This window comes from Anas platyrhynchos, chromosome Z (assembly GCF_047663525.1).
Source record: "Anas platyrhynchos isolate ZD024472 breed Pekin duck chromosome Z, IASCAAS_PekinDuck_T2T, whole genome shotgun sequence".
NCBI lineage: Eukaryota > Metazoa > Chordata > Aves > Anseriformes > Anatidae > Anas > Anas platyrhynchos.
In genome coordinates, this window is record NC_092621.1 from 71286759 (window position 1) to 71358847 (window position 72089).

The window sequence follows — 72089 nt, forward strand, 5'->3', positions numbered from 1 at the left end:
CTTTGAGACAGAGAGGTCTTGCAGAAAGATCTTGCCACATTAGAGGGCTGGAAAATCACCAATCACATGAAGTTCAACAAGAGCAAGTGCTAGATTCTGCACCTGGAATGGGGCAACCCTGGCTGTATGTACAGTCTAGGGGATGAGAGTCTGTAGAGCAGCCCTTCACAAAGTGATCTGGGAATTCTAGTTGATAGCAAGTTCTATATGAAACACCAGTGTGTCCTCGCAGCCAAAAGGGCCAACTATATCCTAGGGTGAATCATTCATCACATTGTAGCCAATCAAGGGATGTGAATGTCCATCTCTGCTCTGTGCAGGTGCAGCTTCAACTTGAGTACTTTGTCATAATGTCCTTGGGGAAGGACATTGTCGTGGTTTAACCTGGCCGGCAGCTAAACACCACGCAGCCGTTCGCTCACTCTCCCCCCTCCCTCTCTGGGACGGGGGAGAGAAATGGAAAGTGAAGCCTGTGAGTTGAGATAAAGACAGTTTAATAAGACAGGAAAATAATAATAACAAAATAATAATAACAATAATAACAATAATAATACAATGGTGATAATAGGAAAGTAATAATAATATGTACAAACAAGTGATGCACAATGCAATTGCTCACCACTCGCTGACCGATGCCCAGCCTAACCCCGAGCAGTCCAGCCCCCTCCCCCGGCTAGCCACCCCTATATATTGTTTAGCATGACGTCAGATGGTATGGAATACCCCTTTGGCTAGTTTGGGTCACCTGTCCTGGGTCTGTCCCCTCCCAGCTCTTACTGCACCCCCAGCCTGCCTGTTGGCAGGACAGAGCAAAAGGCTGAGATGTCCTTGGCTTAGTATAAGCACTGCTCTGCAACAATTAAAGCATCGGGGTGTTATCAGCACTCTTCTCATCCTAAGCCAAAAGACAGCATTCCACCAGCTACTAGGAAGAAAATTAATTCTGTTCTAACTGAAACCAGGACAGACATAAAACTAGTAGATTGTCCATAGGAGGGCTACAAATATGGTGAAAGGTCTGGTTGAAAAGATATATGAAAATATGTTGAAGTTCAGCCTAGAGAAGAGGAGACAGGTGCAACCTCACAGAATCCTACAGCTTCCTTACAGTGGTGACCAGAGGTGCAGGCTTTGATCTCTTCAGTTTGGATGGCCAATGATAAGACCTGAGGGAATGGCATAAAGCTGTGTCAAGGAAGGGTCGGGTTGGATATTAGGAAAAGATTCTTCACTGAGATGGTGGCTGGGCACTGTAACAGGCTCCCCAGGGAAATGGTCATGGCACAGAGCCTGCTGGAGTTCAAGAAACATTTGGACAATGCTCTCAGACATGGAGTCTGTTTTTCAGGTAGTCCTGCAGGGAGCCAAGAGTTTAACTCAATGATCCTTGTGGATCCTTTCCATTTCAGGATATTCTATGATTCTATGATCAATAAAATCTTTTCTATGTTACTTTCAGTGAAATTGCAGTTTAATAAAAGATTTACTGAATTCAAGCTCTCACTATAAATATGGTCTCATCTGAAAGTTAACCCTGGTTAACAAGGATAGTGAAATAATTCTAAAAATATTCAGATTTGTCACAATTCAGGAAGGGAAAGATCTGGAGGACTCAGAAATGAAAGACACAAAATCCAGAGAAATCCTTGGTACTTCTAACAAAGTTCTACAATTGCTTTGGGAGTTTCATTGAAAGCTGGCTTGCGTTCATGTTCATTTTAGAGAACAACAAACGTGATACAGACAGATAACTCCATGTGAAGAGAAAGGACAAAAAACAAACAAACAAACAAACAAAACTCTTCTTTGATTTCTGAAAAGTGGAAAACTGCTTCAGGGACAAATATTAGTGATTTCCCCAATCTTTATCCCTTTTTATGCTTTTGATAACTGAATTTTACAAGTGTCAGGATGAAGGAAATTTGAAACAGGTAAATATATCCCTTGGAAAGAATACAGGGATGCTGTTCATGTTTGTAGGGAGAAAATTCGTGTGGCTAAAGCACACCTAGAGTTGAAGCTGGTTGTGTCTGTGAGAGAAAATAAAAAGGGTTTTTTTAGATATGTGAATGGAAAAAGGAGAACTAAAGAATACATAGGGCCGCTCCTTGATAGGGAAGGACTCCTCACAGACAATGACATAGGCAAAGCAGAGACGCTTAACGCCTTCTTTGCCTCTGTCTTCAATGCCGATGATGGGCTTCGGGACCCAGGGTGCCCTGAGCTGGAGGACCGGGACGGTGGGGATGACAAACTGCCAACCGACCCTGAACATGTGCGGGATTTGCTACTCCACCTGGATCCCTACAAGTCCATGGGTCCCGATGGGATTCATCCCCGGGTGCTGAAAGAGCTGGCGGACGTCATCGCGGAACCTCTCTCAATTATTTTTCAACGATCCTGGGAATCTGGAGAGGTCCTGGTAGACTGGAAGCTGGCAAATGTTGTGCCGATTTTCAAGAAGGGTCAGAAAGAAGACCCTAGCAATTACAGGCCTGTCAGTCTCACGTCAGTGCCTGGTAAAAACATGGAGAAGATGGTTCTCGAACTTATTGAGGCACACCTGGGGGACAAAGCAGTCATTGGTCCCAGCCAGCATGGGTTTGTGAAGGGTAGGTCCTGCCTAACTAACCTGATTTCCTTTTATGATAAGATCACCCGTATGGTAGACCAAGGGAAACCAGCTGATGTAATTTTTTTGGACTGCAGCAAGGCTTTTGACATGGTTTCCCATAGGATCCTACTGGACAAAATGTCCAGCATACAGCTAAATAAAAACATCATACGATGGGTGAGCAATTGGCTAACGGGCAGGGCCCAAAGGGTTATGGTAAATGGGGCTGCGTCAGGCTGGCAGGCAGTCACCAGTGGGGTCCCTCAAGGCTCCGTTTTAGGGCCGGTACTTTTCAATATTTTTATAAACGATCTGGATGAAGGAATAGAAGGCATTTTGAGCAAGTTTGCTGATGACACCAAACTTGGAGGAGTTGTGGACTCTGTTGAGGGTGGAAAGGCCTTGCAGAGGGATCTGGATAGGTTGGAGAGCTGGGCGATCACCAACCGCATGAAGTTCAATAAGAGCAAGTGCCGGGTCCTGCACCTGAGACGGGGAAACCCCGGCTGCACATACAGACTGGGCGATGAGACACTGGAGAGCAGCCCCACAGAGAGGGATCTGAGGGTCATGGTAGACAGCAAGCTGAATATGAGCCAGCAGCGTGCCCTGGCAGCCAGGAGGGCCAACCGTGTCCTGGGGTGCATCAAGCACGGCATCGCTGGTAGGTCGAGGGAGGTGATTGTCCCGCTCTACTCTGCGCTGGTGCAGCCCCACCTTGAGTACTGTGTGCAGTTCTGGGCACCACAGTATAAAAAGGACATGAAACTGTTGGAGATTGTCCAGAGGAGGGCTACGAAGATTGTGAAAGGCCTGGAGGGGAAGACGTACGAGGAACGGCTGAGGGCACTGGGCCTGTTCAGCCTGGAGAAGAGGAGGCTGAGGGGAGACCTCATCGCAGTCTACAACTTCCTCGTAAGGGGGCGTCGAGAGGCAGGAGACCTTTTCTCCATTAACACCAGTGACAGGACCCACGGGAATGGGGTTAAGCTGAGGCAGGGGAAATTTAGGCTTGACATAAGGAGGGGGTTCTTCACAGAGAGAGTGGTTGCACACTGGAACAGGCTCCCCAGGGAAGTGGTCACTGCACCGAGCCTGTCTGAATTTAAGAAGAGATTGGACTGTGCACTTAGTCACATGGTCTGAACTTTTGGGTAGACCTGTGTGGTGTCAAGAGTTGGACTTGATGATCCTTAAGGGTCCTTCCAACTCAGGATATTCTATGATTCTATGATTCTATGAAATATTTTGTTGCTAATCTCTTAGAGGTTTTATGAGCATCTGAAGATCCATGCAGCACCAATAAAAGAACAGATAGTGTATCAAATAGGTGAGGATAGTTTCTAACTGAGAGTTACAATGAATATTTCTGTACTTTTTAGTATGTAAATACAAAACTTATATTGCATTTGCTCATATTTAAAATCTACATAAGTTACATTGTTTTGTGTGTAATTTCACTAAATTTCCAAGATAGTAACCTATTTTTAGGGCTTCAATGATGGAAAGAGTCAGAAGCATATTTTCCACATTCTCTTTGAAGATATTGTATCAGTCCTCACATTTTCATTAGACTTCAGCTTTTCCTTCACCTCGTTTTTTTTTGTTTGTTTGTTTGTTTGTTTTTTTTTCTTTTCTGTCTTCTTTTTTAAGATATCACAATGGGAAAAATGATTCTATAGACCCTAAATCCAGTTATTCACTCTCTTCTTTCTATTTCTACTCTCTCTTATAGATCTTGAAATGCTCAGAGAGGTGGTTGAACTGAAAAGAATATAGCATCAACTACCCAAATCAGATAATGATAGCATCTAGTGCACTTAAATATTCAGTATTCTGGTTAATTATTTTCCTGTTAAAGTCCTTCAAGCTCTATGAACATGGTAAAGTAATGAAGGGACACATTTTAGTTGTTATTTTTCGTGTATTTCTTAGCTGCATTTTTTTTTTTTTTAATCTCTACAGCTCTCTGTCTGTAGGATCAGCTGTTCTCTCTGACTTCAATTATTCTCTGAAATTCCTAAAAAACTCTGTGCACCTCAACACGCATCCCTAGTTGTGGTGTCTTCATTATTGATGGTGAAGCTTACATTTCAGTCATTGACTATTTCTTGTCAAGACATGATGAAATTACCTTTGAAGGAACAGGCTCATAGGATAGTACTGCAGCTGTCATAATAGAGGGTTTAGAATGTTCTGCAAAACCTGTTTCAATGTGGGTGTTATTTGTGTGGATTACCTTGTTGCTACACTACCAGTATCCTAAGACAAGGAGTAAAAAGCTTGCTTGCAGTATTTGCGTAGGTTATTAGCACTACTTTAGTTATGCATCCAAAAATACACTACAAATTGTGCTTGCTAATTCCAAGTATATTTGCATATAGCAAAATTCAGTCTGGAAGTACTTGGTGGGCTGTGAGTGACTTAAATTAAGGTGGCTGCATAAAAAGTAAAAAAATGGAGTGCAGGATGAACTGGTTTATTTCATTGACTTCACTGATGTATTTTATTTCATGTTCCAGCCACTATTTACCAGAAAATGACAAAGACAAGGCTGAGGTAGAAGCAGAAAATAATGGAGGTATATGAGTGACTTGGTGAGAAAGTATGGGACATACTTTGTCCCAGAGATTGTCTTTGTGGAAGCTCTCTATTAAAAACTGTGGATTATCACTTTCAGGTTCATGAAGGCTTGCCCAATTTTTAATGCAACTAAGGTAAGTGTTGCAAAGTAAGCAAAGTAAGTTTGCACTAAACAAACTTATGAGAAAAAATAGAACAAATGAGAAAAAAATCACTCTGATATTTCTCTATGCCCCACCTGGATCCTACGTATCAATTAATTTAATTTTAATACATATACATATATGTATTATACATATAGTATACATGTATAATAATTATACATATAATTATTAGGGGTGAGCTGTTTGGCAGTCAAAAGCATCTTGCAAATTACCACCTATTTAGGAGAACCTTTCTGATAAGAGTCGTGGATACTTTATGTGTTTACCATGTAACATCTGAACCATTTAAAATAACTTTTTTAAAATAACTTTTTTTTTTTTTTTTTAATTTCCTCCAAAATGCCTTTGAATAAGACAAAAACTTCTAAAATATTGCTCCAAAGGTGCTTTGGTTAAACGCACGACTCTTTTTATAGTTAAGGGAGCAGCAGCAGATTTCACCACAAAATATTATTGCCTCCAAGTAGAAATCCAAATGGGAAAAAAGGGAAAAAAATATATGGGTAAAGGTAAAGAGAGCTTTCTGTATTAGAAAATGCTTTGCCAAGTAAAATGATTTTATTTAATAAATAAAATAAATATTGAAAACAAAGTTAACACATTTTTCTAACAAATTTCCATTTGGGGGAAAATACTTAGAGACTTGATCAGTTATAAATACACAGGAGAAAAAAGTATCAAAAATGAGATAGATTACTTCATTAATTTTTGCAAAACAGATTTTGAAATAAAAGCTGGAAAGATTTTCTAAAAGGGAACTATATTTATAGATCTTACTTTGTCTGTGGATAAAAAAAAAAAGTTAATATATTTTATTGTTTTTAATTTTTTCTCAGAACATGGTATGAAAAGCAGGTGATCTGTTTTTATGTTAGCAGTATGAGATTTGAAAAATTTATTTATCTGAACAGGAAATGTTTATTTACTTGTAACTACTTACGGTGAATGTACTGGTATCATAAAGACAGCTTGCAATAGAAACTAAAAATAATATTAAAAATAATATGCAATTGCAAAGGATTCTTGAAATCTTGTAGGTAATCACTGATTACATAAAATTACAGTAATAACTGTCTTGCTTTAGCTTCTATAGCAACATTTTCAGATGATTCTGTGGTAAAACAAAGCAAAATGAAAAATCACTTATGTCAGCCAGAGCTAAGCCAGATCTGACATGACATTGTCTTTTTGAGACAGTTTTAAAAATATGCTCGTTTCTATTTGTTGTTGTTATTTTTATTGTTTGTTGTTGTTTGTTTGCTTTTGTTTATTTGTTTTATTTTTACAGGGTGCACAGGATTTAACTGTTTAATTTTTATATAGTGTTTTTATAAAAGAACAAAGCAGTTCTTGCAATAAGTATGTTTTGCCATTATTCTTATAGACAGGTAGGTAAATCTGTTTCATTTCAAATATAGATGAATTCTTAAAAGTACAACTGTTTTCATAAGGATTTTGATGAATGAAGATTTAATTATACAAATTATGCATGAGTATTTATTCCATCAAACTATGTGACCTAGCCTTAGTCATCTTTAAAGAGATTTAAAAGATCTTTAAAGAGTTGAATTGTTATCAATAGGTAAAGTTCAGAAAGATATATTTTTGTTAAAAGTAAACATTTAAATATGAATGAAAATCATAACTTCAGTTTATAAAATTTCTGAACTACAGAGCAATATAAGAAAGAGAAATACAGCCAGAAACAGCACAAAGCAGAATCTTTATCTGCATATATTTTTGATTTTAAATGTATAGCACCTTAAAAACTGGAGTTTTTACATATGTGTAATGTAATTTTTACATAATGTAATTTTTACATTACACATATGTAAAATATATTTTTTACATATGTGTAATGTAATTCTTCTTGGTATTATTCTGTACAATTTCACTATTAATACGTGTAACATATCAAATATAATTTAAAAGTGCAAAATTTGTCACTAGATTTTCCTTATTTCCTATAAAGTTTTGAAGTTTTAAGAGGAAAAATCATATTGTATGCTTGTGTGATTGTGGTTTCTTTAGAGTGTTTTTCATTATTGTTTTTTACGCTGTAAAAGACCAACTAAAATGTCAGTGTATCAGACATAATCCAGCTGATACATTATTCATTACTAAGAATCTGATACTTAATAAAGAGACTATGTTGAAGTCTGCTGTAAGTCTGACTGAAAATATAAAATCAGTTATATCTGTGCCCTTTCTAGTATATTTCATTTGGCTTTTACTCTATATGATACAGATTACTGAAATGAAGAAGTTCTTAACAGGGAGTTTTTGTTGTTGTTTGTTTGTTTGTTTGTTTTTTTGGGGGGAGGGGTATATTTGGGAATTTGTTTTTTGTTTATTTATTTTATTTTTTTTAACTGTTTAGTGAAAGTATGGAGTCATTGCTGTCTGATCTACTTATAAGTGGGAATTGTATCTTTCCACATTTTTTTTCCTTCAAACACAACACGTTTTGATGACAAATGACCATGGAGTACTGATATTAGCTGTATACAGTTGTATTTCAATGGTCACTTTTTTTTTTTTTTTTTTTTTTTTGTAATTTTTGTAAGTATGTGAATATTGCATGTGAATTATCACATGCAATATGTAATGGTGAAGTACAGTAAATGGATATGTATTTGACTCAAACTTGTGGCAAATGTGAGCTTAAATACATGTTAAGACTTTCTGAAGTCATTTGTGATAGCTTGAAGTGTACACCAGTTGCTAACCAGGAAACAAGTATGGGTTGACATGGTTGTCTCTTTCATATAAAAATTAAGGTATAAATATAATGGTTAGAATCATAGAATCATAGAATATCCTGAGTTGGAAGGGACCCTTAAGGATCATCAAGTCCAACTCTTGACACCGCACAGGTCTACCCAAGTTCAGACCATGTGACTAGGGTTGCTATTGTATTTAATGTTATTAGACACATAACAGTATGAAGTACTTTTCAAATCTTTATATTGGTAAAGATTTCTTTTGTTAATGTCTTTTAGAAGACAATATTCATACAAAACAGTGCTCTTGATAGAAAACATTTGTTTTGTTTATTTATGTTTACTGCTTCATTATTGCATGCATTTGTTTAGTGCACCAATCAAAGAAACCTCCTTGAGAGAAGATTTTTCAAATGTATTAAAAGAGAAAACTTCATTTCAATATGGGAATTAATACGTACATTTCTGTGTGCATTGATGATCAAATGTGTCTATGAAAAATGTGTCTCTATATCGAAAAAAAGCAAAGGAAGATTTAAAGAAGCTGCTTTAATTGTATTTATCTGAAAGAATCCATGACAACAGACAAAACTCTATTTATGTGTCATTTATCCTTGGTTTACCCTTGGAGTGCTGATGTTACGTGACCTAGATAAAAATAAGCCTTTCAATGTGGGCAATGATACAAAGTTTTGAAAAACATCTTCCTGATTTAATAGTATGTTTCTATTAAATATTCAGGAGGACTTGCCTTCTAAATTACTTCACCACTTTTGAAAAAACTTGAAAAAACCTTGGTGGTCCTTTATTTTTTGTATTAAAAGTACATGAAATCTTGTTCACTTCTAGATTTACATGCTTCTTTTCATACAATGGCATTGACAAGAGAGAGAAATGTAAAAGATATATCTTTTATAAAAGATATATCTACTTTAAAATTTAATCCACAAAGTGCAGTGATATCTACAAGGATAAATACTTGCTTTGTTAGCTCTAATTAGGTGGATTAGGCCCTGATAATGTGCTTAGGACATGACTGGCTGAATCTGTCCAAGATGACCTCAGTCTTTTATTTCAGGCTGTTCACAGAAGATTCTGATGAGTTCCTGGTTCTTGTCCTGGTTTGCAGAGTCCTCAAATACAGAGCAGCAGGGTAAGCAGTGTTTAAAGTAGAAATTTATAGCACAACTAAATCAATAAATATTGAAAACCAGAGCCTGAGATTTTGACTGACTGCAAAAAACTAGCTAAAATGATACCTTAATGTACAGAGACTTAAAAAATGACACAGAGATAATGAAACAATTCTGAGTTAATGGAACTCTATAAAAGAAGGATGTTAATGATCCAAAATAATTTCTCTACCCTTCAGTTTAATTTCCAGGGTATTTTTTGGTAATTTGGGGACCTATCCTTTTTTACATTAGTAATTTCTCTGCAGGAGAGAAGGACAAGCAAGTCTCACTCACTAACGTTTTTATAATTGCGTTTTAGATTTTTGAAAGGGGAAGATAACATAAGAATGAAATTAATTGTGCAGTGCTAAAGGAGGAAGCCACGTTAGTCTTTAGCACTTGGAACTTTTGAAATCTAAGGCCATACCAGATTCTTGCTATGATATCATTTTAAATAACATTGTTGTGTGAAGCTGCTCGTCTGTACTTCTTCCAATGTAGCAAGGTAGGAAGATCAACATACAGCAACAAGGGGAGTTTATATCTTCAAGCTACCTCCTTTAAACTACAAGTAGAGAATCCTTCAAATGTAGAGGTAATGGTGAGAGGGAAAGACACATCACCATGCATGCAGAGGGGAACATGAGATCTTCCCTAGTTCATGTCAGTGACTGAAAAATGATGCATTTTAAAACTGAGGACATGTCATGTTACTTCTTCTGTGACAGTTTCATTAATAATTAAAACTTAGGAAGATAATCTATTTTCGAGTTTGGATTTGCTGTGCTCAAAGAACTAGTTGAAAGAAGCTTGCTCTTGTATTAGAGGGTAAATATATCTAAATGTGGATCTTCTGAAGCTATAACAAACAAAGTTTAATTCTAAAAGAGAAGTAGTTAAGTTAATATTGTTCTTTAACACTAGTAGATCAATACACCATACAGCTCTGGACACGTGCTTTGATTCTGCTGTCTAGTATACTCAACAGAATGTGTGTCAAGAAACCATAAGTTTTGAGTGGCCTACCTTTATCCACCAAAAAGATATTTGAAGCATATACTCGGGAACAGGTTTTTTACGTAGTAGTAAAATCCATCTTGCAAAATTATACAAGAGAATTAGATTTTATCTTTACTAGTGTGTACTGCAGTAAGTAGCTTATTTTCAGAATAAGTCTGGGGTTGAATGTAAAAATACCAACTAGTATTTATGTAGTCTCAGATACCCATATAAACATACCATGAGTTCTGTGGACTTCAGAACTTTTCATGTGCTGAGATTTAAAGACTTCAGAGAAAAAGTGTAGAAAATTACAGTGTACCATTATTTCCCTCATCTCATTGACTCCTCCTATATAAATTAATAGAAGAGAACCCCCACACTGCTTTGTGTGTGAATGTGTTGGAAATAAGATCACTGATAAAAAAAATAAAATAATTCTGGCAGATGGGGAGCTACATTCAAGTAGAGTTTGCAAGCTACTGATGGCTTCACTTCCCACTGGAGAACAGAAAGGAGCAGGGTGAGCAGGCACATGAGAGATTTGCCAAGCTGTTATAACAAAAGTTTGTGGGAAAGCATCAAAGGTTGATCAACAATTCCAGAACCAGAAACATGAGTAAAAGAAATGGAGAAGAGTATAGTCAGGATATCTTTGGTGCAGAATGAGTTTTCACTATACTAATTCCAGCTTGCCTCCAGAGGGCTGAGCTCAATTTTCCTAATTTAAACAAATAACACAGCATACTTGTAGGGATTAATTTTATCTATTGCATGCATTGTAATAAGAGCCCCTCTGGGTAGTTACATATCAAATTATAAAATGTGTAAGCAGACTTATTCTTTTTCTCCCCAAACATTCTTGCTTCTTGTAAAGCTAAAGATTAATTACTATTTGAACTGCCTTGGGGGATGGAAAAAGGACAATTAGTGGGAAAAAGAATATAAGGTAGAACCAAACTTATGACATGTTCTCTTTTTAAAAAATATGCATGTTTCCAGATCTTCAAGTAACTTTTCTTAAAATGGAAAATAAAATATTACACATTTTCCAAGCAGGGTATTGTAATAACATTTTTCATTTGACTTTTTGGCTGACAATTTGCAGACAGGAACTCCTCACAAATCATCTTAAAATGAATTCCTCAAATGCTACTGTCATCAAGTCTTGACTGGACAATATAAATGTAATTTTTTAGAACTATTTGTCAGGAAGAAGGTGTTTGAAATTTGGAGGTGTTGAATCTTATGAAGAGTTTCAAGAATGATTAGAATACTTTAATAATTTCTGCTAAGGTTTAGGTTTGGTGGGTTGATTACTTCACACAAACAGTTTCTGTCTTCAGTGATTTTTACTTTTATTTTTTCTTGACTACTGCACCTTTCATATTTTACTTTTAAATCACTGAAATTATTTAGGTGTCTTATTTTTTTTTTCTCTTGTTATTTAGAGCCACATTTTGTTGTTGTTTTTTTCCTCAAATGTATTTTCCAGTTGTCCTAAATTTTTATCATTCTTTTCTAAAATACCAGGTGTCATTGATATTGCCTTACTGCTGCTAAGGATTTCAGTTTATTGATGGTCTTCCTACATTCCTGATGAATAAAGAGGACTGAAGTAGGAAACTCCTATATACTGTTTATCTTTTGATGAAAGCTAATACACTTTTTTTCCATAATTATTCATCCTAGTCCTCTCCACTCCCTCTTTCACAGACTGACAGACTTCAAGAAAGATTTCAATGACACATCTAGTCCACTTTTCTGTCCTGACAGATGCTTGTTCCCAAAGAAGCTGTAAATATAAATTCTGTAACTTCCTAAACACTTGTTTCTACTCTGTTATTCATTAGAATTCATACTGGTATTCAGACAGTTTTGCCAAACTTCAAGGTCATACTGGTATTATCAATCAGACTGGGAAGTACAATAACTAACTAGGCATCTGGTTTCCAAAGATCCTAAGTCACTGTTTTTTGACATTCAAGATATAACTGATATGAGGCATATTGCATTTTACAGTAGTGTGTACATATCTGTGTTTCTCTTGTCATCACCTGGAGTTATTTCTAACTCACTTTGTAAGCTTCTGCAGTAAAAACTGAAAACCTGCATTGGGTTATTAGTCATTTTTCAGTACTTTAACTTAGTATTTTATCTGTACCTGACATTTTCCCTGATACTGTCTAATTATTTGCGATGTCTATGTGTCCAATGCTATTTGTGATGTCTACTCTTTGTGATGTCCATGTGTCCAATAAAGAGCTCTGTCTCCCTTAGACCCATGACACTCCACCAAGATGGTTTGAATTTGGAGTAGTCAAAAATAGCGTGTTTGTTGTTAACTGTTCTTCAGCTAAATCTTGTTAGGAGTTAATTTTAGCATATGTTTTCCCTGAGGTGCCATAACATGTGCTAGCTCTTGTGGTAACTGTTGATCGGACTCAGAAGCAGCTGCGGCTCTAACATAACCTGCAGGTGTTCTTTAGGTAGTTACTGGCTGCATCAAATACCTTTTATGCCAAATTGTGCTTCTTTTCTTGGTGTTTACTCTTGGTCTTTTATCCTGGGTGTAGCTTGTAGATGTTTTACTCAGATGGGCAGCTGAGCTCCACTACAGCTGTTCTCTCACTCCCCCTCCTCAAAGGGAAAGGGGGAGAAGAATGCATACTAGAAAGGAAAAAAAAAAAGAGACAAAAAAAGAAAAAAGAAAAAGAAAACGAAAAAAAAAAAAAAGAAAAAAGAAAAAAAAAAAAGAAAAAAGATTACTGGTTGCAACAAGGATAATTCAATTAAAGGGGGAATAAAATTATATTTCTTAATTAAAGAGAAAGAAAAACAAAACCAAAATAAAATAAAATAAAATAAAAGGATGTGTAGAAACACAGAGAGAGAAAAAAAAATCTTTACTTATCATTAATGAGGAATATTTATCAAGCAGGGCCTTGATACACACAGCAGTTATTTGGGAGAATAGATGTCTTCATTATGAGAGCCCCCCTCTCTCCTTCCCCTTTCCCACCTTTTATTGCTGAGTGTGACATCATATGGTGTGGAATATGCCTTTGATGCCTTTGGTTGGTTTAGGTCAGCTGCACTGGAGATGTCCCCTCCCCACCTCTTGCTGTCCACTCCCAACCTCTTTCTACCCTCTTCCCCCTGACTCTGGGGGAGGTTAGAGAGAGATCTAGTGCTGTACCAGCACTGCTTAGCTATACAGAAAGCATGGGTGTGATACCAATGCTATTCTAGCTGTGGGTGCAGAGCACAGCACTATATGGACTGCTGCAGGGAAAGTTAACTCCATCCCAAACAGACCCAATACAGAGTTTTGCTTCTGAAACTCAACAAGTTTGTCAACTCTATTTCCAGAGACAAGTTATGCATTCTAGTTTAAAGGTTGTGGCCCTCTATTGGTTTAGCCTTTGATGAGACTGGGCTTATATAGTTCTTTATGTCCTCCATGACTCCACAAAACAAAAAAGTACAACTTCTGTTTGTTTGTTTGTTTGTTTGTTTCTAGCAACTATGCACTCTTCCTGAAGAAATTCTGGGGCTATGATAAAAACTATATTGCTTTTACAAACAGAGCAATTGACAACTAGTTGTTTTCACTCAGGCCTATACAAACCACCTTTCCCCAACTGCATTATAAGCAACCCTAATGAAAATTAATTCTCTGTGTCATGGAGAATGTGAGAATTGTGCAGTTATTACTCATCAGCTTAATGGGGGATGTCTGATGCAAGTGGGGGATGTCCAATGCAAGTGTCTGGGGCCGGTCCTCTTTAACATCTTCATCAATGATCTGGATGACGGCATTGAGTGCACCCTCAGTAAGTTTGCAGATGACACCAAGCTAGGTGCGTGTGTCGATCTGCTCGAGGGTAGGAAGGCTCTGCAGGAGGATCTGGATAGGCTGCACCGATGGGCTGAGGTCAACTGTATGAAGTTCAACAAGGCCAAGTGCCGGGTCCTGCACCTGGGGCGCAATAACCCCAAGCAGAACTACAGGCTGGGAGAGGAATGGTTGGAGAGCTGCCAGGCAGAGAAGGACCTGGGAGTGATGGTGGACAGTCGGCTGAATATGAGCCAGCAGTGTGCTCAGGTGGCCAAGAAGGCCAACGGCATCCTGGCTTGTATCAGAAACACTGTGACCAGCAGGGCTAGGGAGGTGATCGTCCCCCTGTACTCGGCTCTGGTGAGGCCGCACCTCGAGTACTGTGTTCAGTTTTGGGCCCCTCGCTACAAGAAGGACATCGAGGTGCTTGAGCGGGTCCAAAGAAGGGCGACAAAGCTGGTGAGGGGCCTGGAGAGCAAGTCCTATGAGGAGCGGCTGAAGGAGCTGGGCTTGTTCAGCCTGGATAAGAGGAGGCTCAGGGGTGACCTTATTGCTCTGTATAAGTACATTAAAGGAGGCTGTAGAGAGGTGGGGGTTGGCCTGTTCTCCCATGTGCCTGGTGACAGGACGAGGGGGAATGGGCTAAAGTTATGCCAGGGGAGTTTTAGGTTAGATGTTAGGAAGAATTTCTTTACTGAAAGGGTTGTGAGGCACTGGAACAGGCTGCCCAGGGAGGTGGTGGAGTCACCATCCCTGGAAGTCTTCAAAAGACGTTTAGATGTAGAGCTTAGGGATATGGTTTAGTGGGGACTGTTAGTGTTAGGTTAGAGGTTGGACTCGATGATCTTGAGGTCTCTTCCAACCTAGAAATTCTGTGATTCTGTGAAGTGGGTGAGTTCCTGAACCATCAAGGGAAGTGCTGGGCTAGGAAATGCAAGGATATTTGACCTCACACCCAAGAACTCAGCAAAGCTTTCTAGAAGAGCTAGAAGTTGATGCCTTCTACCAAAGATGTAAATTCAGGCTGAGATTCTTCATAGATCAGTCAGGTTGATCAACTTCAAGGTAATTTTTCTACTAATATTAATTTATTCTCTAAGATTCCATGCTTTCTCAAGGAACGGATAAAAAGTTCAGCAGTAAAAATGTGTTAGAATTTTATTCAAATAAATGTGTGGTAGATTAGTGAGGTCAATAAGTGTGTCCAGAACAACTTTAAATACGACAAAATTAATATACCTAAGGAATATTGTGAAAATGTGAATTTGGGCCTAAACAAAATAAAAAATAATCTGATGTTTCCTGAGACAAAACCAACCTAGCCATAGATTATGGGAAACTACCTTTATCAAGTATTTCTTTAGATTTCATTAAGGATTTCAAGTACTTTCTGAATGTCAAAAAGGATTTATTATGGTGAAGGTCTTTTTAAAGTTGGTCTACTAGAGTTGCTTGTGGTAAACATGTTGATTTTAAATTTTGTATGTTATTTTCCAACTCATTAAAGAAAAAAAGTCTTAGTACTTGGGTCAATAAATGCTCACTCTGTGGAAATATTATTCTGGTGTTAAGCTGGACATGTCTGTCAGTCCTGCAGAGAGGGACATTTTGCCTGGTACAATTAAAATGTTAAATAATAGACACTAAGACATCCATTGCTCTCCTTTCATCCTATCACCAGGCAAAGTATCCAAACATGGACTAATGTTGGAATTACATCACAGAACTTCTCTTGAGGTGGAGACTCATGGAAGACTGTGTTTCTTTTAAAGACTGCATCTGTCTTTACAGGCTTTTATTAAGGCTGCAGTTCTAGAAAGAAAATCTGCCGCAGAGGCCATAATCCAGCTGTATGTTTTAGAGGACACAGCTCTCCATTCATTCTGTGTGGTGGCTCACATCTTTATCCCAAGTCCTGGACCTCTCTGATTTGTTGAAAGCCCAACCTATCTCAGTAAGCTTAAGCACAAAAGACAATGTAGCTGATGGTACTGCTGCTCTAAGGTGCAGAGCGGTGGTGGTGACTGATAGGTTATGAACTCTGGGCTGTGATGTTCTACTCCTCTATAATTACGTATCAACTACTAGTGGCCAACAGCTGCCTGAGAGGCTACATCCTCCTCCTACACAGGGACCTTCTACACAGTAAAGTTCCCTCATTATTTTCTGTCTTTCCAGCCCACATATCCTTGAATTACTGTGTGGAAGTTTGCCTCATCAGCAAAAGCTTCAGAGGAATTCACCTGAGTACCTGGAACATCAGTTATGAAGTCAGCAATAGAACTGGAAAGGGGTGTGTGATTGGCAACTCATATAAGAAGCAGAGTTCACATTGAGAGCTTTCAGAGCAAACATTCTATTTTCAAATCTTACTTATATTTCAAGTAGATATGATCCCATGTACTCTAATCAGAAATAATCACAGTTTTTTAGTGAATTTTTCTCTGAAAATGTGCTGATTCATACTTGTTAGCAGAAATATTTTACTGATAAATTTTGAATAACAGATACATTTGAGAGCAGTAGCTCACCTGAAAAGAATAACTGTGGAAAGAGAGTTGACTTTTGTAATTAAATTATTCATTCCCAGTTATTTATCTCTATCTGGTTTTAAACAGCGTAGGTGTAACTTGGAAACCATATTGTTTATTTATTCAGAGAGTAGTATAATTGATAATGGTAGAGTGAACAAATGGCATTGTAATACACAAAGATTGTAATACACACCAGATGAAATATCTACAACTCCTTTGTTTAAACATGTGTTTGCTGGGTGAAAGTAAAAACCTTCTTTAGGACCCAAAGTGTAGTCCAATGAGCTTATCCTTCATGTTGTATTTAAAATAATAATAGTAATTAAAAAATAAAAATGTGTTTTTTGTGTACACATGAAACAGAATTAGTCAACGTTTCAAATACTGAAATGTGATGTGAATGTATAAACAAATATACATATATCTAAATATGCATATTATCATCATTCAGTTATGCAGGAAATTCTTGATCTACGTTGTGTTAAGTTGTTTTCCAAGAAGCTAAGACAGCATAATGTTGAATGGCAAATTCATCAACTACCTTGAAAGATAAGATGTATTTCAATTTTCAACAGAACAGAAGACAGGTAAGTTGAATAGTTTCTGAAACTCAAAATACACAAGTGGAATACAAAAGAGTTCCAGAAAGCTAAATAATGTGTTCTAGCACATTGGTTCAAGGAAACCTTAAATGCGAAGAAATTACAGGTAAGCACAAAACAAGCAACCAAAGTGTTGTCATTGACCTACTTTGAAGATAGTGATAGATAGGAAAACAAACAAACAAAAGCCATGAACTAGAAACTGGAGAAATCATTGCAATGGACTAGAGAGGAAATTTGTGAAGAATGAAGAATTCTTCATAAATTTATGAAGAATTTCCTAGAGAGGAAATTTATGAAGAATATTGAACTGTTCATACTGGAATAAATATGAAAACATATTTTATCTGGAACATGTTCATAAATCAAAACTTCAGTATTTAATCTTTCTCTCTCTCTCTTTGTTTGTTTTTTTTTTTTTTTTTTTTTTTTTTTTTTATCCTTCTCTTTCATAGAAAGCAGAAGATATTTCCTTAATGAAAAATAAAATTGCTCAAAATAAAATGTATACTGTCAAAGATGAGTATTCCTACTTACCTACCCTTCAACAATCTTGTCCATATTGTACCCTTATAAAATACTTTCACCTAAGTACAGTTGGTGTTGGGTCACTGTGACTACAGAAATGAAACCTTTTTATTGACATTCGTAACATCATAGAGGACTGAGTTCCACAAGACATTTTTTCTCATAGTTATAAAATCCTTGTTTGTCCACCAAGATGCTAACCAGATGTCTCCATCTTCTGCTTTCCTCAAATGTCCTTGAAAAGCAGGATTTAGCCCTTTTGCTTTGTTTATTGCTGATCCTTGGCTTTCACACCATAAGATATTTGAGGTGGCATATGAAATTTTGGTAAATAAGGTCTACATTCATGGAATACATGTTCTTATAACCTCATGTTAAATATGTTCTAACCTCAATGGATTGATCCAATTTGTTTCTGAAGGGAGTGGTAAGATTGAATTAAGCTAGTATTTTACCAGATCGTTTCTTTCACAAATTCTTTTTAGCATTTTTCATTGATGTTGCAAGTTTTGAATGACAAGTTATTTAAGATTTTTTAAATCAGTAGCTGGAGGTTATTGTCTACTTACAACTTCTCATGCAATAGATAAAATTTTCTAAGGAGTAGATAAGGATTTCTAAGGTATGAAATATCCTGTAGAGCAATTTTCTCTTTCCACAACTTATTCATAGTACTACCTCTACTACCTCTTTTGATTAGAATCACAGAATTGTTTAGGTTGGATCATCGAGTCCAACCTCTGACCTAACACTAACAAGTTCTCCGCTAAACCATATCATTAAGTTCAACATCTAAACGTCTTTTAAAGACTTCCAGGGATGGTGACTCCACCACTTCCCTGGGCAGCCTGTTCCAATGCCTCACAACCTTCTCAGTAAAGAAGTTCTTCCTAATATCCAAACTAAAACACCCCTGACACAACTTTAGTCTATTCCCCCTCGTCCTGTCACCAGGTACATGGGAGAATAGACCAGCCCCTACCTTGCTACAGCCTCCTTTAAGGTACCTGTAAAGTGTGATAAGGTCAGCCTTGAGCTTTCTCTTTTCCAGGCTGAACAATCCCAGTTCCCTCAGCCGCTCTTCATAAGACTTGTTCTCCAGACCCCTCACCAGTTTTGTTGCCCTTCTCTGGACTCTCTCAAGCACCTCCATGTCCTTCTTGTAGTGAGGGGCCCAAAACTGAACATGAACAAAACTCAAGGTGTGGCCTCACCAGAGCCAAGCACAGAGGGACAGTCACTTCTGTAGACCTGCTGGCCACACTGCTTTTTTGGCAAGCCAGGATGCCGTTGGCTTTCTTGGCCACCTGAGCACAATGCTGGCTCATATTCAGTCGATTATCCACCAATTATCCACTATTAGGAAACAAGTGCAGTTGATAATTGGGCCAAATTTTCTTCTGCTTATGTTCTCTGGCAGGCAGTAGGAAAAAATAGAAAGTCACTAAGGAATACAAAGAGTCAAAATATGAATAAAACCACAAGACAGATATTTGTTACCACCCTTAAACATGGTTTGTCTTTTGTTTGTCTTTGTTTTTTTTTTTTTTTGTTTTGTTTTGTTTTGTTTTTTTTGTTTTTTTTTTTTGTTTTGTTTTTGGTTTGGCTTTTCAGCATTCCATTCTGTTCTTTCCAGACCTTTCATGGATATATGCATCTCTCATATATTATCTGAGCATTGGTGAATTTTCCATGTGCTAGAATTAATACCACATGAGTTTAATGAAAAGTGTGACTTGTTGTCCAAATGCAAGGGAGTTTCAGAAAGTCTATGACAAGCAAGTTGTGAGATACCTTGGACAGACCCCAGAGATAAATAGTAAGTATATTTTCTAATATATTTCATTAATGTGACTAGTCCATTTTTTATTGTTTCAAAGAATGAGTTATACTCCTCTTGTGATGGGATGATCTTAGGGGCAAATACAATGCATGTCTGCTATGGAACTTCCTGCTGTGCAATGAATGATAATTATAATTTATGTAACTAAAGATGATGTTAAACCTATTGGCTAGTGGCTAGTCAAACTTTTTTTTTTTTTATCTTTTATGTCTGAATCAAGAAGAAGAAGAAGAAAAAAAAAAAAAGACTAAATGCAGGCATTTAAATTCCTTTTCTTAATGTTCTAACAACTTCCTGAAAACCGTAGTTGCTTGCAAAATAAAATGAACAAATAATAATAATAATAATAATAATAATAATAATAATAATAATAATAATAATAATAATAATAATAATAATAATGCATAGCGCAAAAAGATAGGGCTATACATTTCTCTGTCATTAGTGAATAGCAAAATAAAAAAGACATTATCCATATGTCTTCTTTTTTGAATTCTACTTAAAGAGAGAGAAAAAAATCACATGCAAGAATTAAAGGATAGAATAGACTTGTCTGTGTTTCCCTAGCGTTCTGACCTATGTGTGACTACAGGGTATTTTTTTCAATTATATTCAAATCCACTACACAGACCTACAAACATTTTTCAAAATAAGGAAGATGGCACTATCAACCTGAAAATCAACAACAAATGAAGCTAAAAGGGAAATCCTGATTCTGCTCACGTACCACCCATTTGGTCATTTAATCAAGAGAAACTCAGGTTGGAACCCCCAAGATCAGACAATATCCTTCCCAGTGGGTTATTGCATGCACTTAATAAAAATTCCCTATTTTTCACAGCTCTGCAGAACCATGTATCACCAATTTGTCACCTACCATTGCAGGGCTGCAAAGGTACAGGAGAAGTCAGTGCTAGTTCGTGAACTGTTTGGGGATACTCACAAATTAACACTCATATGTAATTTCTTGAGTTTTTGTTGTTGTTGTTTGTTGTTGTTACTGCTGGTTTTGTTTTATTTTTGGGGGGTTGGGGAGGATGTGTGTGTGTATGAAAGGAGTATACAATACTGGCTTCACAAACTCAAGTACCAGGCAGTTGGTTTGAACTGTTAGTGTAAATTGCATCGGAAGGAGAAACTGACATCACTGAGCACCACTCTCCTTCTCTCTTATTATTACATGGTTAGTATTTCATATCTTAAAAGTGTTTTACTGAATGTAAAATGTGAAGATATTCAAAATAAATATTATGTAGACCTTGTCTAACAGGTTGATAAGATCAGGCAAGGAATGGGATATCAAGATTAGTCTGTAATATGACAAACCGGGGACATGAAGAACATACCCTTTTTTATTTTTCAGAGAACAGCACCAAAGTGACTTCTTGAAGTAAGGTGAAAATAATATAAATAAATCTGAATATCATTTTAGGGACTGGGAATCCATTATTACTTCTAAATTATCTGTCTGTAGATTAGCAAAGAAAACCTTCCTTCTACTTTTATTTGTTGACTACTCAGTTAAAATCTGGAGTAAAAGTGTTCTCAGACTTTAAGCTTAACACAAAGCAAGGCAGGGCGAGAGGCTTTGCCTGATCATCTTGCTTGCTTACTCACTTAATCATGTAAGTTCCTGTGACTTAGGAACATGCACCTGACAGTACAGTCAGCTGCCAAGTAACAGCTGAATACAAGTGATGATCCCAAGTCTGCTGCCTTTCCAGGTCTGTTGATTCAGCTCCATGTGCATCTCTACCCAAACTTAGGCATCTGTTATCAGGTTGGCTGAAGTTGGTGAACAGTGAGCATTATGGTGGTTGCATTGGCAAAGTGAAGATGAGAAGTCCATGGTCAAATGACAATAGTCTCCTAATTGATTTTCACTCTATAGATGGAGCAGCGCATCCCCACACAGTTTCTCTTATGGTTTCCCTTGGAGATCTCACTCCATGCACACTGTTCCTTGTTTTCCTTTCTCTTCAGACCCTAGATTAAAATGACAAATTAGCCCAGAGACAACAAGAGCCAACTATTTTTCTTTGCTGTCTGTGTGAAGCAGAGAGAGGGTAACTGGGTAGCAGGAGTATCTCTCATCATGTTGCTGCACTTTCTCATTTCCATCTTTGCTTCAGTTTACTTTAAATATTCCTTGCACCTTGATTTAAAAGAAGTGAATATTGGATAAACATTCTAAGTACCTTCCCTCATGCTTTCCCTTATAATTTGACTATGTATCTCAACTTCTTGTTGAGGTTTCAGACTCTTTAATATTGGTGTACTCTAAAAGGTATAATATAGTAATATATTCCCCCCCTCCCTCCTTTTTTTTTTTTTTTCTTTTTGATCACCTTACATATCTGTTTTCATCTTAGTCTGATGGAGAAAAGTTATTTTTCCTGCAAGATTGTCATCTTTTGTTTATCAGTTAGCTGATGCACAGCTTGGAAGGCTCTCAGAAAGTTAATATTACAACTCTGTAACATACCATTCACAATGTCCTTGTCTTTGTATTCCATTAATCAGTTATAATGGTCTTACGACCCCAAGCTGTTAAAGTTTTGAACCCTGCAGCTCAACAAAGGCACACTTTAAGCCAGTCAGTTGCACCTTCCACCATTTATTCTCAGCTAGTGCAAGAAATGGCCCATGTTAATATTATTTGTCCGGTTACACATGTGAGGGCTCTGCAGGGCTGAGACAGTTCTAAAACCACGGAATTCAGATTCATAAATGAAAATATCTGAGGAAGTTTATAAACAAGCGTTAAGAAAGAAAGAAAGAGGGAAAGAAACATGAAAATCTTAATATCATCCTACATATTAGGAATTGAGAACCAGAAAGTTTAAGTGACGTTTACAGTGATTAAGAGCAAATAAATTTGGATTTCTGGAATTCCAGGCAACAATTTTAATATGAAAACACCTGAAAAAGTAGTGTTTAATTTTGATCCCTGAGGACAGCACTACTGGAAACCTACCACTAAAAAATGTATTGCATCCCTCAAGAGTGTATTTCTGAGAACCAGAACTAACCTTTTTTTCTAGTGTTACCTCCAGGAAATCATGGCCTTTTTTCCTCTCTTGCAGCAGTGCATCTGGGCAGACAATGAAAAGAAAACCAAGCTGTTCCCTGTCTCGCTCTTTCTTCTTTGACATTCTACTGTAATGTTGGTGTCAATGGAATCACTTATAAATGGAGAAATCTATGAAATCCTTTGAGGTACCATTATAAGCCCTATGTGGTTCAAAAGTTGCAAGTTCTCTTTGTGTGTTAAAGGTCTATAACTATGGTATTGCAGAAATCTTTTACTCTTCTAGATGATATTTTGGTGGGCCAGAAATTTTGCCTACTAGGAAGGTAATGAAGCAGAATTATACTATGAATGTTTTATGAAAAAATAAATTTGTACACACAGAAATTTTGGCTTAAACTGGAAATGAAGTTAGTAGGTTTTTGTTTGTTTGTTTTGCTTTGTTTGTTTGTTTGTTTTTAAAGTATTTGCTTCTTGTTGTTCTGTTTATTGACATAGTCCCTCCAGTTTATTTCCTTAGTGTATATATAGAATATATACATGTATATATAATATAATATAGATATACATATATTGTATATATAATTTATATATATATATATATATGTACATATATATATGGAATAGTTTCCTATTCTTCTTCTGCTCTTCTCACAAGCTGAAATAAGTGATTATCTTGCTATACTCAGCATTAGTGCAGCCTCACCTTGTATGCAGTTTGGGGCTCCACAATATAAAAATGATTTAAAACTATTAGATGTGTCTAAAGGAGGGCAACAAAGATGGTGAAAGAACAGGAGGACCAGTGAAGGATACTCCATTTGTTCAGCTTAGGGAAGAGATAGGTGTGACCTCACCACCATCTACAACTTCCTTACGTGGGGGAGTAGACAGGGAAGCACTGATCTCTTCTCTCTGGTGACAAGAGGTAAGAGAAGAAGGGAATGGTTTAAAGCTGTGTCAGGGGAAATTCAGATTGGATATTAGGAAAAATTTCTTAAGCTTCTTAAAGTTCTTAAAAGTTCTTAAAGGGTGATCAGACACTGCAGCAGGTTGCTCAGGGAAGTGGTCTGGCATCGAGCCTACTGGTATTCAAGAAACATTAGGACAGTGCTCTCAGACAGAGATTCTGATTTTTGGGTGGTCCTGTTTGGAGTCAGGAATTGGGCTCAATGATCCATGTGTGTCCCTTCCAATTGAGGATGTTATATTATTCTATGATTCCATTACAGATACAATATTTTTGTGTGTGTGTTTACTGCCCAATAATAAAAGGTATGTTTATCTATTCTGTCTCCTTTCTCATTTTTCCTTTGCCTTATCTCTTGCTTAAATTTCTTGTTCCTTTTACACTCTTTTTGTCTTCTTAACACAAGACTTTATTTTTCTCCTAACTGGACAGTTGCTATATTTTCTTAAAATATAACTTCGTTTCAATTTTTACCTCTCCTCTCATCATTCTATGCAGATTTCTTGCTCTCTGGCTACTTTTCATGCAATTTGTCACAAAACGGTGGCAATGTAAAAGACTACTTTGAAAAAGTCAGGTGAATGAAGAAACAGATCTTTTTAATCCTTCCAATTTCCCTGACAATATTTGAAAACCATTTGTTTTAATGACAGTTTTTTTGATTGGGAGAGTGGCGGGGGGGGGGGGGGGGGGGGGGGAGGTGGGGGGAGGAGTATGTATATGAGAGTTTGTAGACTCTCATATATGGGACCAAAAATAGTTTTGTCATTTCCAAATTTATGGTGAGGGAGAGCTTCAAAGACAGTTCTTTCTCCTGAGAAAAACTATTAGTATGAGGTACTATCTTAAGAGACAAACTGTAGGTTTATATGTTCTTTCAGCATTTTGTGTTTGGTGTCTTGATACCTTTCATAAACAAATTAGAAGGACATTGCCTAGAAGGACAAGGTGGAAAGCTCACTTCCATTTTTTTGTTCTCCAGGCAAAACAGTACATACCAGAACTGAACTGTCAGGTGACACAGAAAATGAAACACCTAGCTTGAGGAACTTTACAGGGACACATGTCAAGCTGCTGACAATGCAAGGAATGGGTAAATTTGTTTGGGATTTGGTCAAGTAAATCAGTTTGCAGGAGGGGATTGATACATTTTATCTCCCAGAGATACGTTGCACTTTTGATCAGTCAAATCTTTTTTAGGACCTATCACACTTTATTTGTCATTTAGGAGGAACCATGAAAATTACCAGAAACATTTATTTTCTTGCACTGCTAAAAGTTGAAAGCAGAGAGCTCATATTTCAATATCAATTCACACATTGTGAATTTTGAGACATGCAACCGGGGAATTAGGTAAGTCTTTGAATTATAAAATTATCTTAGTGAAATTAAAATACTTGTCTCAGATGGATTTGCTCATTGATGTCAGAAAAACATTAATGCTTGAAATAACTAAATTCAGGCTTAAGCAAGGGCTGATTTAACTAAGTGATGCCATTGAGCAAAGTCTGAAGGAAATTAAGTTGGCCCTCCATTGACCTCTTATTAAAATTATAGGGATGAACCTTCATCTTATTGTTCACTTGGTTACTAACTAATGAGATTGGCCTTGGAACTGGAATTGCCCTTTTGAACAGCTAATGTTTCAAAATCATGAGATCTTTTATATTTCTAAAATCTAATATAAAACATCCACACTATTTATATTTTATAAATTATTGTAGGAATATCTCCAGCAACAAGTCCTCATTTGTATCAACTGCATTGGGAGTAATTTTAACTAAACACAGGCTGTTTTTATAAGTTAAATTTTCTGCAAGTACGTGACTTTAACACTAAAAGAAACAATGTAGGTAATTCTAGAGATTAGGAGGTTTATAGATTAAAGTTACAATATGATGATATGACGATATTTCATTGACAGATGTTATTCTTAATTTACCTCAGAGGTGACTTCTACTAACAGTCCTGAAGCACCTTACCTCTTCAGTAGTTTCATTCCATGAAACAAGAAGCTTGAGATGAGATGAGAGTAGCAGTATATGGGAAGTACACAAGGCTTCGGATTGGTAGTCATCCTGCTTGGTGTTAACCATCACAGTATGTATACAGACAGTCCATTCCAGTAAGCAGAAAATCAGGAAAAATAGGCAGCAGGCCATGGGATCAGACAAAAAAAAAAAAAAAAAAAAAAAAAAAAAAAAGCTGGAAATGCAGACAAGTCAACCACTTGGGGAAATATAGATACATTGACCAAGAAAGAAATGTCTTGATCATTTCCAGAGCCAAAAAGACCCAGCTCAGCCAGATATGAAGCTAGCAAGAGAGGTGGTGGTCAACAAGATGAGTTTCTGTGAGTAGCAAAAGTAAGGCTGAGGAAAATGAAGGTCTACTCCTCAGCAGGACCAGGGCCCTACTGACAAGGGATATGGTAGAGGCTGCGTCACTTGATTTTTTTTACCTCTGATTTCACTGGTGAGGCCTGCCCTCAGGCCACCCAGGTCCTTCAGGCTCCAACAGAATCTGTGGGAACGAAGCAGTACCTGCAGGAGAAGCCAACTAGTGTAGAGAGCATTTTATCCACTGGGACACACAGGTCAATAGGACCACACAGGTAGCACCCAAGAGAGGTCTCTGTGTCACTAAGGGTGCTTTTCATCACCTTTGAAATGCTGTGGCAATTGAGAAAGATTGCTGCTTACTGGAAAAACGCAGTTGTTGTACCCATCCTCAAGAAGGGCAAAGAGGAAGATCGTGATAACTGCAAGTGGGTCAACCTCAACTCAACACTCAGGAAGAGGATGAAACAAATCCTACTGAAAGCCATTTAAAACCCCATCAAGAAGTTACTATAAACTGGCAACCTGTTCTTTCCAAGGACAAGTATTTCCCAGCAAACCTGATTGCTCCCTGTACTGAGATGATAGACTGTGTGGTTAAGGGGAAAAACAGAGAATGACACACACCTGGACTTTAGCAAGGCCTTCAGCATGGTCTCTCTTTAAAGTGGGTATAATGTTTTAAGTGGACTATGCCAGATGATTTTCTTTAAAGGAGGCAGCTGTGGTGGTTTCACACTGATGGCTACCTAAGCTCCAATATACATGTACCTCAGATCTCAGTCCCCTTCTCAGCAGAACAGCAGAAAAAATGATGAAAAGGCCAAATGGGTCGAGATAAGGACAAGCAGATCACTCTACAGTTACAGCCATGGGCAAAACAGACTCAGCATAGCAAGATTAACATTATGTATTACCTATTGCTAGCAGACCAGAACAGCAAAAACTAAAAGCAAATTTCCTCTCATCCACCCTCTTCTACCTCTCCTCCCTGAGTGACACAGGGGAACAGGGGCTACAGCCTTCCTATAGGCTCCAATATGAGTCTGTACTCAATCTGCATATAGTTCTCCATGAAGACTGCTCCAGAAAGTGTTTCCCACGGGTGATAGCACCTGCCAGACCACCTGCTTCTGCATGTGCACCTCTGTACAAGTTGCAGCATGGAGATCTGCTCCATGTGGGACAGCCTGCTCCACCAGGGGCCTCTCCACAGGCCACAGGGGAACAGCTTGCTGGATGCCTGGAGCAACTCCTGCCCTCCTGCTGCACTGCTCCTTGGGGCTGCAGGGCTGGCTCTCACTCCTTTCTCCCAGCTGCTGTTGCCCAGCACTTTCCCTTCCTTAACTCTGCTCTTCCAGAGGGCCACGCAGCTCTGCTCATGGCTCGGCTTTGGCCAGCAGCAGGTCCCTTTTGGAGCAGCTGGTGCTGGCTCTGCTCTGACATGGGGCAGCTGTTGGGCTCTGCTCACATGTACCACTCCTGCAGCCCCCCTGCTACCAAAACTTTGTCACATAAACCCAATACAACAGCTCCTGCCTCAGGAAATCTATAGATACATAGATGGGAGAAAATATTCAAGAGATCACTTGATCTGACAGGGAAAAGAATTAGAGCTTGCACAGGACTTGAGATGGTGCACTGAAGAGGATGGAGCAGCCAGTCAGCCTGAGAGAGGACAGAACAACCTGAACTGCATACCTATAGAAGTTTGTGGGGTATTGAAACACAAAGATCCCATTGAAAATGCAAATATATCCTGGGCATCACATCTTTAGAGGAATTGGGTGGAAAGGAAATAGGAGCCTCAGAAAATGGAGAAACAGAAAGTTTTTCTAACTGTAATTTCCTCTTATGGGTGATTGTGTAGGAACTCTGAAGACAGACAATACAGATTCTTCCTTGCAAAATGTTCTGGATAAAAAAGATAAAATAATATATATATATATATATATATATATATATATATTAAATATCAGCAGGGTTAATTTATTCTCCGTATCCTAGAGAATGGGTTCACAGTGGTTCCTAAAAACTTTTAAAACCATTAGAGTTCCTTTTTTTTTTTTTTTTTTTTGAAAATAAAAAAACAATATTAGTTGTAACTGTGTCTGTTGGGCTTCAGTACCCAGTGGATTCTTCCTGGCCTGGCCTGATATGGTTCCCTGTGGCTTCTTCTGGTTCCCTGTCCCTAGTGAGGCAATAGTGACGTTGATTCGCAACAGGCAGATGCATCTATACACAAATATATATATGACCATATGCATGAATCAGTACAGATGAAGAATAGTATATTTACCAGCAACTACGTAAACATGAACTACATAGACAGCCTGATCATGATACTCCTCCCACCTGATCAGGATTTAAGTTTACTGGTAGAATATGGATGTATAGATACCTATACAAGTATCTCCATTTTTTATTTTTCTTCATTTTAAAGAGATTGTCCAATAGCTGGCTGCTAGACCCAAGGTTTTCCAGGCTCTGGTGTTTGGAGTTGTGAGACTCAGAAGTTTGTGGTTCAATTCCAGTTGTTGCTACTTAGATTTTTATCTTAATCACAGGCTAGTTTGTCTTGAAGTTCTCTAGTGTTCACACACTGATTCAGACTGGACTGCATTGACACAGAAGACAGATCAGATTAGATCTGTCTCATGAGATCTCATCTGATCAAATGAGATCATTGTGCAGTGATTGAGAGAAGTGTTCAAACAAATATGTGCAAAACCCTGAATTTTGTTTACACCAACTCCCTCTACCTATTCTTGACATTTTCCCTAAACTAAGTAAGTTTCACATATTTCTCAAACGTTCTTAAATATCCCATAAGGTATTTAACAGAATCCCCAAAATCTCTCCCCATATTCCATAACAAGCTTTATATCTCTTTAAGTAAGAACTCTGTTCAGTCCAAAAGGTATTCTGGGAGCGGTCAGTTTAATTTGATGACTTCTCTTAGTGATGTTCACACCTGACAGTCCTACATATCACTAATTCACAGTGTCCTTTATTTTCATTGGTTATGTTGCTGGAGATCCTTTGCATGATGTTTTTTATCTGATACTCCATAGTTTTTAGTGTTCACATAATTTTCATATTTATTTTTGTGTTCACTTAATTATCCCTTAATTACTTAACCTAATACATGGATTTTTGTGTCCATCACAAAAAAAGAGCTGGTATTTATATTGTCTGACAGTATCACGGAAATGACACTTGTAAGCAGGTAGCCTTCCATATACCAAGAAGAACTCCAAGTACAGTTACCATGACATAAAACACAGTATTTACATGTAGTTAACTTCCAAACAAATATTATCAGTGTAACTCTATATGAAGTGGAGAAATTAAGTCAAACCTGAAAGTTTGCGTTCATGTGACAAGTAGGTCTGACATCTCTAGTGGGTTACTTCCAGTCCAGATGCTAAATTAGACACACCCTGTGGCAAGCTATCAAATGTTTTACAGATATTACGTTGAAATATATTGGTGTAATTTAAATGCTCAACTACTGTTTTCTGTATTTTAACAAACATAATTTATCCAGTTCAAAGAAATATCTTCATATATTGAAGATATGTAATTAGCACAGTAACAAGAGTCTTTCTTGATTTTGTATTTTTGTTCCTTGCTTATCTTTGCTACCTGCAATTAATTGAAGTGACATGAATAAACCATTTTCTTTGACATTAACTAGTTAAATACATAATCTCATTAATTTCACAATATCGTAAATCCTTCCTGGAATATATCATAGAATTATAGAATAATTAGGGTTGGAAAAGACCTCCAAGATTGTCTGTCCAACTGTCCCCCTACCACCCATATTACCCACTAAACCATGTCCATAAGTTCCACATCCAACATTTCCTTAAACACCCCCAGAGACAGTGACTCCACAACTTTCCTGGGCAACCCATTCCAATGCCTAGCAACCTTTTCTGAAAAGAAATGTCTCCTAATTTCCCACCTGAACCTTCCCTGGCACAACTTGAATCCATTGCCCCCCATGCTATTGCTTGTTATCTGAGAGAAGAGGCAACACCCAGCCCCTCACAATTTCCTTTCAGGTAGCTGTAGAGAGCAATAAGGTCTCCCCTGAGCCTCCTCTTCTTCAGACTAAACAACCCCAGTTCCCTCAGCCACTCCTCACAGGACTTGTGCTCCAGACCTTCCAGCAGCTTCATATCCCTTCTCTGGACACCCCCGAGGGCCTTGATGTCCTTCTTGAACTGAGGGGCCCAAAACTGAACACAGCATTCAAGGCACAGCCTCACCAGAGCAGAGTACAGAGAAACAATCACCTTTCTTGTCCTGTTGGCTACACTATTCTTGATACAAGCCAGGATGCTGTTGGCTTTCTTGGCCATCTGGGCATGCTTCTGGCTCATGTTCAGCTAAACATCTACCAACACCTCCAAATTCTTTTCCTCTGCATGACTTTCCATAGTGGATAGATGGAGGAAGAGAGCAATATATGGAAAGCTGATTTCTCCACTAAAAGAAACACAAATTTATTCCAGATGTGAATTTCTGAAACAGAATAGATTTAATGACTTATTTACATGTCTTTGCTGGTAAAACTGTCCTTTAGCTATCCCAGGCTACTGAGACCAGAATGGAAGTCTGGAGCAAAGACTTGCCCTTGGTGGAGGATGATGAAATCAGGCAATACTTAAAACAAAATTATTACAGAAGAGGCCATCATATGTCAAACCCACTAGTCCTAAGGGTGCTGGCCAATATCATTGTAAGGCCACTCTCAGTTACTTTTGAGAAGTCATTGTGATCTGTGGAGTTTTCTTAAAACTGTAAAAAAAATTAATAAAGAGTCAGGGGAGTTGGACTAGATGGTCTCTACAAGTGACTTCTAACCTCAGCTATCCTATGATTGTGTGATAACTGTTCATTCTATATTATCCCTTTTAAGCTTACAGGTTGCTAAACATTTGCTCTGCAGATATGTGACTCTTAATGACATTATAATCAAAAGTTTAAGTTGCTAGGGATTTCTGTATTTGCTCACCTGAAACAGAATTTCAGATCAATTAATTTTCTACTTCCAGTGCAATTTTTGCAATAGAAATGACAATTGCAGTGAGAAGAATTAGCAGCAATCGTAGGAAGAGTTAGTGGAAAAGCATAGTGTTCCATTTCCTTTAAAAACAAAACAAAAGAAAACAAAACAAAAGAAAACAAAACTTTTTACTGTTTTTGACTATAAGTAATATCTGTTTGTCATCATTCTTATTTAACTGTGAGCCAATATCAAAATAGCAGTAGCAGTTACTTAAGAATTTAAATCAGAGGAGGGGTTCTCTTCAGAAAAGTTTTACTTTTGAAGGCCCTAGGAGTGAAAAAACACCAGTTAAGATTTACAAGAATGAGATTTAAGATTTACAAGTCCAAGAGTGATCAAAAAGGACTTTAGGGATTTGGGGCGACTACTTAAAGGATCAGGGGCACAGGTTGTGTTTGCCTCTGTCCTTCCGATAGGGGGAGAACAATGCTGACAAGCAGTCTCATCACATTAACACATGGCTTCAGGACTGGTGCAACCAGCAGAACTTTGGTTTCTTCAATCACAGGAAGGTCTACGTGACACTGGGCCTGCTGGCACCAGATGGGATGCACCTCTCTCAGAGAGGGGTAAGGATTTTTGCTCAGGAGTTGGCAGGGCTGATAGATAGGGCTTTAAATTAGAGTCGAAGGGGGAAGGGGATAAAACCAGGCATGCCGGTGATTGGCTAAGGGATGGTACCATAGAATCAGAGGGACTGTGTGCCAATGAGGTCCTTCTGTCAGCTCCACAAGGTGCTTTGTGTAGGGAGGTGCATTTGAAGTGTTTCTACACAAATGCACACAGTATAAGGAATAAAATGGATGAGCTAGAAGTCTTGGCCCAGTCCAACAGCTACGACATCATTGACATAAACGAAACCTGGTGGGATGAGTCCTGTGGCTGGTGTGCTGTAATAGATGGTTACAGGCTCTTCAGGAGAAACAGACAGGGTAGGCGAGGTGGTGGGGTGGCGATTTATGTGAAGTATGGGATGGACTGTGTGGAACTTCAAGTTGGTGATGAAGTTGAGAGCCTCTGGAAAAGGATTAAGGGATGAACAAATAAAGGGGATGTCGTAGTGGGAGTCTATTACAGACCACCCAGCCAGGATGACAAAACCGATAAATTATTCTTTGCAGATCTACAAGATGACTCAAGATCAACTCCCCTTATCTTTATGGAGGATTTCAACTTGCCAGATGTCAACTGGGATCACCACACAGCTGACCAAGCAAGTCCAAGTCCAGGTGGTTTGTAAAGCTCCTAGATGATAACTTCTTGGTGCAGGTGCCTAAGCAGCCAATGAGGAAAGGTGCCCTCCTAGATCTTTTGCTGGAGAACAGAGAGGGTCTTGTTAGAGACGTGGCAATTGATGGCCGTCTCGGTCATAGTGACCATGAAGTGGTTGAGTTTAGAATATATGGCAACAGAAGGAAAACTGCCACCAAAACTTCAGCACTGGATATGGGGAAAGCAGACTTCAGGTTGCTCAGGGAATTAGTCAGCAAGGTCCCCTGGGAAACTGCTTTTGAAGGCATTGGTGTCCATCAGTGCTGGTCAATCTTTAAGCACTGCCTCCTAAAAGATCAGGCAATTCCAAAATATCAGAAGTCAGGCAAGTGGTGCAGAAGACCAGTCTGGCTGACAAGGGATCTTCTACTGGAGCTTAGGCAAAAAAAAATAAAGTGTACAGCTGCTGGAAGAAGGGTCAGGTGATGAGGAAGGAATACAGGGATGCTGTTTGTGTTTGTAGTGAGAAAATTTTTGTGGCCAAAGTCCAACTAGAGTGGAAGCTAGCCACATCTGTGGGAGACAATAAAAAAAGGTTTTTTTATATATGTGAACAGAAAAAGAGGACCAAAGAAAACATAGGTCCGCTACCTGATGAGGGAGGTCTCCTCACAATGACATAGGCAAAGGAGAGACATTTAATGCCTTCTTCGCCTCTGTCTTCAACACTGATGATAGTTCCCCAGGGTGCCCTGAGCTGGAGGACCATGACGGTGAGAATGACAAACTCCCAGCCGACTCTGAATGAGTGCAGGATTTGATGCTCAGCCTGGATCCATACAAGTCCATGGGTCCGGATAGGATTCATCCCAGGGTACTTAAAGAGCTGGCTGATGTCATTGTGGGACCTCTCTTGATTATTTTTCAATGATCTTGGAAATATGGAGAGGTCCCAGTAGACTGGAAGCTGGCAAATGTTGTGCCAATTTTCAAGAAGGGTAAGAAAGAAGACCCTAGCAACTACAGGTATGTCAGTCTCATGTCAGTGCCTGGTAAAATTATGGAGAAGATGATTCTTGAAGTTACTGAAGCACACCTGAGGGACAATGCAGTCATTGGTCCCTGCTAACATGGGCCCATGAGAGGTAGGTCCTGCCTAACAGATTTGATTTCCTCTTATGGAAAAAAAAAAAAAAAAAAAAAGGAAAACTTCACCTGTCTAGTCGATCAAAGGAAATCAACTGATGTGATCTTTTTGGACATCAGCAAGTCTTTTGACACGGTTTCCCATAGGATCCTACTGGACAAAATATCCAGCATACAATTTAACCAAATCATATGATGGGTGAGCAATTGGCTGACAGGCAGGGCTCAAAGGGTTGTGGTAAATGGGGCCACATCTGGCTGGCGGATGGTCACTAGTGGGGTCCCTCAAGGCTTCATTTTAGGGCCAGTCTTCAATGAGTATAAAGAGCATAAAAACTCTTCAATGTTTTTCTAAATTATTTAGATGTAGGACTAGAAGATGTTCTGAGCAAATTTGCCAACGACACCGAACTTGGAGGACTTGTGGACTCGGCTGAGGGTGGAAAGGCCTTGCAGAGAGACCTGGACAGATTGGAGAGTTGGGCAGTCACCACCCGCATGAAGTTTAGCAAGAGCAAGTGCTGGGTCCTGCACCTGAGATGGGGCAACCCTGGCTTTATGTACAGACTGGGTGACAAGACACTGGAGAGCAGCCCCACAGAGAGGGATCTGGGGGTTGTGGTTGACAGCAAGTTGAATATGAGCCAGCAGTGTGCCCTGGCAGTCAGGAGGGCCAACCATATCCTGGGGTGCATCAAGCACAGCATTGCTAGTCAGTCAAGGGAGGTGATTGTCCCGCTCTACTCTGCGCTGGTGCAGTTCTGGGCACCACAGTACAAAAAGGACATTAAACTGTTGGAGAGTGTCCAGAGGAGGGCGATAAAGGTGTTGAGGGGCCTAGAGGGAAAGACGTATGAGGAGCAGCTGAGGGCACTGGGCCTGTTCAGCCTGAAGAAGAGGGGGCTTAGGGGGGACCTCATCGCAGTCTACAACTTCCTTGTGAGGTGCAGTGGAGAGGCAGCCAGCATATTCTCTGTAAATACCAGTGTGTCGTGGTTCCACTCGAGTGGGCAGCCGAGCTCCACCACAGCTGCTCTCTCACTCCCCCTCCTCAAAGAGGAATGGGGAGAAAATATGTGAAAAGGGCTCAAAGGCTGAGATAAGGATGAGAAAATCACGCAATAATTACTGTAACGGACAAAACAGACTTGGCATACGGAGATAGTAAGATTTATTGCCTATTACTAACAAGCTAGAGAAGTGAGAAACAAAAGAAAGAAACTAAAAGCACCTTCCCCCCCCCATCCACCCTCTTCCACCTCCTCCCCCTGAGCACTTCTTCTCTGCCGCTCCTTCTTGGTCACTCTCGTCCCCTGTGCTGTGGGGTCCCACCCACAGGATGCAGTCCTTGATGAACTGATCCGGTGTGGGCTTCCCACAGGCAGCAGCTCTTCCAGAACTGCTCCAGATATGGGTCCGTACCACGGGGTCCATCCCTCAGGAGAAAACTGCTCCAACTTGGCTCCCCCATGGGCAGCAGCTCCGGCCAGGTCACCTGCTCCTGTGTGGGCTCCTCTCCACAGGCTACAGGTCCGGCCCGGAATCTGCTCTGGCAGGGGTCTTCCACAGGCGGCAGCCTCCGTCAGTGCAGGGCCACCTGCTCCACTGTGGTCTCCTCCACGGGCTGCAGCGTGGAACCCTGCTCCACTGTGGTACTCCATGGGCTGCAGGGGGACATCCTGCTTTACCATGGTACTCACCATAGGCTGCAGGGGACTTCTGCTCCGGCGCCTGGAGCACCTCTCCCCCTCCTTCTTCACTGACCTTGGCACCTGCAAGGCTGTTCCTCACTCTTCTCACTCTCCCAGCTGCTGTGTGGTGCAACATTTTTTTCCCTGTCTTAAATATGCTCTCACAGAGGCACAAAACAACATCGCTTATTGGCTCAGCTCTGGAAAACAATGGGGCCCTTACCAAACATGGGGCAGATTCTAGATCCTTCTCACAGAAACCACCCCTATGGCCCCCTGCTACCAAAACCTTGCCACTTGAACCCACTACACAGTGATATCACAGGAATGGTGTTAAGCTGAGGCAGGGGAAGTTTAGGCTTGACATCAGGAAAAGGTTCTTCACCAGGTGGTTGCACATTGGAACAGGCTCCCCAGTGAAGCAATCATTCTACCAAGCCTGTCTGAATTTAAAAAGCAATTGGACTGTGCACTTAGTCATATGGTCTAAACTTTTGGGCAGACCTGTGCAGTGCCAGGAGTTGGAATTGATGATCCTTATGGGTCCCTTCCAACTCAGGGTATTCTATGATTCTATGATTCTATGATTTTATAGAACTGTAAGTCACTATTAGAGCTTATTAAACTGTGAACATATCCCCAAAGGAAAAGACAAATTAAGGGATAAGTGGAAAGGTACAAAATACATAATGTAATGTGAGGAATGAGTATCTTTATGTCCTAGTTTTGGCTAGGATAATTTTCTTCCTAATAGCTGGTAGGGTGCTATGTTTTGGATTTAGGATGAGTATAATGTTGATAACACACTGATGTTTTGGTTGTTGCAGAGTAGTGCTTACACTAAGCCAAGGAATTCTCAGCTTCTTGCTCTGACTTGCCAGCAGGCAGGCTGGGGGTGCACCAGGAGCTGGGAGAGGACATACAATCTGACATCATGCTAAACAATATATAGGGGTGGCTAGATAGTATGGGGGATGCAGGTGTTTGGGGATAGACTGGGCATTGGTCAGTGGGTGGTGAGCAACTGCATTGTGCATCAGTTGATTTATACATATTATTATTATTGTTTTATTATTTTATTTTATTTTATTTTATTTTATCTTATTTTATTTTATATTATTTTATTTTATTTTATTTTATTTTATTTTATTTTATTTTATTTTATTTTATTTTATTTTATTTTATTTCATTTATTATTTTTTTTATATATAATTTTATTTTCTGTCCTAATAAACTGTCTCTATTTCAACCCACAGGCTTCAGTTTTCTTGTTTCTCTCCCCCATCCCAGAGAGGGAGGGGGAAGGGTGAGTGAAAAGCTGTGTGGTGTTTAGCTGCCAGCCGAGTTAAACCACAACAACCCTTTAACTAAAAAATTAATTTTGCTTAAATGAACCCATGAAAAGGTTCTCACATATACTCTGAGAAAGCATAGCAAGTTGTTGCATGTCTTGCAGAGGAGAAAGGACAGTCCAAAAACTTTATTTTGCCATCTCTTGATAATTTTTCTTAGTACTTGAGTTATTACACACTATTCACTGTGTTTCCCTACTGACTCATAAATAATAAACTTTCATAAAGCTGTCATATCAATGAATACTCATTTCTGAAGAAAAGATCCAAACTATACAGTGATTTCCCAATGTATAAATTTTAGTTATCTTTTTGTGTATTTCCTTTGGGGGGGGGGACAGTAATATATTTTTCTATCATTTTTCTTTGAACTGAAGTTTTCACCAAAATATTAGCAATAAACAATATTTCAAAATAGTTAAACATTACATGGTCATGCTAAAAGCTGTTTCTTATATTGATTTTTTTTGTTTATATAAATCTGTGTTCTCTCTCTTCTTTTTTTTTTAGTAGTTTCCTCTGAGATTACACAAAACAGTAGCATAGAATATATCACATATCACAATCATATAACACTGCTTCTGTAGGCCTCAGGAAACATATTAATGCCTTTCTGAACAGTTTTAGAGTTCTCCATATTATGTACCTCTAAATTTAAAAAGAAAAAAAAAAAAGTGTGGGTCCATTTAAATTTTAACCTGAATGCTTGTGTCATCTGCTCAAATTGAAAATCCATTTTATAATATGAATATCAATGATACGTCTCAGTTTGCTCCTTCCTAAAGTCATGCTGGCACTGTCCAAACTGTCTGTACTTTTTAACCTCCGATCATGAGAAGTATAGGGAAGGAACAAAATTGCAAAGCAATTTAAGATAGGGGAGGAAATATCTGGATATTCTTCCATTTGCTCCATTCAAAACAAACAATAACAAAACATACACACACACACACACAAAATAGTGAATAAACAGATTATAAAACAGTTAGTCTGGTAACCCTACGTTTTCATGGAAAACCATATCAATTCATATTGCAATTTTTTTTTTCTTTTGCTTAATTTCCGTTTTGGAATTTGTTTATATGGTAAAAAGGATCAATTAAATTTTATGAATTGTTTCTGCAATTAAAGAATATCCTCAAAGATATGTAAGTGGAAAAATAAAAGGTTCAATTTGCCCTCAGAATTACACCCTATTTTACCTGTAATAATTGGGGAGTGGCTCCTTTACAAGCACAAAGAGAAAATGGGTATAGTGACATAATAAATTACTTTAATGAGTTTCTTAAAAGCCTTTTCTTTTCCATAAGGATTCTTTCTCCCCAAAGATAGCTTTGTTAATGAGCTTTATAAATTCTAAAATTCATAAATTCTAATACCACATATTTACAGATATTTAAATATTTTCCTCCTTCTTTTCCTCAGCTTTTATTGCTAGTCATAATGTCAGATGGTATGGGATATCCCATACTATCCCATGCCATGGATATTCTGGGTTATTCTGGCTCGGTTGTACCTGGCTGTGTCCCCTCCCACTACTCCACTGGTGCAGTGCTCTACAAGGAAGGCCCTGATGTGGTGCAAGCACCACTCAACAGCAATGGAAACTTTGGTGTGTTAGGAATGGAGGTTTATATCACAAATCCAAAACATAGCACTGTAAGAGCTACTCTGAATGAAATTAACTCTAACCCAGCCAAAACCAACACAAAAAGCAATACAACCTGGAAATTGAGGGAAAGTTCCTTTAACATTAACGGAACATTCTAATACAGATGTGCATGTTCATCTAATACAAAATAAAACATGGCAAAGCCAAGAAACGTAACTATGTCTTTTGCAAGTCCAGTTCAGCTTTGTGAGAAAGAACTTGTTTGATTTCTATAGTTGTTATGCTCCCAACACTTTCTGTGGTAGGCTTGAGAGCACGCAGACAACAAGAGCACTTCTGTTGACAAAAATTCAATATGCGTACACTATACACCTATTTTGTGTTTTATTTCATGCGGCAGAGCACAGCTATTGAAGATCTCTTCCTGGATTTACTGCTATTTTATTTTATTTTATTTTATTTTATTTTATTTTATTTTATTTTATTTTATTTTATTTTATTTTATTTTAATTTTTAATACTCAAAGCAATAGAAACATGCAAAGTGCATTTGAGTTCAGGCATGGTGCTCAATTTTGGTAACTACCGTTAGAAGAAAGAAGATTTTTCTTCTTTGTCAACTCTGTGTTGTTTCACATACAGGCAAAAACATGAGAAAAGAAAACTGTTTTATGCTTTACCTAGAGCACTGGTTATTTAATCGTGCCCAGAAGAAAAATATAAAAGTCTTTTGGTGAATGAGTTGAAGTTCCCAATTAAAATAAACAAACAAATAAACAAACTGGTGTTTAAGATATTCAAAACCTGCATTCGGATTCTACAGGTTAATCCAATATTTATTAGTTCTGCATCCTGTTTTTATATGTCAATTTCAGATAAAAGATCTGGCTGTGTTACTTCTCCAGGGGTATCATTTGTGAAAGGGCATCTAAACTGTTTCTACAGTGACACAGAAGGACGATCTCCAATCCAGAACATGAGAGATCTAATCATTAAAAGGGCCCAGTTCCATGCTCTTTGTGGTGCTGTGACAGTCTGAACTGGTCACTTTCACTACAGTCTCCTTTTCCTGTGTACTCATGTCTACAGCCAGCTGTGTGGGCCATGAGCTGTCACCTTTCTTTGGAAGAGTTATTTATTCTTGCTGTACAATGTGAGGTGTGGATGGTCTGGCATGTAGTCTTGGTACCACTAAGAAGCTAGCAGTGCTAAGTCCAAAGTCAGAATGACCACAGCATAACATACTATCAAGGATATTCTATCTGCTGCAAATCTTCTATTCCAGTAGCTTAAAAATAAACATGTAAATAAATGAAACCTTTAGACTGCTGCTACAGTGACTGAAATTGTTATTATCATTTATGGAGAAATGTAGCAGTTTAAACAGGAGATCTTTGCTAAGCCATAAGATGTCAAAGTAAAGTTGAAAAAGGAATGTCCCAGAGGGAAACAAACAAACAAACAAAAACCACTATAAGAACAAAAACAACCACGCACACATTTTCTAAAACTAACGAACAATTACGTTGAATCCCTGGACTATTCATTTAACACATCTTTGGGCAAAATATTGTATGTCTTTCTACATGGGACGCTACCAATATCCAAAGAGCCTCCTGGTTGCCACTAGCTGCCTTCATCTGTATCACAGCTGAGACAAAGGTGCTGCAATAGCTGTTGTGCCTGCTTCCACTACCAGAGGATTTTCCAGAGAAAGAGTCAAATGAATGTTTCTTAATAATTTAATCTGCAAAAAAAAATCTGTTAATAATAATAATAATAATAATAATAATAATAATAATAATAATAATAATAATAATAATAATAATAATAATAATAATAATAATAATGTCACCATCATCATCAATAATAATAATAATAATAATAATAATAATAATAATAATAATAATAATAATAATAATAATAATAATAATAATAATAATAATAAAGTTTTTATGGACAGTTTCAGGGAGCATTTTTCCACCTTTAGAAAATGCCAATTTATGTCAATGGTAAACCATAAATTAAATAATAGGTTTTTATTCTGCTTTTATATTCTCCTTGAATTAATTTTGTGGGGATTTTTGTTTGTTTGTTTGTTTTAGTGGTAATCATACTATGCATCTATATTATATGTACATTCTATACATAAAAGAGTTATTTTACATCTTGAGTAAGAAATGCATAAGCTTCTATTTAATTATGCCATTTTAACCATATCTCTAAGTATGATTACATAAATTTATAATGAAAGCAGACCTCTGCAATACAAAGAACAGTAGCCAGGGTGGAAAGTATGGCAATAATATTAAACTTGTATATTTAGATTAAAATTCATATAAGAACAGAACGTTTTATTATTTCAAATTTACCTTAAATAACAACCAAAATATCCTTTTAAAATTAATCTGGTTTTAATGAGCTATTCTCTTTATCTTAATGTTATTCTATACAAGATGTTATGGATTATACCTAGACAATGAGATAGACAAAGGCTTAAAAATGTTCTGAGAACGGTTAATCTGAGTTTTCAATGTATGTAAACTGGTGCTACCAAAATGACACATTTAGCCTATCATTACGAAACGTTAACTTTAGTTGATCAGATTCATTTTTTTTCTAATAAGGTGTGAATAAATAGTGAGTAAATCAGTGTAGTTATCCTTAATTACACATGCTTAGCATCCATATCTAAGTTTTTGTGCTATCAGTTTAAAAGGTATTGCATTGGCTGTTAGATCTGATAGAAAGACTAAGCAGGCAGATTCATACTTCAGAATTTTCATGTCAATCCTGAAGTGACTTGTTTTATATAAATATGTGCTGTTTGTTTGTTTTCCACGTAAGAATACTTAAAGTAATCAGAAGAGTCATTAGATAAGCATGATACAACATCCATGTATGCTTAAAATTAATCACAATTATTGACAACAATTCATTCTGGTGTACTCCTACAAAATTCTGTGAATAATTCAATTTTTGCATAGTACTTGACCAAGTAGTTGTATAATGAGTCCTGTAATTGTTGTTCTGACATGAGGTACTTAACAATATAGTCATTTGTGAGTAAAATTTCCCTCTCTTGGAAAAGTAAAAAATGTTTTTAGAAGAAAAATAATTTAGAATTCTGCTCAGAAGAATCTTGGTCTAAATGTTTATGATCAGACGAAAAGTAGAAAATTAAAAACAAACAAAAAACATCAATGAAATACATTTTAGAAATAAAAACAAATACAAGAATCATTCCAATTGTAACTTTTTAGGTCTCTAGCTGAATGTTATGTTTATTTGTTTTTAAAGTCTTCTTATGTTATCCAAGCTTCTTAACATGAAACAATCAGTACAGAAATATTTAAATTTCTGAATTCTTACTATTATAGTGAGCAACATATTTCTATAAGTTATATAAATATATATATTTTTATATAAATTATATATAGTAGGGAGGAGGGGCAGGAGGACTGTGGAGCTGAAGAATTTTTGACTCCAGAAAGATTTGAGCAAGCACTCATACTCTAAGGCTCAGTATGTGAAGTGGCATATGCTTTGCCATTTTACTTTTGTGTTTCCACAAAACTAAAACCAAAACCAAACCAAAATTAATCAATCAATCAAACAAACAAAACATAAAACTTGCAAATTTTGGAAGACTGGAAAAGTCTTGAGAAGAAAGAGGAGTATGTTAGCCCTCTACCTGCTTCAATTCTTGAAACTATTGGAACATCCACTGGAGAAAGACTCCAAATATTGTCAAACACAGAGTAGTCAAACAAGCTTACTTTCATAGATTAACTGTGGAAATCTTAGAATGGTATGCTGTCTGTTTTTAGTGGATCTAAAAGCACTGTCTTAACAACCAGCCACAGCAAGGTTTGTAGGAACAATCTACAAATTATTATTCAGCTTCTTAAAATGACTCATTCTTGAAAATAAATAAATAAATAGATAAATAAAAATAATTAAAAAAAAAATGAAGGAATTATCTCAATTAAATTATAGATAGAATAGTATATAGATAAAATGAAGTTTAAGATAAAGTCTGGAGATAGCCTTCCTTTGTACATCAAATCAGTAGAAGAGATATATCTTTCAAAAGGATCTTTCTTTATTTGGTTGTCTGTTTTAGGACAAAATTAGCATAATCAACCCAAAGGAAACATGTGTTGAGTTTTCCATGGTACATTGTTGGAGGATCTGACATGTCTTCTTAGGAAAGCCCAATTTTTTAATCTCTGACAGATTCAGGAGATTAGACTCCAAATGAGAGATGATTGAGAGTTTTGCACCACAGTAAGTGAGTTTTGCCCCACAGCATGCCACATATTTTCTTTATGGTGAGTGACAACCCAAATCATTTACAGTCTCTCATATCCTCAGCCTGTAAAATGGCAACAGAATTACTCTATTTTCCATGGGGAAGAAACAAACAAAACACTGTTAATAAGAGAACTATTAACTGAAGCTGAACTCAAATAATAACTTTGATGAATTATGGTATTGTTCTGAAAATATTCCTAAAATTGAGTTAAGAATAAGAAAAAGAAAAAAAAAAAATCAACATTAATATTATATTATGTAGCAAAGATAGTTTGGAAAGAGTACCCACATCAGTACATTTAAGACAATGACATTATTAACAAGCAATGTAATCAGATAAAACAAATATATTTATTTCTAATGTTAGAAATTTAAAATTTAACTGTTTCTTACTGACCAAAATAGAATACGGAATGGGCAGTTTTACTCTATCCTTTTTTACATCTGCTCCCTCAACAGCATACTTTTGTCATTACTGTGGAATCTCTTTCACGGTATTTCTGTCTGAGTTTTGAGTTTAATACAACACAGATTATTATTGTTATTTTTAGTTTTTTAAAATTTTCTCCCAGTCACAGACTTTCCAGTACTTGTAAATATAATGTAAACTGTAGTTTTATGTGCTTTCTTATTTTAAATAAATAAATAAATAAATATTTGTTTACCGGTTCTGCAAGGAAGATATTTTCCATGGTACAATGCAGATCATGTTAATAGAGTGCCTAATATGAATATTGTTATATTGTAGTACAGATTATAGTCCATTGTGCTTGCAGTTCCTATTTCACAGAATTTTCTGAAGTGAACCCGTTCCTTCTTGTTTAAGCCACAGTGGCCAAAAGTTGTAGCAGCCATTCCTGCATTGTTTTTACCAAGTGTTGTTTTTTTTTTGTTTTGTTTTGTTTTTTTTTGTTTGTTTGTTTTGTTTTTGTTTTTTAATTGGTTTGTGGGTTTTGAGTTATAATTAAGCATAATGGCTATTGGTTGGTTATGCTTTTGCCTTACTTACTTTGATTCATGTTAAAGACAATAAATTAAAAAACAACAGGGAGACTTTTTCAATATTCTAGAGAGTCATATGTACCATATTGACCATATCTGAAAAGACAAGGTCTTGGGCCAAATAAAATCTGTGTATACATGAGCTGTGGCTTAGTGTGGGTATATGTTCCAATTTAAACTGCTAGTTATGCCTACCAAACCCACACTGATGACTTAAAAGCAAACATTGTTTTCCAAAAGCTTTCCCATTCTATATGTGCAAAATGTATTTTATATGTACTTTCATACAATTTAAAACTGCCTGAAGATATTCTCCTCCCGAATGTTTGCAGAAGATAATTAGCTGAAGAATACTGGCACTGAAAAGAAAACTGTAGCACACAGTGACAAGAAAATATTGAATTTTTATACTCATTAACTCTGATTACTAAACAATTATATCTTTATGAGACACTGTGCTGAGTTATATAAAGCTGTAACAATAATAGCACTGTATTAATTATACATGGGAATAGATAATAAGCTCTTCAATCCAGATGTACTCCTAGATTGTCAGATATCACACACCAGTGTACAAGAAGAACCGGACTACTTATTAAATCTAAGAAAAAAAATGTTTTGTCTTTTTTTTTTTTTGTTATATTCTTATTTGTATTTCTTCAGTAAATTTATGTCTCTACTATAACAACTACTATAAGTCAAGCATTTTCAAAGTATCAGTAATGTTCCTAACAGATCAACAACAACAACAAAAAAAACAACTAGTTTTTAAACAAACAGTGTAGTTACCTGCTTATTGAATTGCGTGTAAAATCATTTAAATAAATTTCACCTAGCAAAGCAAACTGAATACCTATATAGAAAGGTTGTTTAATGCATTTTATTTTGTTTCAACAAGTAGTCAATGTCAGTGAAAAGTAATAATGCCAACTTCCTCTAGCTGGTCAAAATAAACTGCTATGTGATAATACCAAGGTCATAAGACTACACTGTTGGAACTAAATGTTAATTGTCAAATTTTGAAGAGTTTTAGGAGGCCAGGGTTTATCTGAGTACTCCTTTTTAGCTATTAACTATCAATGCTTACAAGCGTAGGCATCAGTTTTTTGAACAGGATTTTTCAAAAGCATCTTTCATTTGTTGTGCAAAAATAAATCTTATGCAAATTATTGGCTATCATTCAGCTGTTTTCTTGTAGAACCTGAAGAAGATACTGTTGAGGTTTGCAAGCTGGATCTGGGATAATATTTCCTATAAATCATGTATGGCAATTCATTGATCAAATTGGATAAAATAGGGTTAAAACAGATTATTTGCTTGCACAACTCCAGTGAAATTATTGAAACAATGGATGGAAATAATAGAGCTTTGTAGATAGTAGCATCAAACACCAATTTACATATTTATATACATATATACACATACATTAAAACTGCATCAAAAACATAAATCATTGCTCTGGTGCAGTGAAAAAATCATAATAAGACATAGATAAGACATAAGATGATAATAAGAAAAGTTCTTCAGTTCTATGTCTGCATTGTGATAAACTGTGCAACCACGTGTATAGTCCCTATCCAAGATATTTTTTGGTCTTTCTGTAAATTACTCAGTTTGGCTTTGCAACATTATTCTTTAACTCCTGCATAATATTTACATTTTTAATGTTGATAACTTTCTATATATTTTGTATTTTGTTTAGATATCTAGTTAATTTTCTGCAGAACAACTTTCAGTGTGTCAAAATGTTCACTGAAAACATTAATTCTGTGGATAAGATGGCTTGTATATCGAAGATCTTTTATATTCACAGAGAGAACAAAACTGGAAGAAATTACACTTTTTGGATTAAATGATTATAGCATTATACTGTAAATAAATACTGTACTATAATAAAAAAAAAAACTGTACTATAAATTATACAACTATAAAGTTTTAGCTAAAAGAATCATCTCCACTTTCTAAGAAAAAAAGTGCAACAAACTTTCAGCGTATCTGAAGGTCTCTTCAGCACCTTTAAAACGTATAAAAACTGTGGTTTTGTCTAGGTAGATGTTTGCTGTGTTGGCTCAAAGGGGATGCTCTGCAATTCCAGCTGGAGACTTTTTCTGAAGCAGACGTGCACTTGTTGAAACTGAGTGGCTTACCTTTTTTTTTTCTTCTTATTCTTTTTCCCCCTGTGCAACATACAGAGTTGATGCATAGATACTTTTCAAAGCTGCTGGGCTCTGCTGGCATTCTGTATTGAGGCTATATATTAATGTACATGCCGCAGCACTATTTATGAAGTTCTTTCATGCTTGGATGGCTTTATTATAGAAAAGGCAAAGGATAGAACAAATGGTCATTATTAAGGATGTCTGTTTAAAAAAAAAAAAAAAAAAAAGTTGCACAAGTTTGAAAGGGCACACACAGGTTGTTAAAAACAAAAGAAAACCATTTCATTCAAAAACATTTACACATATTTCAGTGTAGAAAAAGCTGAAGTTAAAATACAACTTTTAGAGAAGGTTATCTTCTTTTAGTTGCTATTATATTTTCTTTAGTCATCTTGTTTTGTTTTGGTTTGTCTTGTTTTGTGTCTCTTGGGTAAAGTTTGTTTCAGCTTTTCAAAGTGGAGCTCATTCTTCTGTCTGCAACTTCCTAATAGTCACCTCGTCCCAAAGACAATGTGTATTTCTATTTTGCTCTTTCTCGTTCTGAATTTAAAAGATTATTGAGATAGTTTCCAATAACTTTCTAGAAACAGAAAAAAATAAAAGAAAGGAACATTGAATGCACATTCTTTATTAACTCTGAATATGCATAGACCAATAACCATAGAGAGAACTTTCATGTCTAGTTTGTTTTCCTCTATTTGTCTCATTGATAGGTTTTTGTTTTGCTTTGATTTGCTTCACATTTTGTTTTGTTTTGTTTTGTTTTGTTATTAACAACAGCAACAACTCCTTCAGGGAAAAAAAGTAAATAATAAAAAAGTCTAATCCAGCATGGAGGAATCTATACAGGAAATAAGGCAAGCATTTTGACTGGTAAATTAGAATCTGAAGAAGCTCATTTCAGTGGCTGAAATCACATGCTACCACAGCTTCATGAGTTGTGTCCCTGTAATGCAAAACTCTTCTGACTTATTTTCCCCAGGTCTGGAAAAAAAAGTGAAAAACATAAAATGTATCATTCTTATAATCCACAAACAATGGACTTTGATTGTTAAGAATCACTTCTCCTTTTCATAGTTAACCTTAACTACATATAACAAAAGTGAGTGTCCGGGAAAGCTACTAAACACAAATCTCATGTTATGTCAATAAAAAATCATATGCACGAATACTTTGTCATTCATGTAATGACTCTTTACAGCTTCTCAGTCTTCACCTTACAATTTGTGATTTAATGCCTTTTTTGTGTGTGTGTGTGGGGGGGGGGGGATCATATTCTCATTTGTATTTCATCAGTATATTTGTGTCTCTACTATAAGGACTGAACAGTCAAGCATTTTCAAACTATCAGTAATGTTCCTAACAGATATTCATACAGCATGCCTATTTCACAATATATCTTTGCCCTTGAAAATTGTTCCTTTGTTCCAAGATATCATTAGAAGCATTCAGAAAATTCTTCACTATAATTTGTAATTTGCACTCACTTTATTCTCCAGATATTAGTGGAAGAAACATCTTCCACAATCTACGCTGGAATTACATCAAATATCCCTATAGGATAAAAATATATGACAGATTATTTCTGAGTTATTCACAGAGGAATACAGTATTGAATGAGGAACTTCCTTCTTTTAAGTTCTGTGAGACTGCTATCATCACAGTTACACAAAATGTCACACTCAATGTATCTTTCTCTTAGTATGCTCTCATCTGGAATAAGTAATTTAAGGGCAAAGACTTTCTATTTAAGTGTTTCAGTCAGTTTATAAACAACAGCCAACATGACCTTAATTATTTTCCAAGTAATTAATGTACTTTGTCAATATATGCATTCATTGTTAATAATTGGGAGCAGAAATACTGGAAGTATTTAATGGCATCTTGAAAGGAAACTTTGGGAATTTTATAGGTAATGTGATCAGATTTGGAACTGAAAATTGTACCTAGTATTTTAACCTTTCTAAAAAATCCAAATCCATCTAAACATTTAATTTATTGCCATTTAAAATGCATTGGATTGAAACTACTGCATGCTAATTTTATATTCTGTCTTTCTGTACAAGCATTTCCACTTGCCAATTTCATGGGGTAATTATGAGAAAGACTGGATTCTTTGGTGATATGAATATGAAATATTATATGATTAAGATCAGTGTGACTGTCAATTCTCCATTATTTATTTGGAAATTAATTCATTTGGTGGAGGCCTGCTGTGAAAGCATAACCATATAGCCTCTGTCTATTACAATTTATAACATGGAAAAGACTTATCACACAAACCACTTCACCTTCTGTTTTTTTGTTTTGTTTGTTTGTTTTGTTCCTGTCAGTATCTAAATGTAGCTCTTTTACCTTTCACACTCTGGAAGTCACAAGAGGAATACTGCACCTGCAGCTGAAAAAATAGATAAATAAATAAATAATATAAATAAATTATAAAAATATTAAATAAATGATAAATATAAAATAAATAAATACATGTTTATTTCATTATATTATAGCATTCTCGCTGAATTAGCCACAGTGATCTGCAGCATCTTTCTTAAAGTTCAGTTCACAGGAGTAGGTATAGAGAAGCAAATTATATATGACTATAAAAAAAGCAAACCTTCACTTTTCTGAATATTTCTCACTATATGTAAAGCAGATGACTTTCTGTAGGATGTTGTTTTGAAAAGACTTTGCTACAGTAGTTTCTGTCTAGAGAATTTGTGTAAAGTACAACAACAAAACAGCAAGTACACTGTAACTGGAGGCAGTTTCTTTTTCTTTTTCATTTTTATGTTACAGTTTTGTAATCTTCCATTTATTTCAAAAGTAACTCTAAACGTAATTCCTCTGTGCTAGACCTCCAATGAAAAGGACAGGATAGGGTGAATGATATTGTGCCATTCACATGTAGAAGTACAACATGTATTGGAAGATATATTCTGAATTCAAAGAAAACAAATTTTTATAGATCCTGAAAGAAGTTATAAAATAATAATAATAATAATAAAAAAAAAAAGGCAATACCCTGACTGCAAAATTTGTTAGAAAAAATATAATTTTCAGTACTGATAATGTCATTATTTGGTGTAGTGTAAGGAATTCTGTGGTTTTTCTTTTCAGAAGAAAGTTCTGGGAAGTTCTGGGAAATTTTTAAGTAGAATGACTTCTTTGTCACATAACATTGTTCTTAATGTCTGAGAGGAACAGCTCTTTGTTGTTTTCTGCCATTGATACCCAACTTCATTTCTGGTTGATCTTGCCAAAAGAAATGGCAGCTAGGATAGAACACATGAGAAAAAAAGCCCGTCCTATGTCTCCAAGAGCAGTGTTAAACTCCTCAACCTTTGTTCTCAGTATCTTTCTCTCCTATTCTTTTAATCTATGAAAGGAAAAATTATACATTTCACTGATTGGTTTGAAAGTCTGATGTGGACTACAAATAAGATGAACAAAATTATAAAGCTCTGATGTTTTTTTAAAAAAAAAAAAAAAGTTTTCTGTTTTGAGAAATCTGTTAGGCTTTTCTGCCTCTTGCATGTAGTTTGCTTTATCAAAAAGTTTTGTTCATTGCTTTTCTCTTCTAACAGCCTGACAGAATGTGTTCAAGATCAGGTTGGATGGGTCTTTGGGCAGTCTGATCTAGTGAGAGATGTTCCTGTCCACAGAAGGGGTAGGATTTGGACTTGATTATCCTTAGAGGTTCCTTCCAACCCAAACCATTCTATGATTCTGAGCTTCTATGATGTGGAATCTAAGTAGTAAATAAATCACACATATAGAAACTGAGATGCAGAGAGAAGTGAATGTGAAGGATTAAGTTCTGGTACGATTCATGGAAGTCACAGACTAGACTGTGAAACACTTTTTTTTATTTTATTTTTTCTTCCTTCTTCCTAATATATGTAGATATCACTTTGTATACTTTCCGAAATATTACAAAGAATGCATACGATGTGCACTGTAGAGCCAATCTGCTTGCTGTTGGTATTTCTGTGAATTTTATCTCTTGCTTGAATCTGTGCTTTTCCTCTGCCTCCTTCAGTTACTACTGCTCTGTTGAATGGTTTTGATTAAGGGTGCTACCTATTTCTAGAGTTTGAAGTACACCTAATATCCAGTTCTGGGAAAGCCTAATGTACTTTAGTACAAATAAATAATCTGATTTTCAGAAAATTGATGTGAGTATATTGTCTTTCCACATGATGTCTCTATTTAAAGTTAGATGATATATTCCTGTTGCAGTAATAGATCAAATAAAACACCTTACACATAGTGAAGGAGACTCCTGCTATGAATAAGACTGTAGAACTGAAGCAACATAAATACTAAAAATCACTCAAATCCTAGCAATCTTTCCTTCTCGATGCTTCCATAGCAGTGGTTTCAGTAGTTGCAGTGATAAGATGATGATTAAGATTTGGCAAAAACTGCTCTCTAAAATTATTGGTTTGGACAGAAAAAAAAAAAAACTTTCAAGAAGCTAAGTGAGAGTTTCATGGATAATGAACTTCCAGAGCAATCCCTTAATGCAGAGGCTTGTTACCAGTTCTGTTAATTTATGCTATCAGGATGGATGTATTGTTACTTCTGGTGGGTATTTCATGTTGACAAGACTTTTAGTTCAATACATAGTCCACAAAGTCCAACCACATCTATCTGCTGCCATAAATGATTTTTTTTACAGGACCTTAACTTGCTTACTTATAGTTTGTTGGAGTACCTAACTTTCTAGATTTATTGACGAGATAATCTGACTGATAGGAAAGATAGATAATCAGTTTGCTAAAAAGATCCCTATTCATTTTTGTCATGGCCTTGATGGCTGTGAAAACAGATTGACGAACAGTAAGATGACATTTCAAGAAAACATCATTTAAATAGAGTACTGTGATGTGCTCTATGTTTATGTATGCATAGAGTTGTTTTGAAAGACACAAATTTTTGAGGTCATACAGAAGCCAAGGTAAATGGACTAAGTAACAAAATGAAAGATTTTAAGTAGACTATCTGCCTCTGAAGTTATGAAGATACTCCTAGATTCAAATCCTGGCATATTCTTTACAATATTAGACATGCATTATGACTGGCACATCACTTATAAGAGAAATAACCAGAATAGAAGAAGTGTTGGAGAAATATTTTTTGGAGAAAGGTTTTTAGAATGACTTTTATTTGACCTAACATAGACTGTTCATGTTAAGATTTTCACTTGTTGAAATTCAGAATAAAATGTGCTTCAAGTTACTTGGTACAGAAGTTCTGCTTAGTTATATATTATATATACAAAAGTGGTACCAAGCCACCAAATTCTAGCAGTAAGGCTGTGTGTTTTGTAGTCCTGCTGGTATCCCGCTAATGCATGCTAAGTTCTGTGATAAAAACCTTGCCTATATCTTGCAGAGCACAGTCTGCTTTTGGGCATCAGAGGAGCCATCATGCCAATAAAGGACCTTCTGCACACACATGAAGGATCCTAGAGGCACCACAGCAGGAGGAAGTACCCCAGTATTCCATTCAGGGAAGCAAGCCTCTGTCCTGCCCCAGGAGAGCTCCAGCCCTATAGGCAGAGGGACAACCGTCTCAGCAGGGTCACCAGAAACAGCTCTGCAGGGCTGGGTGCAGAGTGTCACCACTTGGGGTAAGGGGTACATTTTGGGATGCAAGGTAAGTTTTTTTCAGGATATTGTAGGACTCATTATGGTAATGGAAACATGGGATAACAGAGAAATAAATGTATAAAATGGTCAGTTTGCATGTGCAAAGTGCTGGTCAGTGTGTAGATCTGGTCATGCCCTGAACCAGGTCAGATCAGTCTGTCCTGTCTTCTTATGGAGCTCTATTTCTAACTCTTACCCTGAGTGAGGTGGGTCTGTGAGTGTGAGTGTGTGTGCGCCACTCTGTACCAGCTACTAGAGTTTTGTGTTCTCAGGGGCTTGTATGTACAAATCCACCTATGGGAGAGACTGGGATCCAAGGGCAACTACTGGGCAGACTGGGTGTCTAAGCCCAGCTTCTGGGGGCATTCAGCCTCTGCATAAATCTACGTACACTTTTTGCTCACTACTGACATCCATCATGGTCAGCAAAAGAATGCAGCAGGATGCAGCTGATGGTGTTGCTGCTGTGAGTGCTCTGTGTGTCTGCCTGTGATGATTTGTGTGGCCAGCCGTGTTCACATGTATGTATGTAGTGTATGCATATGTCTGTTTCTGTGTGTGTGCCCACTGGTACATGTTCAGCCTTGTCACTCATCAGACCTGATCATATGAGTTGTGGCAGCCTTGACAAAACTTGTGGGGTACTGGATTTGGCCTCCCCCTGCTGATATCATTTGATGTCATTGAAAAGTACAGTTCAGATAAAAATGAAGAGAAAGCACGTTTTCTATTCTTGCCACTGTCTATGCTTCAAGAACACATGTGAAAAAAGCAGCTATGTAACCCAAATACTATGGTAGGAAAGAGCACAGAAAAGCTTTTTACTCAAAGAAGTGTCTGTTACATGCATCTCAGGTTTTACAGGAGAATTCTTTATAGTTAAGAATTTTTAGAAGCACTTATATATAGGGGAAAAAAAAAAAAAAAGTTTAATAATTGTATGAGTTGTGTTTTATGTCTTAAAGCTTGTTTTATGTAATTTTAATAATGTTTAATGTTAGCAACAACTGTCTACCTCTCCCACTGTTTAATCAATACCAATAACTCTGCCACCAATAGAATGGAGATATTTTGCTATTTGCCATATGCGTTCCAAAGCTCTCTCTTATTGCTGTAACATATGCAGTGCTTGGTGACATAGCACCAGGTCTTAGGTATCTGATTTTCCATTCCTATTTCATAATTTAACTCTTTATTTTTCAAACTTTTTTTTTTTTTTTTTGCATGCCTTTGATGATTACATCTTGATCCTCCCTAAACAGAAACCAGTGCACAATTAACAAGCACAGTCCACCCCACTCCCCAAACTTAAGAGAACACGCAGCAAGGAAGAGGAAAACAATTTTACTTGAAAAGTTATTCTCAGTGAATACTGAAGTTCCTGGTGTCATGTGTGCTACAGAGCAAGGTACCCGAATGTACAGAGCTAAGGTTGTTGAAGCAACAAGGTTTCCAAGCAGTATCTGCTTGCTGTAATTTGGTAGCTGTGGTGACCTCTTGAAGTCACCAAAGGTTATTTTTGTCAGATATCAGATGATGTTTCATTAACCTCACTTAGAGATGTTTCCTGTAAAGGTTTGCCCAGAGACCAATGTTTTGTTGTAAGAGTAGTGACGTTTAATAAACGAAGATCTATATGTACTTTTATTTTAAACTTATTGCCCAGAAAATTAACGTATTTAGTTGATTGTAATAATAAAATTTGATGATATGCTTATTCTTCACTATCAAAAGCACCAAGAAGTTGTTCATATTTATTGTTATTGACTTATCCTGCCAATAGATATATGCAGTGGTCTCCAATGAAATAGAACTTGATGTGAAAAATTGAGGTGGAAGACAGAATAGTAATATATCTGGTTTTGTCTATAGCTAGGTGATGTGCAACAAAGTATGATGAATAAGTCAGTGGCTGTTTGACAGGGCAGGGAAAAGAACAAAAGGAAAAGACTTGTTTTATTTAATTTTATTTTATTCAGAATTACAGATATTCTGCAGCCCAATCATAATATGATACTAACTGAGCCCAATCATAATATGATACTAACTGAAACGGTTTCCAATGTCAATGTAACATATCTATAAACACAATCATTAATATATACTGATCTCCCTCTCTGAGAATATTTACTGAAGAACTATAGAAATACAGAAATATAGAAGTAGGAAAACCTGTATGTATATAAAGCTGCAGTTTTACCTGGATAGGTGAAATAAAAGAATAAATTGTGGGAACTGTGTAAGTCCATTGAGTATAGTTTGCATGTGAAAACAAGGTTTATTTGTCCGACAGTGCCCTTTTTTTTTTTTTTTTGCTCAGATTCCAGATTCTATATTGAGGTTCCCTTTAGAAAGAATATTTCATTTGGGAATATAACGCTCTTTTGAGTGTTTTAAGGTAAATAACATAAATTGCTCCTTTTTGGAATCAAAAACTAACAACAACAACAAAAAAAAGCAACTTTTTTTGAAAAGAAAAAAAAAAAAAAACAAAGTGAAGAAATAACACATAACAGAAATAGACATGTGTCTTCCTTCACCTTCCAACGGTGTTGCAGCTAGTTCTTGAATCCAGTCCTCACTTTTATACAATCAATTATGCAATCAATTATTTGCTTGTGAAACTAAATAAATTCTGCACTCTACTACAGTCCTTGCACAGAGTTATTTCCTCTTCTTTGAAGTATAGTGGACTGTGCTATGCTGCTCTCAGTCTTAATCAGCATGAATCAGCATGAATCAGCATGACCTGCAATGTCTCTATTGCTAATCGTACATAATTCATTTTTGTGATCCTTGTTCTCCAGAGCCAGCTCAGTTGCTCACTATCAATGACTGACGTCTGCATCTTCCACAGCACTTGATTTCTCCAGTATTTGTAAGAAAACCAATACAGTAGTGAACAATTTTTATAGAAAAGAAAATAATGTTAGTAAGCAAGATATTTCTTAAGAACATGATTTCAATTTGCTTGATTGAATTCCATGCTTATTGCTTCAGCTTCCTATATTACTTATGTTGGTGATATCTCTCTGCTTTGTATAATAAAAATATAATTAATTAAAGTTTTGACCTGATGCTTAGTGAAATAGTTTAGTGGGTAACATTGGTAGTAGGGTGATGGTTGGACCAAATGATCTTTAAGGTCTTTTCCAACCTTAACGATTCTATGATTCTATGATTTTAATTGACACTGTGGTTATTAATGTGAATACTCACATCTCAAATAATTTCTGAGGATCTTTCAATTCTAGTTTGATACTTCTGCTTTTATCATTCTTAGTTCTTATTTTTTTTTAGCCAACTCTTGACCTGCTTCACTAACCTCTCAGTTAAAATTTTGTCTGCAGATTCAATTCATTCACATTATTAATAATACTTTATTCATGTCTTGACTATCCAAAATATTGTCTAAGCCCAAGATGAAAATCATCTTATGAAAGCTAGAAGATCTGCTTCATTTCCTTCAGGCAACCCCATGCTGTATATTTTATTTTATGTATTTATTTATCGCCAAAAATGTTGTTTTTCCTATTCGGGGTGGGGTGGAGAATAACACAGGAAGGGAGTGAGAAGGGAAAAAATACCATAAAGGGTATATAAAGGCACAATGTGAAAATAAATAAATCATTAAAAAAAATATGTATTTCTTAAAAATAAATAAATAAATAAACATTTTACTTGTATATGATGAATCATAAAGAATTTTAGCAGAAGACCAAAACTAATGAGTCTTCCATTAAAATCAACTTAAAACAGAATGAGTAATTCAGTTCATCCTTTTATTTTATTTTATTTTATTTTATTTTATTTTATTTTATTTTATTTTATTTTATTTTATTTTATTTTATTTTATTATTTTATTTTATTTTATTTTATTTATTTTATTTTTTTATTTTATTTTTTCTGGGGCGGGGGGGAGAGGAAAAGGGGAGGATGGGACTGAGGGGACAGGAGAAGAGCCACTCAGATCCCAAAGTCGGTATGTTCTTAACATTTTATGAAATATACTAGTGTGTGAATATTTTGGCCACAACAATATTCCTGCTATTGTACCTTTAATTATGGCAACGCATAAGTTATACTTCTGTGTAAATAACGAATGACAGAATGTAATTTTGTAGATAGTCATATATACTCACTTTATATAAAAGCACTCCCAAGATCCAATTAAATTATGTTAAATTATTCATTGTAATTATGTTTCATTTGAGGACCCACAATTAAGGGAGCTAATACTGATTAGGTTTCATTTATATACTGTACAAAAGAACTCAGCAGTTGTGATATAGCCATATAACCTCTCTATGTGAAATTTCAGCATGCTAAGAACAAATGCTATTCCTCAGAGGTAGAATACTGCTCAGCAGTGGCCACACATTCTGACTGCTTATAATTGTGAACAGGACATGAAGTCCTATGCTGTGTCAAGTAGGGCTTCCAATTGTTTATCTGTGGTCTAACATTGAGAAATTTGATCTTTTTGTGGTACAAGTATTAATTTCTATCTTCAAAATCATTCTCTGACTAATAGTATGAGAAATTATCCTTGATGAAACCTTCCCTCCTCAGATTTCAAAAAGAGAGTGTCATAAAACTGGTTACTAACACCATCTGAAATTATCCATAGAGCAAGTTCAGTTTTTACCTGGTATTTAAGGAATACCAGTGAGACCAGAACATGAGTCATCTCATATGCAGAAAGAAATTGAGGACTGTGGGCAGATGAGTGTACCGCAAACAGCAGGTTGTTGTAACCGCATTCTTCTTCATTATAAATGTGAATAAGGTAATAATTAGCTGTACCACCTCTGTGTGTTGCATTCAACAGTAACAATAGTACAGCTGTGGATCTTGAACAACATTTCATTATAGTAGCTTTAATCTATTCAAAGACAGCCAGAAGTACTACACTGCTAATGTACTAACTTTGCTCCCTTTCCATGAACTTCCTTCTCAAAAATATTTAAAATGTGGGTTTCACTGTTCTATTGCAGTTAAATGGCTGAAATGAATTTTTAATGGTCTTGAAATGTATCTAAAATTTGAGGGAAAGAGAAAAGAGATAAAATATGGGTCCTGGGAAAATTGTTTGAAGTATATGTGATACTCCTATATCTGTTATAAATAATGGTGTAGAGCAAGGAAAGGAAATGCACAAAGATGCTGCCATGGCCTCCTCAGCAGTCTTCTGTCAATATCTTCCATATTGATTTTCAGCATAGAGTTATGGTCATCAAATATGGTTGTCAGACAAACCAGTGCCTAAGTGTATCCATGTGTTATCTGGTATCTTGCCCCATGCTTTTACATAAGAGTCAAAATAAAGGTGATTTCAGTTTCTGTATGATGACAGTCATGATTTATTAATCCAGTGATGTCCAGGGTTCTTCAGCTGCATGACTCAAAACATAGGGTCCATTCAAATTTGTCTAAGGGCATTTTTGTGTGAACTTTTTACTGTCAGGAATTATGCTCTGCAGCTGACATAAATCCAGTCTAAACTCAGAATTATTTATTTAAACTCAGAATCACTAATAAAATCAATGAATGAATGTTGAATGGTATTGTTTCTGTGTTTACCTAGAAATCGTGAGTTCCTGATAAAATCAGCAGATTTCAGGATTAGAAAACAGCCTGAGAATTCCTGTAGTTGAGGACATCCACTGGAAAAGCTGATGTTATATCCAAGATATCTTCAATCCTTATAAAAATACATCAAATGGAAAAAATACATTAGAAAGTAAACTGAGCAAGGCCAGAGAGACTTAAAAGAAGGGAAAGTTTTTGTTTGTTTGTTTGTTGTTGTTTTTGTTTATTTGTTTGTTTGTTTTTCCTATGAACACAGCTAGGCAGCAAACTAGGCTATGTCCTGGGGAGATAGTGCTGTCTCCGTCCTTGGATGGTTTCAGACCCTAGAGGATAAAGACCTGAACAACCTATTCTGATCACACATCTGAGTCAACTCTAAGCAGGGGTTTGGACTGGGAATATCTCAAGATCTCTGCTGGCCTGGAGTATCGTTTGGTTTTTGAGCTCAGTGTTGCAGGGACACCTTTGGTTCATGTATACCCAAGCACTTCTACCTTAACTAAAAGGTCAGTGGAGGTGAAAACAGACCTTCATAAAGTGTCTGCTTGGCTGCAGGGATAACTGGTTTATACCTTGCTCTTTGACTGACAACTTCTACAAACCAAATTCTCAGGGCTGTTATATTCCTCTCATGTTGTTTTTGAAGACATCAGTTATGGACAATAAAAGGCTATTTTTCAGCTGTCTTAGTGGCTTCTCCCTGCTTCTCCCTGGCTTTTATGCTGGTAAGGAACTGTTTGCTGCTACTGTGTTTTCCTGTAAATTTTTGAAAACACGCCTATTGTCATAGTTTCCACAGGATTCTAATGCCTTTCTTAGTAGCATTTTTTTTTTTTTTTTTTTGGAGTCCCTGGCCCTTTTCATGTTTTATCCACAGTTCCTCTTTGATAGACATATGTGGTATGGCTTCTTATTCTGCATCTTGAAATAGGCTGAAACCCGATCTACAGCTTTCATCATTTCATCATTTTTTGCTTTGTGGATTCCCATGTGGTTTTGAATTGCTGTTTTCTTCTTTTCACATGTTGTTGTGTGCTCACAGTGGCAGCTGGTGAAAGCAGAGGTAATCAGCTCCTTTCTGAAAGAGGTTACATAGAAGAACTCATTGAATCAATGTGTGGTTTTGAGGCACTGCCTGTAATATTTAAAAGGATTTGCCTGGCAGTCTTACTCTGTATATTAACTTCTGGTGAAATAAATTTGTAGGGTGAAGTTACTTCATACTGCTAAAGTTCATGTATATATAAAGTAAACTCCATTCATGAAGTAAATATCTGCTGTACATGTCTGTTACAGGCAGAGCAAATATTCATGGATATACTTTTTTTTTGTTGTTTTAATCAGACATATCTTGATATTATCTTGATACATGGGGTATGTGTGTTTTATATGTGTATATTTTTGGAAGGAATCAAAAATATTATACCAATTTTTGGTGGGGTTAATTTTCTTCATAGTAGCTCATAATCTCCTAGATAACTAGTGATAGAAATAGAGAGAATGGCCTCAAGTTGCACAAGGGGAGGTCTAGGTTGGAAGTCAGGAGACATTTCTTCTCAGAAAGAGCAGTCAGGCATTGGAACAGGTTGCCCAGGGAAGTGGTGGAGTCACCGTCCCTGGTGATGTCTAAAGAAAGGTTGGACGTGGTCCTCAGGGACATAGTTTAGTGGGTGACATTGGGGGGTGGTTGGACCAGATGATCTTGGAAGTCCTTTCCAACCTTAACAATTCTGATTCTATGATTCTATGATAATGCACTCTTTTCAGTTTGTGATGAAAAACAGTGTTGATAATATACTAATGTTTTAGTTGTTGCTGAGGAGTGCTTACACAGAGTCGATGCAGGCTTTTGTTTCCTACACAGCTCCATCAGTGAGTATAACCAAAGGAATATCCCACATTGTATGAGAAGGTACTCAGCAGTAACAGCTGAGGTAAAGAAGGAGGAACTGAAGAATGTTAGGAGTGGCTGGTGTTTGTCTTCCCAAGAAGCTGTTATGCATGATGAGTCCTGCTTTCCTGAAATGGCTGGACTTCTGCCTGTTTATGGGAAGCAGTAAATGATTTCCTTGTTTCGATTTGCTTGTGTACACAACTTTTGTTTTACCTATTAAGCTACCTTTCTCTCAACCCATAAGTTTTCTCACTTTTACTGTTTTGATTTTCTTCCCCATCCCACTGTGGGGAGCTGACTGAGTGGCTGTATAGAGCTCAGCTGCCTGCCAGGCTTAACCCACAGTAGAGCTCTTACAATTAGAATCAAGTTATCTTTATTGTTTTAATAAAATCTTAAGTTGTAAAACTATAATGTAAGTCACAACTTTGATATAGCTACAGATGGCATTGTTCTTTGGTACATTCCATGCTACTTTGAAATATACATATATATGTACATATATTTTTCCTGGTATTACTTTAAATACACGGTATAGAATAAAGTCAGGAAACAAAGCTATTTCAAAAAAGCTCCTGACTATCCTCATAGTTTTCCTAACAATTTACATTTCAAAATATATTACACTCTATTTTAAAGAATTTTTAGTGTAATTGAGAAAGAGTCTAAGTAGCACAGTTAGTCTTATGTGATTCCAAAATACTTCTTGCTAGTCTCAGTCTGCTTTTGGGACCTGGTAATAAAATACTGCCCCTACTTTCAAGTCTTTGAATATATCAAAGGGAGATATAACAGGCTGGAATTTTGTAATTATTGTTTTCATATATATATATATATATATATATATATATGTATATATATATATATATTATAGCAAAAATGGCTGTAGTAACTTTAAAGCAAGGCAATGTAAATAATTTGATTACAATTGGAATATTTTGCCTTTTATGACTAAAAGGCAAATGAAAAAGAAAAAAAAAAAGATAAAAAAATCATTCTTTGTCTAATGTTAACATGCTTCTCTCGTATTTCTTGATTCATTAGACAACAAATTCACCCACTGCCTAGAGGTCCAAATATGGGAAAAATATTTAATTCTTACTTCCAGAAATGAAAGTTGACTTTAAAAGAACAATTGCTACCTTGTAGAAGGGAAATAGTAAATTTGAAGTACTTTTTGAAAGCTGCAGGGATTTCAGACACAATTCAAATCATAAATCTAAATCAAGATCTGTCTCCTCAGCTTCTACCCACACTTGAAGGGCAAAACAAGGGCTACATTTTCTCTCAGTGAAAGGTGGCCCAGGAATCACATCTGTACATATCCACAGGCTAAGTAATTTTCTTTTATGTTCTCCCTTTCTTTCCTTGTCTTACCCCTGTTTTGCTCACTCCTGTGATTATAGCTCTTAAATAAGTTCACCTTTATTCTCCCAAAGAGAGGTAAATAAGAATAAAACGTCATCACTTTTCAGGGATATTACTACCTGAGGGATTTTGCTGGTTTGCTAAATCATACCTGAGAACATTGTTTTGTTGGCTGTTAGGCACAAGTTTGAGAGTAGGAATATATAGCATTTTGATACTGAATGTAATGTGACAAAATCAATTTCCTCTGTTACAGTCTTCGTTTCTGCTGCTTTTGATTAAAAAGCAAACAAACAAATAAACTATTGTTTGACAACTTTCTTGCAATGAAAATACATGTAGCTGAGACTTTGCAGGCTGAATATCTGCACGTCTAGGGATGCTTTCTGAGTTTGTTTGCCATATAATAAAATCAACCTATGCTGACCTTACATCAATTATACAGGGTGGCTCTGTGTTTCAATCAGATCAAGCCAAGGAATAGACAGCCACCTCAGGAGGAGTGCTTTCTCAGAAGGTGTGGTAAAGAAATACATACAATACAACAGGTGCAGAGCCTTATCTCTCTTTTGAGCTTTTCAAGAATTTGCTACTATTCCCTCAAAATTTTTGAACCTTTATGTAAATGGAGTCTGAACACTCAAAAGTCGGTTTATATGCACACCCTTCTGTATAACTGAGTGTGACAGAGACAGTTAAATACTTGCTAGACTTTAAACCAAACTGTTCAACTCCCGATGGTTTGTCTTACTACAATGATCAGAGATGGGATTTTCTTCAGGTGGGCATGGGCAGTGTATGCTTCCATAAAACACCTAGGAACACATTGTAAACGACAGTGGGGAAGAAACTGGTAAGAATGGCTATACATCTGTTTTTTCCCCGATGTTTGTATCTACATGACATTATGAAATCAGGCAATGTGCAACTACCACACAAGTCTAATAGCTTCACTGATTGTTAGGTAGTTGGAGACATCTAGTTATTTGTACAGGAATACAGGAAGCCTTTGCTGTATACTTCTTATTTTAGCTTAAACCTTAGTTTAATCATTTGTGCACTAAATACAGTCTTCAGATCTGCTCCCAGATTGCCAAACGTCTTTCTGGCCTACAGGGGCAAGGACGGCAGGAATGAGATCTGCACTGTTCCCTTTTGTCCTAACCCCAGCCTGAACAAATATCACCCTTGCCTTGAAAAGCATTTTACTTTTGAGAGATGTTGAGAAAGGAAGGAAGCCCCAGGTTTCATCCTACAAGGTGACATATATGAAAGGAGTACGGGAATGTACGTCTTTCAAGGCTGTCATAAACCTTTTGTCTGCTGGTGTTAAATGGGAGCAGAGGCTTTCAGTACTTTGCAGACTACAAGTGACACATACAATAGGTATGATTTTCAAAAGAAGGACAGGGAGAGAAGAAAGGAAAAAGTAATTCATATTTGGAACAAAAAGCTTTTTTTACTTGAGCTGAAATTTACTCAGTTGTTACTTTTGCATAGAAAACATATTGAAATCTTGTTCCATTACCTTTCTAAAACTCACCAAGATTTTTCCTGAAGTTTGTGCCAGCACTCATATATATTCATTCTTTTTTTCTTTTTTGACTTAAAGCTCTGAATTGCTTCTGAAAAATGCAGTTCGTGACACACTTATACTGCCAGAGACCCTCAGAATAACCATTCATCTGTTTCTATTGCAATGACCAAGCAATGAATGCTGCAAACATTTTATGAAACAAAAATGTGATCTTCCGTAGCAATCAATTCTGTACTTTTATGGTTGCTGAAGAGTTTTGCTTTCCTCTGTAAATGGTCTGTCTTTCATACACATAGGTATCTATCAATCTTCCGATTTTGCCATTTATTGTAGTCATATTTTATATTTAAAAAAAAAAATCTATAGCTGGCCAAATAGCTGATCCTGTTCAATTTTACCCCAATATTTCAGAAAGGGGAATGGAATATTTACTTTACCAAAGGCTTTCTAATGCTTTATACTAGAGACAGACTTACTCAGTAGTGCTCCGCATCCATCCTGCCTTCATTTTATGTTGGAAGAATACTAACAGCAGTTATTACAGAAGTTTATGCAGGTACAGTAATGCCAGTATGGTCAGGGCTTCTATTGATTTTCCTGTGAAAACTGGTGTAAGATTCATATTGCTGCAGTTCTCTTAATTCAGTTTGTTTGGCCTCAGCTGAGGAAATAAGATAGACCTTAACATCAACAAAAATCTATATAACACTGCTCAGTTAAAACACAGATTTCTTGACTCAACATTTCTTATTTTCTTGTATGAACATAATATCCAATACCAAACTGAGGGAGGTTTTCACATGCAAGTAAGCGAAAGCATCATTTTCTGTTACCTGGTTTCCTCATTAGCAATTACATCTGTAGCTAACAAAACCCCTACAAATAAGAAGCTTTTTTTGTTTGTTTGTTTATTTATTTATTTATTTCCACAAATTTCCCGGAAGTAATGAAATACGCTTGCTATTAGGCAGACTGGAAACTGAGAAATAGAAACTGTGACTTACTCAATGGCATAGGAAATGTTATCATTTTAATTAATAGTAGAAGGAAGGAATTCTGTGAGCTGGTCCAGCACACAAGCCTTGCTCTCCCACCACCCAATCATGTGGACAAGAGCATGCTTAACATAGTGTTTTAAGGGATTACTGTGGAAAACTGCTAAATATTTCTCCCTCTCTTTGTGGGGACATAGTGTATGTGTATCAAGGTTGAGAAGGAACCTAAAAGTGCACATGACCATGAGATGTACCCACAGCCCCTAAGGGAACTGGCTGATGTAGCTGTTAAGCAACTATTAATGATATTTGGGAAGTCATGATAGTATGTTGAAGTTCACAGGGATTGGAAGTTGGGAACCATAACCCCTGATTTTAAAAAGAGAAAAAAGGAAGACTCAGGGAACTACAGGCCAGTGAGTCTCACCTCTGTGCGGTCAGTGTGAAGAACATCTGGCAAGATGATGGAGCAGATCCTGCTGGAAACTATGCTAAGGCCCATGGAAAATAAAGAGGTGATTGGTGACAGCCAAGATCACTTCACTAAAGGTAGATTGTGTCTGACAAATCCAGTGGCCTTCTATGATGGGGTTAAAGCATTGGTGGATAGGGAACAGCAAACATCATCTACCTGGACTTATGCAAAACCTTTAACACTGTCCAGCACGACATCCTTGTCTAAATTAGAGAGATATGGATTTGATAGATGGACCACTCTGTGGGTATGGAATTGTCTGAATGGTTCCACCCAAAGAGTTACAATCAATGTCTCAATGTCCAAGTGGAGATCAGTGATAAGTGTTGTTCCTAAGGGGTCAATATTGGGACCAACACTATGTAACATCTTTGTCGGTGACATAGACAGTGGGATCAAATGCACCGTTAGCAAGTTTGCTGATGACACCAAGTTGTGTGGTGTGGTTGATGTTCTGGATAGAAGGGCTGCTAGCCAGAGGGACCTGGACAGGCTTGAGAGGTGAGACCATGCAAGACTCATGATGTTCAAGTGCAAGGTCCTGTACCTGAGTCAAGCCAATCCCAAACAAAAACACAGGCTGGATGGAGAATGGACTGAGAGTAACCCTGAGGAGGACTTGAGAGTGTAATTTAACAAAAAGTTCAACGTGAGCCGGCAATGTGCACTTGCAGCCCAGAAAGCCATCTGTGTCCTGGGCTACATAAAAAGAAGAGTGGCCAGCAGGTCAAAGGAGATGATTCTCCACCTCTACTCTGCTCTCCTGAGACCCCACCTGGAGTGCTGCATTCAGCACTGGAGCTACAAAAATAACAAGGACATGGACATGGAGACCAGAGGGCCATGAGGATGATCAGATGACTGAAACACCTCTCCTATGAAGACAGGCTCCAGGGAGTTTGGGTTGTTCATCCAGAAGAGAAGGCTCCAGGGATATCCTAGAGTGCTCTTTTAGTACCTGACAGGAGGCCTTCAGGGAAACTGGGGAGGGACTCTTTGTCAGGCGGTGTAGTGATAGGACAAGGGGTAACGGCCTTAAACTAAAAGAGGGTTGATTTAGATTAGATATTATGAAGAATTACTTTACTGTGAAGGTGGTGAGGCACTGGAGAAATGCCTAGAGAAATGGTGGATGCCCCATCCCTGGAAGTGTTTAAGACCAGGTTGGCTGGTGCTTTAAGCAACCTGGTCTAGTGGAAAGTGTCCCTGCCTGTGGCAGGAGGGTTGGAATTACATGATTAGTAATCTCTTCCAATCTCAACCATTCTATGATTCTAAGAAAATTCTGTGCCCCACCATGATTTCACTTTGAGATTCGTGCAGTCACATATGCATTACCACAGGGCATCTGATTTTCCATATTCATGGTGTATTACCAGGGTAATTCATGAGCTTAGGTGATTTAAACAACTTGTTCTAAACTTTGGATAATGTCTGCAAAGTTCATCACTTGTTCATCACCTGTTTAATTATGCAGTTCAGGCTGTTCATATTCATAACAAAAGAATATATTATGAGATATCAAGCAAATAGATCAAAATAATGAGTTGGGTTTTATTCCCCATCACCATTTTTTTTTCTCAGAAATAGTGGTAAGTATTTCTTAACACCATGAGTTAAGAAATACAGCTTTAATTGTTGTGAACTACACTGGTTGATTCCAGTAAGCAGTGGAGGAGAAGTCTGTCAGAAGAAGCAGTGTGAAGAAGTTGTCCTTGCACCATCACTGTGGGTCAGCAGCCACAGTGGCACTACTTGTACCACAGAGAATCCTATGCCAAGGGAAGCCCATATCATTGTTCTGTCATTCAGAAACTGGTAGTTCTCTGGAGAAAAAAAAAAATGCATAAAATTCTGAAGGGGACAAGGCATCAAAGGATGCGATTTTGTGTATATATATATATATTTCTGTACAGCACAATAAACAGAACATTAATGTTTGTCCTTTTCTAGCAACAAACCCTTGGGATTAGATAAAATGGAATTAAGACTAGGCTATGTGAGGTGAGAAGAATAGAAATCTATAAAAGGAAAAGGTTGGAATATTGAAGCCAAAAGCAAAACTGCTGCAAAAGGACAAGGAAAAATTAGTATGCTGTTTTAAATGTACTTTTTTGCTTTCTCTGTAGTGTAACAGAACAGCTTCGTTTACTTTAACAAACTTTTTTCTTTTTCTTTTTTTCATCTCTTCAAATGTAGCAGAAAATGACTCAGGACCAGGCAAGCCTCTTGAACATGATTTTCAGCTCTGTTCTGAACTCTATCAAATATATTATTTCTTCCAAATGAATTGGACTATCACTTAGCTTTTTTAAATAACACTTTTTCATTAGGCTTTAATAATCTTCACCAAGCTTCACAGACTTGAACTGTCCAATGTTCATAGGCTTTCAGAGCTGTCAACACAACAATTTTAAGTTATTGTTCTAATTGGAAGGATTTTGAGAAATGATTTCTGTCACTTTCTTAACACTTTGAAGCGTATGGCAATGCATGGGGAACATTTCATTTAGGTTACTTTGCTGCAAGCATAATGTATTCTTTGACCTTTAACTCCAACTTTCCATTCAGAAGTTACTAAAGTATTGTGATTTAAGGGAAAGATCTGAAACTATACTGAGTTAGGTAAGAATGGAAATATTTATTTGTTTTAGAAGACAAAAGGAAAGTGAATGTTATTCCCGTGACTACCTCACCTCCATCCCAACCCATCCCATCCTATGCCCCTCCTCTAAGGATAACATGATTTTGTCTACATTACCAGTTTAGTTACATGAGCGTGAAAAGGTGACTGTCAGTCATCTGCCCAGTTTCAACAATGTCTTTTGGATTTAAAGGATACTTCCATATGGAATGAAAAAATAACTGAAATGGATTTCAAGACATACGAAAACTAATTTTTGTTACTTCATCATATGCTCATCTTCATCCGCATTCCCATAATAATTACATTAAATAAACTGTAAGGCAGAAGGACAAAAAATGAAATTGTTCTTTCTGTGAATCATCAAAATATTACTATTCATTGTTTCTCTAAAATACAGGGAAAGATTTCTCAAGGTTTTTTTTGTTTTTTTTTTGTTTTGTTTTGTTTTGTTTTTTTTTTTTTGTTTTTTTGGAAAAAAATGATGTCGGACTATTATATATATAATTATATATATATTTTTTTGAAATTCCAGTTTTATTCATTCTCCAGTTTAATGGAAATCTGATAGTATGTATATAATACTTTCAGATTAAATGAAGGTTGAATAGTTTGTAGTGTTTGTTTTCCTTTCCTTTGACATTTTCTGATATACTTATGGAATATCAATGAGGAAATTCAGAAGAAGCTTTTCTCTTTGCTCTCTTCTCAGATAATTCAATGTGAAAGCTATCCTTTCATAGAAGTGAAATTTTGAGGGGGAAAAAGAGAAAAAAGCAGAGAAGTGGTCTTCCTTTGTTCATCTCTTATCAGGCATATTATACCACTGACCAGATTTTCCATCAGGTCTACAGGTAGATGACAGTGCTTTATGCCTGTGTGTTGGGTCTGTCTGAGCTGGAGTCACCTTTTCCCTGCAGCAGCCCGCACAGTGCTGTGCTCTGCACTTGCAGCTGGAACAGCACTGGTATCACTCAAGTGTCGTGTCTATTGCTGCGTAGTGCTGGCACAGCATCAGGACTCTTTCTAAGCCCCCAAGAGCCAGGAGGCTGGGGGTGGGCAAGTGATGGGGAGGGGACATTGCCGGGGCAGCTGACCTAAACCAACCAAAGGGATATTCCATAACACCTGATGTCAAACTCAGCAATAAAAGGGGGGGCTCTCGTGGGGGAGGGGGCTGTTCCTCCTGAACAACCACTACGCGTTTGAGGCCCTGCTTCCCAGGACGTGGCCGAACACTGCTCGCTGATGGGAAGTAGAGAATAATTTTTCTCTCTCTCTGTGCTTCCGCGCGGACTGATTGTTTCTTTTGTATCTGTTTTTCCTTCCCATTCCCTTTCCCTTTAATTAAACCTTTCTCATCTCAAACCTCGAGTTCTCTGTGTTGTATTTTCTCCCCCTTCCTTCTGAGGAGAGGGGGAGTGAGAGAGCGGTTGTGGTGGAGCTTGGCTGCCCACCTGAGTAAAACTACCACAGCCTGACAGATGCAATGTCCAAATATATGAAATCAAATCCATTATTTTATTTGCCCATACCATTTTTTACTATTGTGGCTTTTTCTGTCCTTTACCTTAATATGATAAGGACAAAAATGATCTTTCCAACACGTTTTCAACACATGTCCTTGCTGTCTTGCACAGGCAATGATATCTTCATAGATATTCTCAGCATATTTGGATTGCCCTATCTCTGCTCTGTGATAACTAAAAGCCCTGTAGTCAAGATACTCAGGAGCACAGGTCAAGAGTATATGCTCATATGCATTAATGGTACAGTTTAGCATCAGAATAATATACTCAAATGAGCTATGAACCGTGTTCAAAGGACAAGAAGGAAACCTCATGTAACTCATCGATAGCCAGAAAATACTACATAAGAATACAGTAAGAGTTAACTTTTACTGCAATGAAACAGATCACTTTTTCTTTTTTTTTTTTTTCAGCCTTATTTTGTAATGACATACAGGCTGATTATATAATAAAGTTCTACAGACAGCTTCACCTTCATTTATCTATGAGCTATTTTGAAGGGAAAACATAGCTTAAAAAAAAAAAAAAAAAAAAAAAAAAAAAAGAATATAGGAATATTTGAATATTTTTTTAATGTTGAAAATAATTCCTTCCTTCCTTCCTTCCTTCCTTCCTTCCTTCCTTCCTTCCTTCCTTCCTTCCTTCCTTCCTTCCTTCCTTCCTTCCTTCCTTCCTTCCTTCCTTCCTTCCTTCCTTCCTTCCTTCCTTCCTTCCTTCCTTCCTTCTTTCTTTTCTTTTCTTTTCTTTTCTTTTCTTTTCTTTTCTTTTCTTTTCTTTTCTTTTCTTTTCTTTTCTTTTCTTTTCTTTTCTTTTCTTTTCTTTTCTTTTCTTTTCTTTTCTTTTCTTTTCTTTTCTTTTCTTTTCTTTTCTTTTCTTTTCTTTTCTTTTCTTTTCTTTTTTGAATTGTATTCATTAGTAAAGTGTTATGAAAACAAACGAACAAAAACAATCAAGTTCTTCCTACAAAATTTTATTAATTTGAGATTTATACCATAACGATTGCATTACCAGTAGTATCTAGATGTGTTGTCATGCCATACTGTAATTAATTTTCAGGAGCAAATGTTCTCTCTAGCATCAGATAGCAAAAGAAATACTGTTAACATTGGTCCAAAGGCACTGTGAGCAAAACACTGCAAGCTGAGTCCAGAAGAGTCAGGATGAACACTCTGAAATGAAAGAGGATGAAGGTTCCCTTTGCAGTCTGAGTGTTGTTGCAGAAGAGGAAAAATCATGAGATTCCTCAGTCAACAAAGCTGTATTTCCCTGAAAAGGTGCAGTCACCACTTAATTAAAACACTGGCACTGTCATTCAGACTAATGATCTCTGAAGGCTGTTTTGCAGCTCATTGCTGTATCATCCTGCAAAACCTACATGGTGCTTTGTGAAACATGCCACTGGGAGACCCCAGTGGTTTACAAATCTGCATGCTAGGAAGATGAAGATGCAGGTCAGGGGAGGCAACAGTATGGTGGTGGGGCCACCCAGGGAACAGTCCTGGTCTGTCTGCTGAACCAGAGACATTGGGAAACAGTTATATCTTGTGGGAGGGAAAGAACTGGAGGTAGGAGCACCAAGGCAGAGGGTGAGCTTGGCAGAGCCAAGCAGAAACCTATTGTCGTGGTTTAACCCGGCCGGCAGCTAAACACCACGCAGCCGTTCGCTCACCCTCCCACCTCCCTCTCTGGGACGGGGGAGAGAAATGGAGAGTGAAGCCCGTGAGTTGAGATAAAGACAGTTTAATAAGACAGGAAAATAATAATAACAAAAATAATAATAACAATAATAATAATGATGATACAATGGTGATAATACGAAAGTAATAGTATGTACAAACAAGTGATGTACAATGCAATTGCTCACCACCCGCTGACCGATGCCCAGCCTAACCCCGAGCAGTCCGGCCCCCTCCCCCCAGCTAGCCACCCCTATATATTGTTTAGCATGACGTCAGATGGTATGGAATACCCCTTTGGCTAGTTTGGGTCACCTGTCCTGGGTCTGTCCCCTCCCAGCTCTTACTGCACCCCCAGCCTGCCCGTTGGCAGGACAGAGCAAAAGGCTGAGATGTCCTTGGCTTAGTATAAGCACTGCTCTGCAACAATTAAAGCATCGGGGTGTTATCAGCACTCTTCTCATCCTAAGCCAAAACACAGCATTCCACCAGCTACTAGGAAGAAAATTAATTCTGTGCTAACTGAAACCAGGACATCTATCAAATAAGAAAGAACTTATTTTAAATCTTATCCCCCCCCCCCCCCCAAACTGTAGGTCCATTGCAGTTTTGAAATCTGCAGGGAAAGACAGAAGGGTGTTACCATATGATCTTCTGATTTGCATTGCACCCTGGTCACTTTATCAAGAACCAAACCAGAATAACTCAGGGACAATAATGGTTTAAAATGTCTACACTAATTCTTTCATCTTTAAAGGGCCAGTTGCATAATCCCTGCATGACAGGCCCTGAAGACAAATTTCTATGGGTATTCAGAATAAATAAATATGAAAGCATCTATGATGAAAATCTAGCAAGAATGCCAAATGAAAAGAGAATACACTATTGTCCAAAGTCTCTGGCTTGCAATTAAAGTGAAAGACACCTGTCTGCTATAACTCATCATACATAACTCCGGTTATTGGACGTTGAAAATCAGAGCTGGGTAAAGCATTCCTTTCAGCTTTTTTTTTTTTTTTTTTCTTTTTTTCTTCAAAGTGGGATTTCTCCATTACTGAGAGTATCCAGTGAGTGTTCTTATGTCCATAGTAAGACCTCATTATCATTCTGGCCCTGTAAATGTTGAATGTTGATGACAACAATTCCTTAGTGTACGCTGTTTTATTGAGTTGTATAATAATATTGATGTTACTAAGGGAACAAGAAGCAGGTGGATATACCATCTGTCATTTCTACCTAACTGATAATTTACAGAAAAGTTTTAAGAACAGTTTGGCTCAGTACAAAGTAATAAATGAAACTGAATGTAAATTATGTGAAATAATTGCCAATACCCAACAATCCTTTCTTTGTTGCTTTCCCTTTGTTTTATTCTGTTTGTAAATAGGAGTAGAGATAGAAGGTGCATGCCTAATAAACATTAAGAAAACAAGACATGAAAAGTGTATAGCCTCTTAAATTATTATTTCAGGATTTAAATGGTAATTGTGATGTTTTATCATGCAACAATATTGCTGCTCACCAAGAAAAACTTGAAGACAAAGACTAGCTACATACTGAGAAGCAGCCTTTGCTCCTGGTTACACATGATGACTTTGTCCCAGCTATCCCTTGATTTTCTTGTGGACTGAAAAAAAAAAAAAAAAAGATGTCTGGTCTGAGAGGTCTTCAGTTTTGTCTTCTTGGGAATCAGAACCAAGGAGAGCACGGTTACTGTTATCTTTCTGTCATCACAGATATGCAAGCATTATGATGTCAATTATGTATGTTCCAGGTCTGACTCTTCATATAAAATATGACTTTGTGGAAAGTCATTAATAAGTGTTTTTGAGTAATCTGTTCAAGCCCTACTGAAAAATAAATCTCTGTTTTCTTTGTTTTCTTAAAAGTATGTCCTATGTTTTTATTTTTATTATATATATTTTTTTCAGTATTCCTGAATATGGATATCCTATGGACAAAAAAAATAAAAAGTGCTGATAGTAAAAATTTAATACTACATTGTTATTGGTAGAATAGAGGAAACATTCCACTGAAACCGTGCTAGAGTAGGGGGTCTAACATTTCAACTGTGAACATCCTATTCGATTTTAAGCAACCCCCTCCATTTCAGTGTGCTCTCCTTTCCTTTTTACATGGGGTCTTGCATTGACAGGTTGTAAAACCTTTCAATTTTTTTTTGTGCATACAGTGACTACCTCAGTGGAATCCATTCTGAGCTGTGAGCTACACTTGTTAATTAAAACAAATGCTTATATTAGTGAGAAAAAGGCAATAAGGACACAATCTATATAGCTAGTCAATGCAGCAAGAATTCTGAAGATCACATATTAGCCATAACTCTTTCATAAGACTGTGCATATAGAAAATACATACATTGTATTATTTATGAAGAAATTACAAATTCATGATCTTTGGAATTCTAGCCATGTTTTAACAATACTTCTATTAATTGAAAATTCAACTCACCTTCTAGCAAGAGAGATGAATCTCCAGTTGTCTGTTACTGTTTATTGACATTGCCTCCTGTTACCTTTCCTTTTCATCTACCATTCCAGAACTCCTTGGAGTGAAGATGAAAGCCATGAGGCATAATCTCATATAGAGGTTAGAGGAGGTGATAAAAGAAAATGTGAGAGATGCTTGTGGAATTTCTGACCAACTTATTTAATGAAGATGAGGAGTTCTGCACTGTCAAAGTTGACCTTGTCAGGATTTTCAGAGAGCCAGAAGGAATCACTGGGCTGATTTAATTACATGAAACCTTTCCACCAATGAAGACTGCTGCAACTCTTCCTGGTTTAAAGAGACCTACACAGGTCGCTGGTTGGCACATAATTATGGGATGTCGTTTGCCTTCCAATACCCTCCTGAAATCTTGGCATCCTAACAGACTGCCTATTTTGACTCATCACAGAAAAGGAAGACTGCTGAAATACTTGATTGTGGGTATTTCAGGCAGCTGAGCCCCTCACAGCTGCTCACTTACTGTCCCTAGTGGGATATGGGACAGAATTGGAAAGGTAAAAGTGCAAGAACCTGTAGTTGAGAAAATGACAATTTAATGGGTAAAGCAAAAGCTGTATGTAAAAACAGCAAAATAAGGAATTGATTCACTGCTTTCAATTGGTAGGCAGATGTTCAGCTATTTCCAGGAAAACATGGCTCATCACAGTTTCTTCAGAAGACAAACACCACCACTCCAAATG